At 48.3% G+C, this 64,801-nt stretch overlaps 3 protein-coding genes across 9 annotated transcripts in view; 2 read left to right on the forward strand and 1 right to left on the reverse strand.

Annotated features, from left to right (window-relative positions):
• The window catches only part of inpp4aa (inositol polyphosphate-4-phosphatase type I Aa), a 48,773-nt gene extending 37,692 nt beyond the window's left edge, over window positions 1–11,081 (reverse strand). For all 6 annotated transcript variants that reach the window (XM_061226113.1, XM_061226110.1, XM_061226109.1 and 3 more), the window contains exon 1: window positions 10,933–11,081. The gene's annotated coding sequence lies outside the window, so the exon portion shown is untranslated. The remainder of the gene's footprint in view (window positions 1–10,932) is intronic.
• Window positions 11,082–14,881: 3,800 nt separating this feature from the next.
• Window positions 14,882–35,616, forward strand: slc9a2 (solute carrier family 9 member 2). Its single transcript, XM_061226114.1, has 12 exons — window positions 14,882–15,440; window positions 16,827–17,290; window positions 21,837–22,087; window positions 22,539–22,756; window positions 23,467–23,666; window positions 23,787–23,876; window positions 24,553–24,623; window positions 28,457–28,624; window positions 29,355–29,460; window positions 33,576–33,692; window positions 34,559–34,646; window positions 35,232–35,616. The coding sequence occupies exons 1-12, from the start codon at window positions 15,179–15,181 to the stop codon at window positions 35,594–35,596; spliced, it is 2,400 nt and encodes a 799-aa protein (XP_061082098.1). The 5' UTR covers window positions 14,882–15,178; the 3' UTR covers window positions 35,597–35,616.
• A 4,139-nt stretch (window positions 35,617–39,755) lies between these two features.
• Window positions 39,756–51,117, forward strand: tmem182a (transmembrane protein 182a). 2 transcript variants are annotated; one of them, XM_061226694.1, is made up of 5 exons: window positions 39,756–39,996; window positions 43,368–43,494; window positions 44,514–44,612; window positions 44,952–45,089; window positions 49,608–51,117. In XM_061226694.1, the coding sequence occupies exons 1-5, from the start codon at window positions 39,838–39,840 to the stop codon at window positions 49,829–49,831; spliced, it is 747 nt and encodes a 248-aa protein (XP_061082678.1). In that variant the 5' UTR covers window positions 39,756–39,837; the 3' UTR covers window positions 49,832–51,117. The 2 variants fall into 2 exon arrangements, with proteins under 2 accessions (XP_061082678.1, XP_061082679.1); XM_061226695.1 differs by lacking the exon at window positions 49,608–51,117 and adding an exon at window positions 48,804–48,901.
• Window positions 51,118–64,801: the final 13,684 nt, after the last annotated feature.

The raw sequence follows: 64,801 nt of genomic DNA on the forward strand, positions 1-64,801 counted from the left end.
CGCACACACACACCTCTACCCCTGCACACACACACACACACACACACACACACAGACATCTCTACCCCTGCACACACACACACACACATCCGCCACTTCACCCAGAGCAGAGGAGAGGTGTAACAGAGCTTTGATCTCATTTCCCTGATTAAATAAACTCCAGGCTGAAAGCACTCCACACTTTTTCCGCCCGTGTCCCACATAAACTCGGCCTTCGTAAACCCAGCTCTATAAACACTCTTCCACTCCACTGCCAAAACCTGCCGTCACCTCCACGTGCAGAACCAGCGGAGCCCCAAACCAGCGCTGCCAACCCCACTCATCCAGCTTTAAATAAACCTGTGAATCCAGATTCCAGCATCTCTCAGAGCCTACAGCTGCATCACCTCTCCCAACATCGCCATCCACCTTCCAGATTGTTATAGTATGAAAAAACAATATGTTCCTTAGGCTTCATTAAAGCACCGCGAGAACAGAAAGAAGGCACACATCAATCTCACGATTGACTAAACGAGCTGTGCGTGGTTTTATGAGCGCAAGAGATAATTACTTGCGGACACACGCGGCCTCCGAGTGACTGAGTGAGAAAGAGAGATGGAGGAGGAAAGAAAGAGAGAGAGGGAGGAAGCTATCACACTGAATTTCTCACTTTTGGAGTCTGGTGCGGCAGCCATATTGTGGAGGTGTCTGAGCAGAACAAGTCACAGCTGCCTCGCTGTGTGTACACCAGCGCCTGGCTTCCTGCAGAACCAGGGTGTGCTGGTGAGACACAGGCTGTGCTGTGAACGGCCCTGTCTCATACACCTCCACACTCTTCTTTTCTTCCCTCTCCTTCACCTCGGTGGCTCGGTCTGCATATAACCGGCAAAGCCGTTCCAAGTGTTTTTTTCGTCGATTGGGGCTTTTGCGTGACAGTAAACACGGCGTGGTCTACTCTACATAAAGATGTTACATTCCATTACATTACAGTCATTTGGCAGACGCTCTTATCCAGAGCGACTTACAATAAAGTGTAAATCATAACCAGGGACAAGTGCACTGAAAGACCCTACGGGGAAGTTTGGTTCCAAGTGCTAGAGTGATCACACAGATAAAAACTTGAACCCTTCTAGAATAATCTGATAAACTGACCAAGTAGCAATAATACAGTTTTGGCAACTAGAACACTCAGATGTGTGTAATAATTCAACGTGATGTGCGGCACATCTTCTGAACATCTTGAAATGAAAACAAGCCCTGATGAGGTGGGAAAAAAAGTGTGTGGGGTCCCTTCCTGTCTCTTTAAGATCTGCGCACTGTTCCCCTTCCTGTCTCGATGATCCGGGCACCGTTCCCCTTCCTGTCTCTATGATCCGGGCACTGTTCTCCTTCCTGTCTCTAAGATCCTACTGGGCCACCGAGGGACAGGGCCATAAGGTGGTGTATCCTCAGCTAGCAGGCTATAATTGGCTACCAAATTGGAATCGGAGAACAATTGGAAAAAAAAAATTTAAAAAAAGAAAGAAAAAAAGATTTGTGCAGTGTTGCAGACGGCTGGTAACATGGAGAAACCCATCAGTGAAGCAGCAGACTTCATCCTCTATCTCTCTTTATACACAGAGAGAGGTGTGTGTGTGTGTGTGGAGGGGGGTCAATTGCTTTATTTCACAAAACTATATCCCCTTTGGCAAGGGGAGTGTATTCATCCAGGCCAGCGCGAATAATTTACGAGACCAGATGTACCCTTTCACATTTAAATGAGTGTAACCCCCAACATCTCCCTTGCCCCCTCTCGCTCTCTCACACACATACACACAGACACATGCGCACACACACACACACACACACACACACACACACACACACACACACACACACACAGTTTAGTCTCTGCAACATTGTCTGAGGAGAAAAACAACCATGTGATCATATGGTTGAAGTGGTTCAATTTGTGAGGCTTAGAGCTTTTGTCTCAGGATGCAGAAGACAATTATTAATAATGCACAACATGAAATGGCACCACAATGTATGCATGTACACACCTATGCCTGTGTGCACGCTTGCATGTGTGAATGTGTTGTATTGTCAAACAGAAAAAAAGTATGAGATGATTCACAACCATGTAGCAGTGGTTAACCAACGCCAGTTGGTATTATAAAATTGAGGCCTTTCTCAAACTGACAAGCTCTTCCAAAATCTCAACAGACGCAGATGCTGCCCTTTAATAAAACGCACCGCTGAACGCGGGCCGTCTGTCCTGTGCATCGACTAAAATTAGGAGCGTAGAGGCGGGTTTCTATAGCAACATTGTCTTTCTCTGATCTGCCTAAGTGTGACGCCCCCTTGAAATGTCCAAGAAGGGGCGACCGACAGGAAGTGCTTTTTACAGAGCAGCCGATTGGGCGAAGCGCAACACAGCCGTCCAGTAGAAAACTCCGGAACACCAGCCGATGGACCTGTTGTGGCACGGACACAGCAACACAGCGCGCCGAGAGGCAGCTCCTTCTCAAAATCAACACAAACATCGTCACGTCATATGAACCAATTCTACTACTCCAGTAAAGCATTGCATTGTTTTTTATTATGCAACAACACAAACTGTTTACCAAGTTTACCCTTTTTTTCAAACGAGTTAAAACGAATTAAAACATTACATTTTGCTCTAATACAATGGTCTATAGTTTGTAGATCTATTGCATAGTCGACCAGGTGATTAGGACAATGTCACCATGATAAAAATAATAATAATATTAAGAAGAATATTATCATTAATAATAATAATAATAATAATAATAATGATAATAATAATAATAATAATAATATAGGTGGCACTACTGATTATCCAACTGCAATAGAGTCAAAATGTCCGGCACCCTCTAACCCAAGGTCAGAGATCTGAAAGTGTGACTGGCAGAGAGGCGGGGATCAGATGGGAGGGTGCCGCAGTCCAAGGTCTCCGGGCTCCCTGGCGAACAGGAAGTGAAAGTGGCCAATGGCTGACGGGCAACGGTAAACGGTGGCTAGGTGGTGTGGAGCACAGAGCCCTGTGCGGCGGGGGGGGGGGGACTCTGTGGCGTCTTCACTGGGGCATTGTGCCGTAAAACGGAAGCGGTCTCGCTGGGTTAGCGTAAGCGCACACTCCCAGCTCTGAGCAAACAGGAAGCTGACTTTAGCAGCAGAAAGGTCTCACACTACGCTACTGTTCAGAACATCTGGACGTCGTCAAATAGAGCAAATAACACAACTTGGGTACGGGACTACCCTGTTCCATTTTGATGCTTGTTGAGGAAATCTAAGAATTAAGTATTTGGACAGTGACTAAATCTTTGTTGTTTTGACTGTACATCCATATCCAGTGATCCATGTAGCCCTTTTTATATAGCCCCTCCCATTTTAGGGGATCAAAAGTAACTAAAATAAGCGAATTAACATAAGCTTAAAGGCATCCTATGCAGGATTTGTACCCTTGTATGATTGTATTGTATCATATAACCATACCCAGCCATATCTATAATGTACTGGCAAACTCTTCTGTTACGGTGAGCTCAGGACATTTCTGGATGGGTGTGATGCTCTTGGGTTTGCAGCTAGCTGGTGGAGGTGCAAGCAAGTCAAAAGGGCTCATTCAAAAACCTGAGTCAACCTTGGAATAGCTTTTCGGTGATGGCGATTGAAAAACTGGTCTGCAGTGTAAATGTTGAGAAATCAAGTATGTTGCAAAATCTAAGTAAATGTTTACGACACTAAAGAGTGTCGGACTAATTCGTACTCGTGGTATGCAGGTCTAATGAAAGCTTTGAGTGCTGAGGAAGTGAGCAGCGATGTTGTCAAAAAGAAAAGCGAAAAAAGAAGAAGAAAAGGCAACAATTTCAGAGCCACTTTCAGGTGTGGCGAAAGGGCATTCGCTGCCTCCAGACTGAACAAGCGGAGCCACAGCCTTTCTCAGGGGCCGGTGACTCAGACCATCACATCCACAGTGCGCTCGCTTGCCCTGGAAATGCTACGCTAGTCCGTTCAGAGCTCTTCTGAGATCCCACTAGGCTAGGCCCACGGGACCCCGGCCCTCTGTTCGCAGGACTCCGCCCCTCTGTTCGCAGGACTCCGCCCCTCTGTTCACAGGACCCCGCCCCTATGTTCGCAGGACTCCGCCCCTCTGTTCGCAGGACTCCGCCCCTCTGTTCGCAGGACCCCGCCCCTCTGTTCGCATGACTCCGCCCCTCTGTCCGCAGGACTCCGCCCCTCTGTTCACAGGACTCCGCCCCTCTGTTCACAGGACCCCGCCCCTCTGTTCACAGGACCCCGCCCCTCTGTTCGCAGGACTCCGCCCCTCTGTTTGCAGGACTCCGCCCCTCTGTTCGCAGGACTCCGCCCCTCTGTCTGCAGGAATGCAGGAAGGACACAGCTCCAGAGTGAGGTCACAGCTCCAGAGTGAGGTCACAGCCCCAGAGTGAGGTCACAGCCCCAGAGTGAGGTCACAGCCCCAGAGTGAGGTCACAGCTCCAGAGTGAGGTCACAGCTCCAGAGTGAGGTCACAGCTCCAGAGTGAGGTCACAGCCCCAGAGTGAGGTCACAGCTCCAGAGTGAGGTCACAGCTCCAGAGTGAGGTCACAGCTCCAGAGTGAGGTCACAGCTCCAGAGTGAGGACACAGGGACATACTGCTGTTGTCTCCATTAACACCATTAACACTGCGCTGTAAGTCATAGCAAATAAACTGCTCTGAACTGGAGAGAGAGAGAGAGAGAGAGAGAGGGAGAGAGATAGTACAGAGAGAGAGAGGGAGGGAGAGAGCGTACAGAGAGTGAGAGAGGGAGTGAGAGAGAGAGAGTACAGAGAGTGAGAGAACAGAGAGTGAGAGAGTGAGAGATGGGGAGAGAGAGCGAGAGAAGGAAAGCTGTATGGATGAAGAGAGAGAAGAGGCTGAATGAAGAGAGAGAGAAGAGGCTGAATGATGAAGAAAGAAGAGGCTGAATGGTGTATATCTGGAGCTGGGTAAAGGGCAGGATGATGAAGAGAGAAGAGGCTGAATGGTGTATATCTGGAGCTGGGTAAAGGGCAGGATGCTGGGAGAGCAGCATGACTTTACCTTCACACCAGCCACGCCGCAGTCCCAGCATGCACCCTGTTTCACAGCGTGGAAGGCCCCTTATTAACAGCTGTGCAGACAGAACAGGCTACAGATGATGATGTTTGATCTTCCGAGACACAAACCCCCCCCTGTAGACCCAGTGCAGTTCACACTGCCTGAGACCCCACCCCCCGTCTGCCACAGCGACCAATCAACACAATGCTCTACATGGTAAAGCACTACAATTGGTTAAAATCCTATGTGGATTTTAGTCACTAGGCAACTTGATGGCTCCACCCTGTTTGGACTGACTTGAAACCAGAGGCTTTTGTTCCAACCAAGTACTCTGGCTTTCATAAACAGCTGTATATGCCAGTGCTGATTCTTTCCTATAGGAGACTACAGTGAAATGTTACTGGCCTGTTTTACATGGCTATTAGAAACCATGCTAAGAGCCTGAGCCGGCTAACAGGTTAGCGTATCCATGTGTGGGTGAGAGGGAATCTTAGCACACATCATTGCCTGGCTCTTTTTCAGCATGAGTGGTTCTCTGTTTGAATCAGTGAAGGAACACATGCATTCAATGTTAAAGGCACAAACTTCCCCATTTTAACGCTACAAGACACTCTCGTTACGGACCTAGCAGGGTTAAGAGACCTTCACAGCTCCAGGGGGATCTCTCACTCCAGTCCTGGGAGGAGCCTGTATCTCTGGGTTTCTGTGGATTCAGTCGGCCTCAGAAAGGGTTTCTGGATTATTTAGCCGATTTAAGTGTATTTTCAGAGCCCTGGTTCAAACCAATGTTTTTTTCGTTTTTTTTTTTTCCATTTGGATTTTACCCACGCCCACGAAAGCGTGGGTAAAATTTTGTGCCACCAAAGCATAAAAGTCAAGGGTTCCGCTGAAACTAAAATCCCAGAAATCCACCGAGACTAAACGCAAACCAGTCAGCGTGCTCTGAATGTAAAAACATAATTAGTCACACAGTTGCTCTTGTTTCCAGTTTTCTTGGAGGCCTGTCGATAAACAGGAAACGGGCAATGGCATTTACCAGTCATTCAGCACTTTATCTGATACGCATATCAGACTACAGCCTTAAGGAAAATCTGGAGGAGTTACGGGACATTAATCCAGTGGTGCTTTGCTTAATTAGGTGGCTTAATGGTACTGCAAGCTCGCATCATTGGCCCTAGGTGGTCGAGTGCAAGCCTGGCATAAACCAAGAGGCAGAACTGGCGCCACAGGTGAAAATGCATTGAGCTCCAGAATTGCACGACTCCTCATAAAAGCAACCACAGAGACCGGTACATGATACGGATGGAAAGGTTCATGTTCAGGGTGATAAATATTTGACACGCAACCTTGCACAATGAATTGCACAATGACTAAGTGAAAGTCACCCAAAAAGGATCTGATGCAGTTGACCTTCTGCATGCGGTGCAGCCAGTGAGGTTACCAGGATGTCATCCTGGGGTGGCATTTGGGTATACGGGGTGGGTGGCATTTGGGTATACGGGGTGGGTAGCTCATTTCTGTTGGGGGGTGGGGGGGGGGGGTGGGGGTTCACATTTGGTCACTTAATTCATGATTGTCTGTCTGTTTGTTGCATCAGGATAATGCACATTTCCACACTTCATTTCGGCCTTCACTCCTGCCTGTGGTGCAGACGGCCGGTTTGCGGGAGACTTACATTACGTTACATTATTGGCATTTTATCCAGAGCATTTTATCCAGAGCGACGTACAGTTGATTAGACTAAGCAGGAGACAATCCTCCCCTGGGTTAAGGGCCTTGCTCAAGGGCCCCAACGGCTGTGCGGATCTTATTGTGGCTACACCGGGATTTAGAACCACCGACCTTGCGTGTCCCAGTCATTTACCTGAACCACACTACAGCTCTATCACAGGTCTCTCCGGAGTGGGCAGACAAAACCTTTTGGGTGGTGACACCCCTGCTTGCGGCACCGAGCTGCCTGTAGGCCAACAGGAGGCGACCGGCCCTCCAGGCCGATCTGCGAGCAGCAGAGACTCGACGTGGGAGAAGGGACAGGAGCGGAAGTGGAAGCTCTTCGGCCGTGCGTAACTGGGCAGGAAACAACCGGGAGGAAACTCTCGAAATCTTCTTGCGATCTCCTCCTCCTCCTGTGCGTGACAAATTCCTGAAGGCACCCATTGCTTGTCGCTGTAGCAACCATGTCTGAACCCACACGGAACGCCTCCTCTGCTCTTTCTCCACTCCTCTGCCTTCTCCATCGCCGACACGGCTGGGCGTGACGAAGCCAGTGCTGGCTGCAGATCACGTTCGGAATCTGACTGGGACACCGGCGTTACCGTTCTCCGGCCTGTGTGTTCTCTTGGTGTACACACACCAGGCAAGTCAACTCTTCCCACGTCACCATGGTTATGTTCACTTCCTGTCCAGCACAGTTCCGGCCTAAAATGGCGGCTTGTGTTGTCTGAGGCCATCTCCTGGGCTGGAGGCCTACCGCGTTCCTCCAGCACAGAATGCAAACAAGGGAATGAGGAGGTGGGGGAGTCCATAGGCCTGCTCTCGGTGGCACCCTTCCGGAGTCTGAAGCTGAGTCTGCTGGAGCAGATCACTGAGCATTAGACCCTGCATGCTACAGTCGGACACCAAGGGGCAGCCTGTAGCCTAGGGCTAAGATCCATGACTGGGACCAGGAAGGTTAGTGGTTCAAGCCCCAATGTAGCCATGATAAAAATCCGCACAGCTGTTGGGCCCATTAGCAAGGCCCGAAACCTCACATTGCTCCAGAGGGGATTGTCCCCCGCTTAGTCTAATCAACTGCAAGTTGCTTTGGATGAAAGCGTCAGCTAAATAACAAAATTATTATTACTACTAAGAAGCCTGGTATGCCTACATTAGAATTACACCCCATGCTGCCCTAAATCTTCATGATTACTCCTGACCTAGGTTCTGGAACAAGAAGTCGTTGACCCTCTTGACCTCATCATCCAGTGTCCTCCTATGGTCTGAAATGCCCTCCTGGCAGCCTGGCGGGGAGGTAGAGGATTCAGCCACACAAGCAATAGACCAGGGACAGGCAGTTCCAGTCCTGGAGGGCCGGCGTGACTGCAAGTTTTTATTTCCACCAATTACCCCTGGTTGAATGAGCTGATTGGCTGTTTACACCAACACTCGTTCACTCAAGATTTGACCAGAACAAAATGTTTTATACTGGGAAACAAGAACAGATTTGGCATTCATTCATGCATCTTACGTAGCTGAAAATGTCGGGTGGCGTAAATGTTCGGGCTGATTAATAATTAAGTTCAGAAGTTGGCATGAAAACCAGAAACAGACATGGCCCTCGAGACGCGGCTCTGCACGAGACAACGCCGCTCACGCTCCGGGCCAGGATGAGGAACAAATCTGACGGACAGTGGGGGGGGGGGAGGAGAACAGAGGCTGGTTGTGTTCTCAACAGAAACAATAACAGTCCTTTCACAGGACTGGCCCAGACACCATGATGGGCTCTCAGCCTGAAGATGAAGCAGTCCAGTGTTCTGCTCTCCAAATAATAATATTAACGAGACGGTTTACACTGGAGTCCAGTCTAGCAGGTGATGTCATCTTGACAAAACGCAGGCATGAAGCGGGATTGCGGAGTAGGCCATCGCGTCTGTCTGGGTCTCTCAGCATCACTTAAGTCCGGAGTCATGCTTGGCAGCTGATGGAGTAGACGCAAATGGACCTGCTCGTGCCGTGGTCGTAGTAAACTACTAAAAACGTTCCGTCAACGATCATAAAGATTGTGGACTGGGTCACCGGTCAAGCAGTCACAGCGCCCATTCATAAATCGGTTGAGACCGTAGAGAATTTTACAAACAAGTTCACGCCACGGCTAATTACAGTTCCAGTTTCTTGTCATTGCTCGCCTCTACGATACAGCGCACCGACATTTCGCCACAAAAGTCGAGGAGGCACGCTGTGCCACGCTCATCTAGAACTGTCTTTCTGTCTGTATTTCCACAACAGTGCAATCATTTGCATCATTTGCCAAACATTGGAAACGTTGTTTGGCAGTTGGAGGGTTGCCAGTTCGATTCCCGACCTGGGTGTGTCGATGTGCCCCTGAGCCAGACACTTAAATGCTGGTTGGTGCTTGCATGGCAGGCCGTTGGTGTGTGAGTGTGTGTATCAATGGGTGAATGAGAAGCATCAATTCATCAATTGTACAGCGCTTTGGATAAAGGCGCAATATAAATTCCAACCATTTACCTTTTACCATTGAGGTCAATCACTGACACCAACAGAAGGCAAATAATTAAAGGAACAGAAAAAACAATGTAAAGGGGAGCCTGGGGATGCTTGTAACATGTTTTGCTCCAACATGTATAACTCAATGAGTGTTTAGGCTAGAGCAGGGGTGTCAAACTCCAGTCCTGGAGGGCCACAGTGCAGGTATTTGTGGTTTCCTTTCAATCAGCAGCCAATTACGGCATTGAGAACAAGGTGTGTAGGCTTAGAAATGCATCTCTCGTGCTGAAACACACCAAAAACCCACAGACACTGCGGCCCTCCGGGACTGGAGTTTGACACCCCTGGGCTATAAATGCTGATACAAGCTACCCATATTTATTTGCTACAAATACTAGTCATTTAGGCATCATCTACAGCATCATGGAATATGTAACGACATAAAGATGTCAAATACAAGGAGTTCCACAGGTACAACTACCCCACTACTGGAACGGAAAAGTTGCAGAAATCAGACCCACACTATTACATTTACACAATAACTTGTGTATAGGCCTAAAGTACATTATTTTCAATAAAACAAAGGGGGAAATAAAAAAAAATAATAATAAATATATATATATATACACACACACACACACTGCCTATTTCTAAGATCATTTGAAAACAAAATCCGTTTTACAAATACACATGGGTCTGGATAATTGTGATCACATGACCACAACTCATTCTTTATTGGTCAAATTGATGGTGTCACAACTAACCCATTGTTTAAACCATCCCCGGTCTCCTCCCAGTAACGTTTGCCTGATTTAATTCTAGTTTTGGTACATTACTGTAGTTCACGTCAGCAAAGAACGTGCATATTAAGCTCGGTGGGAAGTGAAACTTGCTTACTATATGTTGGCTGCACTGAGTTGCTGTCCATATAAATGTCACAAGTTAAAATGACAGCGGTGAAGATTTACAGCAGAAGTAACAACTCAAAATATGAATTCAGGACCGTTGTTAGACATGCATCGTGTTTGTTCCAGCCTTGCATGATTTAATATTTTTAATGTGGCTAAGACGTTAGCTTCCGAGCAAATGGTAGCAGTTGAAACCAAAGGGATATCAACGCTCATGTTAGAATGTCCCCCGGTGACATCCAGTTAGCCTTGGGAATATTTTCATTCACCATCTTATTTGTCTACGAGGTATACCTAAATATCTGATCACGTTCAGACTGTATTTACAAATCGCATCGCTAACAAAACGTAGATTCTGCTTCTATAAAATATCTACAGGCGTGAATTTCCTTGTCCATCTCCAAAGACGATGGGCAAAATACGTCCCGTTTTCTTTAATCGTTTCACCGATGGGACTCTCTGATATGCTAAGTAGCTCAATATCCAGTTATGACTGAGATTGGTACCCAACCCAACCGTGCCTATACTTATACAGTCTATGGTCTATAGCTACAGCAAGCAAAATGTGAGGAGCACTTAAATCGCTCACGCCACGAGCACGCAATTGTTCAATGCCATTCCAGATCTGTGTTTTTTTATGATTAGCAGGCTAGCTGCTAGCTACAGTAAACAAAGCTAGCTAGCTAATAATAAAAAGCCGTCCGTTACGGGTGCAATAACGACTACAGCAAGACGCAGATAGACTTAAACACACTTACATTTGTACCAATCGCCGTGACGATCCATCTCGGTAACACTGAAGTGCGGCGTCTTGGCTTCAATTTCGAGACATATCTCCTCGATTTCTTAAAGACTCATTTGTATCTGCAGTAACGGCAGCAGTCGACTCGCCCAGCCTATCCGTGACACATTTTGACGTAAGAATGCGGTGAGTCCTCCCCTTCCCTTCAGATCGGCGCTCCGGGCTGCGATCACACCTGCTTCCGCATACCCCTGCGCTATAACAACACGGCAAACAAATAGCACCAATTTGTGGCGGATTTGAAATAAGACGTTACAGTTGCATACTTTCAACATAAAGCAAATGGCTACGACCTGGAATTGATGGCGTGGCCCAAAAACAAAAGCGCGGACAAATAGATGTTAAAACTCAAATGAAATAGGCTTTTCTGATTATGGCACTCCCTGGTGCAAAATTCAGCTATGACCAGCTTGACATTACCAGCTACCAGCTGTTTCAAAACATAGCTTGAGCTGTTTTTGAGCTGTGCTTTTTTTCAGCAGGGCTTACTCGTTCTGAGATATGAATATGTACCATCATCGAATATATTTGCTGCTAGAAAATGGTGAGTTTCCATTACTGTTTAGCACCCAATAAAACAAACCAAAGGGACAAATAAACCATGTTCCTGGGGTGGTTCTATGGGGCACACACACACACACACACAGTCAGAATGTGTCAAGCCTTTACCAACCATTCATAGTCAACAATTACCATGTCAAGAGCCACTGACACAGTGAATAGCTTGGAGATCCATCATCTGTAGCTTCTTTTCAGGTACTTACTGGATTGCTCCCTGGATTTTATCTAAATATTATCAAAGGAATCCTGACAAAATCCTGACATTTTAAATTCAGACGCTCTTTGAACACTGCCTGGCACCCTTCAATTGTAATGTCTGCTTGTACATCACATTACATTACATTACATTACATTACATTACATGAATGGCATTTGGCAGACGCTCTTATCCAGAGCGACATCACTGCCCAGTCCAGAATGCAGCCTCTCTGGCCATTACACAAATACAAAACCAACGATGTGTTCGTGTACCATCTGGTTGGACAAATTACACTCCCCGCTGAGCACTGCTGAACATCTGTTACCCTGACTGGCTCAGATGGAGACCAGTGAAGTGTCCAATCTTTCCACGGAGCACCGTGTGATGTCATAAAAGGCGGGGCATGATGTCACTCGGGTCAGAGCTGTCCAGGGACCAGTCTGGGGGGGGGGGGGGGGGGGTCAGCTGTCAGCCCTGCCTGTGAGCACAGACTGCCCCACCACCTGCTCACAGCCCATGCTCCCTCCATCCTCTGCTGCTCAACAGACAGGAAGTCCGCTGACACAGTATTGCACCTGATCACACTCCTGAATGAATACTGGGCTGAAATGGTATTCGTTTTGGATTCAAATACTTTTCTGCATTTGACTAAACTTGCCTGGTGCATTGGAAGGAATTAAATGATCCCAAAATATGTAAAACCTGCCCATTTGCAGGCTCAAATGCACCAGGCAAGATCAATGGAGCGAAGAGGATTATTTGAATTCGAAACAAAAACTATTTGAACCCAATGGTTAACAAAGAACACTTATCAAATCAGAATGTTTCTGCTTCTCCAGTAGAGAGACAGGTTTCAATGTCAGGAAAATAGAGCAGATAATCTGGGTGTGTTTATAGGTCGTGTGCATCAGCTACTGAACAAAAGCTGGTATCCCCATTCTCCCACAATGCAATGCTGTGGCTGCTTTTGCCACAGCACATCTGGAGACAAAGAAGGTTGATTACCCACTCATATAGAAAAACTCAACGATAAAAAATCAAGCAGTGTTCACTCATATGTCACGGTGAATAGTACCCTGAATCCAGGCAGTGCATTTTTCTTTCTTGAAACGTTGAATTCACATTTATGTCATTTTACCCAAGTTGTAATTACTTGATATGGAAAAATACTGAGACACTAAATGACAAGTCACGCAAAACCTAATATATTATGTTTCAAATAAAGAATAGAACACATAAAGTAGCAAGTAAATGATTAAATTGTAATTCAATCCAAAAAGGGGATTTAACACTAAAACCTGAATTACATGAAGTGAAGCTATGCTGCCACCGTGTGGTTAAAAGAATACTACAGCGGCCGGACGCCATATCAATCAGTCTCGCCCCCCCCCCCCCCCCCAAAGTATTGGCCTACGTTAGGTCAATATTTGTCCGTAACTTTGATTTACAAGCAAACACAAGTCTTGCACACTTTCTTCGAAAACGAAGTTTGCACGTTTGTTTTAATGATTGGTAAACTCTTCTCAAAAAACAAAAACCAAAACATATTGCTGCTGTTTGTCAAATTAAGGTCAAATATTGATTGAATCCCAGCCTCGGTATCGTTCGGGGGGAGCTAGGCTCCACTCTTGCTGGTTCTTACTGGGTTTCAGCAATTCATTTCTTCCTTTGTGTCATCGACTGGCTCGCGTGTTCAAACACCTTGTTTCTAACGTCTAAATTGACTACTGATTTAAAGGAAAACCGTAAAAGTCCTCAGATTTAAGTCTGACACAATTACTGTGTCAGACAGAATTCGAAGGGAAAAGTTACAATTTGTGATATGTGCCTGTATTCTGATGGATTCCACCAGCAGTGTGTTATAGATTTCGGTATGAACCGTACAGGTTTTTAGCTTGCACTCAATTGCAGGTGCAAAAATACACCTGATACAATTTTTGAGATACTATGGTTTTGAGGGTCTATTGTCATTTAACAGTGCATACGCGCATACACGCATACAAAACAATTGGGCACATGCACTCACTCACACAAGGAAACATAATCACATTGGCTCTGAAATCTAACCTTTCACCTTTGTATCTTGTGTCTTTTCAATCAATATGTAAATATATAAATTCTGTGATAGGGTATAGTTTTTTCTGTATACGCGCATGTGTGTCCTGATAATTGATCCATCCATCCATCCATTATCTTAACCCGCTTATCCTGATCAGGGTCGCAGGGGGCTGGAGCCTATCCCAGCATACATTGGGCGAAAGGCAGGAATACACCCTGGACAGGTCGCCAGTCTATCTCAGGGCACACACACCATTCACTCACACACTCATACCTACGGGCAATTTAGACTCTCCAATCAGCCTAACGTGCATGTCTTTGGACTGTGGGAGGAAACCGGAGTACCCGGAGGAAACCCACGCAGACACGGGGAGAACATGCAAACTCCGCACAGAGAGGCCCCGGCCGACGGGGATTCGAACCCAGGACCTCCTTGCTGTGAGGCCTGATAATTGATGTTATTATTAATTTTTAAAAAAAAACTTTTGGTAAGATAGTGCACCTGTGGTAGAGGTTCAGAGATTACATAAGAAATCTACCCCTGAAAGTTATGATCAGCGGTCCAGTCTTTCTTTTAAATCTTCAACTAGGCTGTGCCAAATCCTAAACTTTTATGACTATATGCGCGCGCGCTCATGTCGCTGGCGTGGATGAATACTCGATAACAATTGCCTGATGCTGGCCAACGCAGTATTTTTCTACATGTTCTGCAAAAATAGCGATACTTGTCGGAGAACACAGGTATAGATAGTTACGTTTTGTGGATTGTATCGCGTCTACTCTTACGGCGGGAAATTCACTGAAGCCTTTTCCGTTTTGCCATTGAACATGAAAATACAACAGCAACGAAAATAACACCAATGTTTATTTTTATCGAGATCAACTGGCCGTGCAGGGTAATTAATGTGTTTAAACCTTAGTGATGTGCAATGGTATGAAGTTAACTAAACTACAACTGTTTAAAACGTGTCGGACAAATTGCCTCAATTGTAGCTCCAATCGTCCAATGACAAGCATCGCCAGGCCCCACCCAGTACGGGTATGTACACCTGTATAGGTAACGCAAGAGAAGCCAGTTTGAGGAACACGTCGATTAGGAGAGCAAGTGCGTGTCGTTGGAAGAAACAGTCGATCGATGTAGACAAAATGTTTTATTTTATGGATGTTAATGCGCCCTGATGCATTTCTACTCGCGACACAGGGATATGCTTTGTTTTACAATTTTTAAAGCTTTTAAAGAAAAGTTGTTCTCTTTCCCGTCTCTGCCACAACAAACAATATTGGATTATAGGTCTATTGATTTAAGAAAAATATCAATTGAAACCGCTTGTGACCACATCGCCATTTTTACCGCGATTGGACTTTGAAGTTCTGCAAAGGCAAGATGGGAATCTGTTGGAACTGGACCGTGGGGTTCCTAGCTTTCTGGACGGTGTTTCTGTTCCTTGGAATCAGATTGAACGCGGAGATCGCACCGAACCCTCCCGATGCCACTCTCAAACCCCAGCCGAACGGAGACGGCGATCCCCAGGCATTTCCAGAAGCTGAGAAAGCCAACCTGCCGGTCTTCGCTATGGACTATCCCCGCATCCAAGTTCCATTTGAAATCACGCTCTGGGTCCTGCTTGCGTCATTTGCAAAAATCGGTGGGTGAAAGTTTTGGATTCCTTGTGTTTAAAAAAAAAATAACATTTATGGGAAAATCTAATCTATTATAATAATATTAATATAAAACGTGTTTTACTAGTCCTTTTGGTCTAAAGGAACATTTTGTAGAAAATTGTGGAGTGAATTCTGTGAATTCCTCCAAATGACCTCTTAGCCTAAGTTTTCAATTAAATAATTTTGGACGAACCACGGAAATCTCTCTCCCTAGCTATTTTTTTGTCGCGGTCTTGTTCGTCTCTGGTTTTTGCCTCAGTGCTTTGACGCTTGTCCGCCGCCCAGGTGCTTACACCATAGGCGACCGCTGCGATCACGCGCCAAACGAACATCTCAACAATCATCAGCCGCGTAGTGGATGTCCACCTTTCTGTTGCCGTTTGTGCTTCACTGCTTCCTCCCTTGGTGTTGGTGGAATTTTTTGAGCTTTTAAACACCTGCTTCGTAATCTTTACATATTATTAAAATCCAAAGTTGGTTCCAGTAATGGCGATGTGTTTTTGTTGATTGCACTACAATATTTTGGTGGCATATCTTGTTGTACTGGGTGCTCCTTTTCTACCTCTTTTTTCTTTTATTTTTTTTGAACTTCAGCAAAAGACATTTTAGGGTGTATCTTGCACACTATCTTCCTTCATGCCCAACATCCTCCTGGATATAATATCTAACACCATCCACAACTGCGGCCTCACAGAATGAGTGCTTTCATGTGCCCCTGCAGTAAAATGTTTGAATATGCTCATTTTTTGGCATCTGGGTCTATATTCTCTTGCTGGGCACCTGCCTCACACTAGAACCAGATCCTCTGAGCTTAAAGCCCACGACCCACTTCACCAGTGAATGCATTTATCACCAGCGTGTCGTCTATTTTCCAACACTGGATTTTGTAAATGTGCATCAAATCACAACATAAGAAGTCTCAGCTCTGTCTTGATTTGATCTCTTTAGAAGAGATTTTGTGTGGATGAATCGTCATTGAACAGCGTCATTAAAATCCAACGATAATGGTTCTGTGTGTCTGTCTTTCTCTCTCATATTGCCATAATGACCACGCATGGGCAAGAGACACAATTGTATCTGTAAACTACCATCAACATGGTGGGTTGCTTTGCATGTGGTACAGAAAAGAACTGTAAAAGACTGTATTGTGTAGGAAGTGCTCACTTCTCATGTCTTTCTTCTTAAAAAAAGATTTCTGTAGTGCTCTCAGCTGTATTGGATAGTACTGTGTAGCGACAGGTGGAGTGGGGGTGAGAGAGGGATAGACATGCGACAGAATGTCGAGGCACCCCACACTTCTCACGTCTGACAGCGATGCTAACGCCGCGATGCTAACGCCGCCCTGCTCCTTCCCCCCCCCCCCCCCCCAGGCTTCCACGTGTACCACAAGATCACCATCTGGATCCCGGAGTCCTGCCTGCTGATCAGCATCGGGCTGATCGTGGGCGCCATCATGCACGCGGTGCACGAGGAGCCGCCCGCCGTGCTCAGCTCCAACGTCTTCTTCCTCTACATGCTGCCCCCCATTGTGCTGGACTCGGGCTACTTCATGCCCACGCGGCCCTTCTTCGAGAACGTGGGCACGGTGCTGTGGTTCGCCGTGGTGGGCACGCTGTGGAACTCCATCGGCATCGGCCTGTCGCTCTTCGCCATCTGCCAGATCGAGGCCTTCGGCGTGCAGGACATCAACCTGCAGGAGAACCTGCTGTTCGCCGCCATCATCAGCGCCGTGGACCCCGTGGCCGTGCTCAGCGTGTTCGAGGACATCAACGTCAACGAGCAGCTCTACATCGTGGTGTTCGGGGAGTGCCTGTTCAACGACGCCGTCACCGTGGTGAGCGGGGCGGGGGGTTCGTTTGGTTTGAGAGGAAGTGCGGGCGTTTGTTCGGTTTGAGAGGAAGGGCGGGCGTTAACGGTTTAGGCAGCGTTAGCTTGCACTTTTTGGTTTTGCGTGCGTGCGAGTGAGTGTAGTCCGTCCGGGGTTGGCTGCCACCGTGTTGAACTGTGCCCTGATGCAGTTTTTCGTTTGAGTGGGCGTGCGAGCGTGAATGTTTTAGGCAGTGTAGTCTGTCCGGGGTTGGCTGCCACTGGGTTGGATTGGCTTGGCGTTTGTTGTCGTTTACGGGTGGGTGGGGGTCGCTGTTGTCAGGGGAAACTGAGAGCAGCCAACCCATCCCCACCCCCCCCTTTGTTATGGGAAAACTGAGTGGCTGGTTAACGTTCAGACTCCTAGAGGGGATTATTCATGTTGATGAACCAAACCAAGATCTTCCAGAAAAGTCACCTGACTGCCTCCTTGACAAACTTTCACAGGCTGTGTTTGTCAAACTGAAGCTTTAGCAGAAGAGCCGCCGGCATGTTTAATGACTGTAAACAAAACCGAGCCACATCTGCAGTCTGCCTCCAGAGGGAGGCTCGGTGGTGAGGCTGACCTGCCGGGACTCGTTGAGCGCTCGAGGCTTCCGAACGTCTTCCCTCGTACGGCCTGTTTTCCTCACATTCCGCAAGTTCTTTAATCTCCCGTCTGGAATCTCGCACATGGCATCGCATCGGCATTCCGAGCGTATGGCGGTAACAGTTGCTGATCCTTCCCCCCTCCCCCCTCTCTCCTCGGTTAACCGCACGGCTCCAGTTGGCCAAGACGTGGCCGTGTGAATGAAGTTTTACAAATACTACATCTGGAGGCGGAGTCAGTCATTTGTGGTGGTCTTTTTTTCTTTCTTTTTTTTCTCTTTTCTAAATGTCAATGATTTGATAACTCAGTTTTGCCAAGTGCTTGGAGAGGTGGTTTTCAGGGAGGAGGGGTGTTGTGGTAGGGACCTGGGGATTAGAGGCTGTGTGAAGTCTACCTCTCGAGGGATGAGATTTTTGCCCATATCGTGTTTGTGGCTTAATTAGCACCTTTTAAGATGGGGGGCCCCCCTGTTGAGCGACTCAGCTGTTCGGGCGGAGTCTGGGCGCACAATGAAGTGCTGCTTTCTCCTCCCGCGGTTTCTCCTGGCCTTTGTTACACCTCAGTTTCAGAGCTGAGGTTACAGGAAGAGTCGCGTTCAGCCTGGGGGCAGTCCCGTGTGTGTGTGTGTGTGTGTGTGTGTGTGTGTGTGTGTGTGTGTGTGTGTGTGTGTGTGTGTGTGTGTGTGTGTGTGTGTGTGTGTGTGTGTGTGTGTGTGTGTGTGTGTGTGTGTGTGTGTGTGTGTGTGTAGATGCTGCCAGACTGGTTCTGGCAGATCCATGCTCTCGGGTAAGTGGGTGTCGACCGTGTTTGCGAGTGGGCGGAGACCGCCTTGCCGAAACTGGGTGCATTGTGCTCCAGCTGTGGCCTTCTCAATCCTTGTTTTTCCTGAGCTCTCATGTATTTTTTATATTGAATACATTCATTTTTTATGGGGCCGCAAAACTTACATTTTTACATTCACATTTTATGTGGCTGATGCTGTTATCCAATGGGACGGGGGTGCATACCAATGGTCATCGGAACAAATGCAAGCACAGATCAGAAAATACAATTCTGTCAGAAAGCAGCAGCTATCCGTAGCCATGAGCAAGTATAGTTCTCAGAGTAGAGCTATGGCCAAATCTTTTCTTCTACGGTTACCTTAATACTTAAGCAAGAAGTGAGGTGTGATTACAAGAGAAATATCTGCAATACAAGCACAACACTTTAAATTGAAATGCAAACAGTGCTTAGAACAGACATCCAAAGTAACCACAAGCACTGGTACAGTAAATTGAGATAAATTATACCGCTATCCTGGCTTGATGCAGAAACTCTCTGCCCAGTGAGAAACTATTTTTATTCACAGTGTCCTGCTGAAATGGCTCCTTTAAATGTACACAAACAAAACAAACAACAGTCTAGTCGCTGTGTATAATTCCCCCGTCAGAGTAAACTGTTAAACCCTCTTGTCAGGGTGTTCCTGCTCTCCCTGGCTTTGTAATACACATGATACAGGAAGCTGAGCATGAGAGGGAACTTTATTTTCTACACAAGGTGAGTGACAAGGACAAACATTTACCTGTGTGGGGGGCGGGGCGGCTACCAGGGATTAGGGCCTGCCCCAGAGTGCTTTGTGTGAGTGAGAATGGAAACCAGGAGGCGGGTACGATGGCCTGAATGTGGGCCGAGAACCAGTCCCTCTCTGTCGCTCGCCTCTGCTTTGGGCCGGCGTCCTGAGGGGCAGGGCGGAAGGGGAAGCCGGGCGTGAGGAGGAAGTTGAAAACGAGGTAGTTTAAGTGCTCAGAAGAGGAACGTTTGAAAAGGTGTCGGGTTTAGTTTGTGGTTGGGTCATTCCGAGTAATCAACCGCACGTGAATGGGGCGACTAGTCCGATTTTACTCAAAATTTGTGTAAATGTCGTTTCTATATCGAATAGCGGACACGTAAACCATTAACCTCATTGGATTTGTCCTTCTGGAGGTATTGAAATTGGGATTTGTGTTTTTGGAGCATCGTACCTTTGCAATTAAAATAATTCTGCTCCGAAAAAAAGTTGTGGTCATTCGAAGAAAAAAAAAATCATGCAGCTTGGCTATTTCTTTTGTCAATATTTGATGGTGTACTACATCAGCACCATTTGGTGGATGATCTGAATATTTTTGTTCGCAACAGCCACAAGGAAAATGGAGTCAAATACTGTTTATTCAAAAATATTACAATGCCAAAGTTGGCTCTGGCCAGAAAATGACCAAAAAGTCGTGCATATTCAGCTGAATGTTGGTAAGGTGGAAAGTTTCTGACCAAAACCAAACGGGGTATAATAGGCCTACTACTTATGTACAAAAATGTCTATTATACCTTTTGAGAGAGACCTTTTAATTTTGATTGGTAAGTTTCTACCTGGCGGCAAGGATGGTGCAGTGGGTAGCACTGCCGCCTCACAGCAAGGAGGTCCTGGGTTCGAATCCCCGTCGGCCAGGGCCTCTCTGTGTGGAGTTTGCATGTTCTCCCCGTGTTTGCGTGGGTTTCCTCCGGGTACTCCGGTTTCCTCCCACAGTCCAAAGACATGCAGGTTAGGCTGATTGGAGAGTCTAAATTGCCCGTAGGTATGAGTGTGTGAGTGAATGAATGGTGTGTGTGCCCTGCGATAGACTGGCGACCTGTCCAGGGTATATTCCTGCCTTTCGCCCAATATATGCTGGGATAGGCTCCAGCCCCCCTGCGACCCTGTTCAGGATAAGCGGGTTAGGGTAATGAATGAATGAATGAATGAAGTTTCTACCTTACCAACTACCTGGCTGAATATGCATGTGTGGCTCTAGTCCTTGCAGGATGTGCTAATGTGTACAGGTGATGAACTAATCCCGTCAGATAAAGCAGGATCGCTGTCCCAAAGTAGGTAGCACACTGGCTCTTCAGCTTGTTTCGCTGTGTTTACATGCCAAAATCAAAAGCCCAGAAAATAACCATGCTTTAAAAAAAAAAAAAAAAAAAATTTCAGTTAAAAATGCCCAAAAAATATCAATTTGTCCAGTGTCCTGCTTGTGCAACTTGTTTTTGAGCTTCTGTCAGGCCATTCCTGAAGACGGTGGTCCCTGCTTAGTTATTGCTATATGATTGGGATCTCAATGCTGTTTGGACTCAAAGCTGTGTCAGAATGGTTAAGCCATTAAACGCCTATGGAGGGAGTGTTGAAGCCCCACTTGGCAGCAACGCTAAGCCTGTTGTAGTGCACAGCTCAAAATAAAGCCAAGTTGAGTGCCATCAGGGTTCAAATTATTTAAACTTTGATTTTGTTGGAAGCTGTCCTTTCCTAGTGTGTCCAGTCACATCACAGCTGTTTATAAAGCAGGCATACGCTACCTAGCAACACAGTCAGAGCCGTTTCACGTAGGCTACATGGCTAACTGTTAGTTAGCCCAGTTCGTTTCTTTACGGTTTGGGAAACTCGATATTATTGTTTTCACAAAGCGAGTACACAATTCTATACTTTGTTAACCGCAGACAAGCTAGTACTATCACATTGTTGCGGCTTGTCACAGTTTAACGAACTAACGGCTTCTTGGATGGATGACAACAAATTCAACAATTGACGGCGCTCGATTCTTGTGTAGTCAACGCCTTCCTTGCCACTGAACATGGAGTTAGACGCTGATCATGTGAAAGCCGCTATAGGTGTACCGTTTGAAGGGAGTTCGCATTTTTTGAGCCTTGACAGATTTGCAATGCTTTTTTTTTTTTTCTGCCCCGTAAAGATTTCAATTTCTGCAGAAAATGTGGTTAATGACATGATTTACACCCGTTAATGTCTTGGCTTCAGTTATGGAAGTTGCCCACAAAAAGACGTCCTCACCCTAACCCCCTATTAAGGGCTGAAATGAACCGTGAGCCCTGATTGGCTGAGGCTCGACACCCGTGTTCTGATTGGCTGTGTCCCGGTCAGGTGCTGTACAACATGTTCACGTTCGTGGCGGACATGCCGGAGGTGGCCTCGGAGGACGTGTTCCTGGGCGTGGCGCGGTTCTTCGTGGTGAGCTTCGGCGGGCTGCTGTTCGGCTTCGTGTTCGGCTTCGTGGCGGCCTTCACCACGCGCTTCACCGCCAACGTGCGCGAGATCGAGCCGCTCTTCGTCTTCATGTTCAGCTACCTGGCCTACCTGGTGGCCGAGCTCTTCTCCATCTCCAGCATCATGGCGTGAGTGTAACTGCACACACACCCACGGCACACATGCTCACACGCTCACACACTCACACACACACACACACACACACCCACACACACCCACACGCTCACTCTCACGCACGCTCACACACTCTCACTCTCACACTCACACTCACACTCACACTCACACTCACACTCACACTCACACTCACACTCACACTCACACTCACACTCACACTCACACAATCTCATGCACTTGCACACATGCAGTTAAATACAGAAATGCTCACATTCTCTCTCACACAAACACACACACACAGGCGCTCACTCATGCTCACACACTGATTCTCACGCACGCACGCACGCGCACAAACACAGAAATGCACACACAGATTTTTATTCCTCTGCTCTTAACTGTAACTGGTGAGCGCTGTGGCTGAGGTGTTGTGGCTGAGGTGTTGTGGCTGTGGCTGTGGTGGGGCAGGATCGTCACCTGCGCTCTGACCATGAAGTACTACGTGGAGGAGAACGTGTCCCAGCGCTCCTGCACCACCATCCGTCACGTCATCAAGATGGTGGGCACCGTGTCGGAGACCCTCATCTTCTTCTTCCTGGGCGTGGTCACAGTCACCAGCGAGCACGAGTGGAACACGGGCTACATCCTCTTCACCCTGCTCTTCGTCTTCGTCTGGAGAGGACTGGGTGAGTGTCTGTGTCTGTGTCTGTGTCTGTGTCTGTGTCTGTGTCTGTGTCTCTGTCTGTGTCTCTGTCTGTGTCTCTGTCTCTCTGTGTCTGTCTGTCTGTGTCTGTCTGTCTGTCTGTCTGTCTGTCTGTCTGTCTGTCTGTCTGTGTCTGTGTCTGTGTCTGTGTCTGTGTCTGTGTCTGTGTCTGTGTCTGTGTCTGTCTCTGTCTCTGTCTCTGTGTCTGTCTCTGTCTCTGTCTCTGTCTCTGTCTCTGTCTCTGTCTCTGTCTCTGTCTCTGTCTCTGTCTCTGTCTCTGTCTCTGTCTCTGTCTCTGTCTCTGTCTCTGTCTCTGTCTCGCTACTATGATTAGTTGTGTATGCCATAGCTTATAGTAGCACTTATGTATAGTTATTGTAGCACTCAACCGTGGTATGCTACTTGGTAAGTTGATGCATTCTTCAAGTATCTACTTGATCATGCTCGGACTCGGAACTGTACTTTCCTCTCGGGTCCTTAATGCACTTGTCCCTGGGTTTGATTTGCACTTTATTCTGCTTAAGTGCCTGTGATGTGCTGTGGTTGATACTGTGGCTCAGTCCTGGGTGTGGAGTGTCCAGTGTAAATACGACGATTTTCATCATGATGAAAACACTTCTCAGGTTGTGTATGTGGAGAGCTTCTTTGCTGAGTCACTCATCCCCCCCCCCCCCCCCCCCTTCACTCTTTCAGGTGTCCTGGTCCTGACCCAAATCATTAACCCCTTCCGCACCATCCCCTTCAACTTCAAAGACCAGTTTGGCCTGGCGTACGGTGGCCTGCGGGGGGCCATCTGCTTCGCCCTGGTCTTCCTCCTCCCCGAGAACATCGGACGCCGAAACCTCTTCGTGACCGCCACCATCGCGGTCATCCTGTTCACCGTCTTCATCCAGGTGAGGGGGCGGTGCGGCGCAGGTGTGGGGGTCCCCGGGGGGCCGCGTGCGCTGGGGGGGGGGTCTGTGTGGCCGACGCACGCTTCCTTTCCTCACCTCTGGACTTCCTCCTCTCCTCAGGGAATCAGCATCCGGCCCCTGATCGAGTTCATGAACGTCAGGAGGACCAACCGCAAGCTCACCAGCATCAATGTGGAGGTTCACACCCGGGTAGGCTGCTCCTCCCTCGCAGCACGCAGCTCTTGGGCCTGTTGCTTCACACAAACTCTGACGTATTCACTGAAGGTGTTCTGCTGCTCGTTTTCAGTCATCAATTGGATAAAGTGGCAGTTGCATATTGAAATCACAGCACTTAATAAAATTGAGTGTGCAAGTAGATACTTTTATACAACTTTCTGATGTCTTTTTGAGAACATTGAGCTCAGTATATCGGCTGACTTTACACCGGGGGTGCACAACTCCCATCCTCAAGGCCTGGTGTGTGTACTGGTTTTGGTTCAAATCAAATGTTTATTTGCTGACAGCTCTATAAATGACCCTGGTTCAAGCCTGTACTTGAGCACAGTAAACTCATTAGGATACACTTGCAGTCTGCAGCTGTAGCTGTTACTCATACACATGTCAGATAATTATTTTATTGACTCAATCATATCTTAAGACCAGAAGTTGGAACAAAATCCTGAAACGGGTCGGCCCTTGTTGTGCACCCCTGCTTTACAGTTATATCTCAAAGGGCTTGTAGAGTCCTCAAAAGTATTTTAACATGTGCATTATGCCATCTGTGAGCTCAATATACTGTGTGTGGCATTTGGATATAGAGCACATGTATTTGCATGTTGCTGGTATGTATGCACTACATTGGAATAAAGTGTGACTTTGTTTTCAGGTCATGGAGCATGTCATTGTTGGAATCGAGGACCTCTGTGGGCAGTGGAGTCACTACTACTGGAAAGACAAGTAAGAGCCTGATTGGTGCATATGTGGGACCTTGTGACAGCATGGGGTGGCCACTGCACTGCCTGTGTAAAAATACCCTTGGGGGTGGAGAGAGGCACCGAGCTCTGGCATTGATGGTCTACTACAGTGTTTCTCAATCTCGGCCCTGGGGACCCCCTGTGTATGCTGGTTGTCATTCCAACGACAACGGCAAGCTGATCATTTTTCGAAATGAGGTACTTTACCCTCTTAAGCCACATTGTCTGACATTTCTATGCTTGCCATGAAGAATAAAAGACCCATATCTGAACAAATGAAAGACTGAGGTGAATCAACAGGGTCCTAATTGGTGAAATTGTGGACACCTGGCCATGAAAACTAACCATTTGGAAGATAATGTAGGAAATACTAAAAGTACAAATTTTTTTAATTAAAAGTACGTGAGCCAAACCTGCTTTGTGCCAGTAAGTTTATGAAAGATTATGAAAGAACCTACGCCTTGTTCAGCAACCTAATTAGGAGCCTAATGACTAACCTCAGGCTTTAATGTGATCAGTTTAAAAAAATCAAAGGTTACCTATGTTTATGTAATTGTTTGCAATATAGCATAATGTGCTTTTATGATTCGTGGCATGCATAACAATTTCAGACATAATGTGGCTTAAGATGGTAAATCCCTCAAAACATTACCTACCTAAGTAACTTATTTAGAAAAATGAGCTTGCTAGTCTTTGTCCCCACGTCCTGCCTGTGGCTGGCTGAGTGTCTCGTGGACTCTGATCCAGAGGGGCTGAGTGTGACGGAGTGGACTCTGATCCAGAGGGGCTGGGTGTCTCGTGGACTCTGATCCAGAGGGGCTGGGTGTCTCGTGGACTCTGATCCAGAGGGGCTGGGTGTGACGGAGTGGACTCTGATCCAGAGGGTCTGGGTGTGAAGGAGTGGGCTCTGATCCAGAGGGTCTGGGTGTGAAGGAGTGGGTTCTGATCCAGAGGAGCTGTGTGTGAAGGAGTGGGCTCTGATCCAGAGGGTCTGGGTGTGAAGGAGTGGACTCTGATCCAGAGGGTCTGGGTGTGAAGGAGTGGGTTCTGATCCAGAGGAGCTGTGTGTGAAGGAGTGGACTCTGATCCAGAGGGGCTGTGTGTGAAGGAGTGGACTCTGGTCCAGAGGGGCTGGGTGTCGTGTGGACTCTGATCCAGAGGGTCTGGGTGTGAAGGAGTGGACTCTGATCCAGAGGGGCTGGGTGTGACGGAGTGGGCTCTGATCCAGAGGGTCTGGGTGTGACGGAGTGGGCTCTGATCCAGAGGGTCTGGGTGTGACGGAGTGGGCTCTGATCCAGAGGGTCTGGGTGTGACGGAGTGGGCTCTGATCCAGAGGGTCTGGGTGTGACGGAGTGGGCTCTGATCCAGAGGGTCTGGGTGTGACGGAGTGGGCTCTGATCCAGAGGGTCTGGGTGTGACGGAGTGGGCTCTGATCCAGAGGGGCTGGGTGTGACAGAGTGGGCTCTGATCCAGAGGGTCTGGGTGTGACAGAGTGGGCTCTGATCCAGAGGGTCTGGGTGTGACAGAGTGGGCTCTGATCCAGAGGGGCTGGGTGTGACAGAGTGGGCTCTGATCCAGAGGGTCTGGGTGTGACAGAGTGGGCTCTGATCCAGAGGGGCTGGGTGTGACAGAGTGGGCTCTGATCCAGAGGGTCTGGGTGTGACAGAGTGGGCTCTGATCCAGAGGGGCTGTGTGTGACGGAGTGGTCTCTGATCCAGAGGGGCTGGGTGTGACGGAGTGGGCTCTGATCCAGAGGGTCTGGGTGTGACGGAGTGGTCTCTGATCCAGAGGGGCTGGGTGTGACGGAGTGGGCTCTGATCCAGAGGGTCTGGGTGTGACAGAGTGGGCTCTGATCCAGAGGGGCTGGGTGTGACAGAGTGGGCTCTGATCCAGAGGGTCTGGGTGTGACAGAGTGGGCTCTGATCCAGAGGGGCTGTGTGTGACGGAGTGGTCTCTGATCCAGAGGGGCTGGGTGTGACGGAGTGGGCTCTGATCCAGAGGGTCTGGGTGTGACGGAGTGGTCTCTGATCCAGAGGGTCTGGGTGTGACGGAGTGGGCTCTGATCCAGAGGGGCTGGGTGTGACAGAGTGGGCTCTGATCCAGAGGGTCTGGGTGTGACAGAGTGGGCTCTGATCCAGAGGGTCTGGGTGTGACAGAGTGGGCTCTGATCCAGAGGGGCTGGGTGTGACAGAGTGGGCTCTGATCCAGAGGGTCTGGGTGTGACAGAGTGGGCTCTGATCCAGAGGGGCTGGGTGTGACAGAGTGGGCTCTGATCCAGAGGGTCTGGGTGTGACAGAGTGGGCTCTGATCCAGAGGGGCTGGGTGTGACAGAGTGGGCTCTGATCCAGAGGGTCTGGGTGTGACAGAGTGGGCTCTGATCCAGAGGGGCTGTGTGTGACGGAGTGGTCTCTGATCCAGAGGGGCTGGGTGTGACGGAGTGGGCTCTGATCCAGAGGGTCTGGGTGTGACGGAGTGGTCTCTGATCCAGAGGGGCTGGGTGTGACGGAGTGGGCTCTGATCCAGAGGGTCTGGGTGTGACAGAGTGGGCTCTGATCCAGAGGGGCTGGGTGTGACAGAGTGGGCTCTGATCCAGAGGGTCTGGGTGTGACAGAGTGGGCTCTGATCCAGAGGGTCTGGGTGTGACAGAGTGGGCTCTGATCCAGAGGGTCTGGGTGTGACAGAGTGGGCTCTGATCCAGAGGGGCTGTGTGTGACGGAGTGGTCTCTGATCCAGAGGGGCTGGGTGTGACGGAGTGGGCTCTGATCCAGAGGGTCTGGGTGTGACGGAGTGGTCTCTGATCCAGAGGGGCTGGGTGTGACGGAGTGGGCTCTGATCCAGAGGGTCTGGGTGTGACAGAGTGGGCTCTGATCCAGAGGGGCTGGGTGTGACAGAGTGGGCTCTGATCCAGAGGGTCTGGGTGTGACAGAGTGGGCTCTGATCCAGAGGGGCTGGGTGTGACGGAGTGGTCAGTCCCTGGAGGCCCAGAGCTCTTCCACAGGAGCCCTGAGCAACGCGAGGTTTTGGGGCGTTCCCCGTCCCGCCGACCTCGCTCTCCTCTGTGCGGTTTTGCCCCCGCCCTGCCCCGGCCCCGGCCCCGGCTGGCGGGACCGGTTTGGCCGCTCTAAATTAGGATCAGCCGCTGCCAGAACTCGCACGCCCTCCAGACGCGCTGCAGGGCGGGCCAGGGAAGGAGACGCCGGAGTGAACTTTCTGCGGAAGAGGATCCGTTCTGGGCGGGGTTTTCTGCAGAAATAAATCTGTGATCTGACCCATTTCTTCCCCCCCGGGTGGTGGTTGGTGTTGATGTCAAGACTATTTAGTCAGACTTGACAAACTGCAGTCCGCAGGAGACCGCATTCTGCAGCCATCCTTTTTTAATTGGAGTGTTATAGGATTCATTGCTTGTGCAAATGTGATGTTTAATTACTCCAAGTGTTGCCCAGGGAGACCGGATAGTTTCTTAGGAGCAAAGTTTTTGTCTATTTGTGAGTGTGTCCATTTGTCAAATGCCCCTGTTGGCCAGTTCACCCCCCCCATCCCCTTTACCACCTATCCCTGTCCCATCGCCCACAAATCCGGGGTGGCCTGTTGTGTAGTGGTGAAGGGTCATGACTGGGACCCACCAGGTCGGTGGTTCGATCCCGGCAGTAGCCACAATCCGCACAGCCGTTGGGCCCTTGGGCAAGGCCCTTAACCCTGCATCGCTCCAGGGGAGGACTGTCTCCTGCTTAGTCTAATCAACTGTACGTCGCTCTGGATAACATGACGCAATGTAAAAATCCCCGTCCCAGCGCTCACGGATCCCCGCCCCCACAGGTTCAAGAAGTTCAACGACAAGATCATCCGGAGGATCCTGATCAAGGACAACAGGGCCGAGTCCAGCATCGTGGCTCTGTACAAGAAGCTGGAGCTCCAGAACGCCATGGAGATCCTGGACACCACCACCGGGGACCTGAGTGCTGCTCCGTCCATCACCTCCCTCCAGTGAGCGTCTCCTTTTCATCCCTCTCTCCTCTCCTCTCCTCTGCTCCGTTTCCACGGTTCCTCCACCTCCTGTTTTCCCCGCTCTCTCTCGCCTATCGCCCGCCCGAGTCGCTGCTTGCTGATTAGCGTATCCGTTTGACGCGAGCGCTTTAGATCGGCCGGGGCTCTGTTTGCCGAGGACGGCGATCGCCGACACACTGCGGTGCCTGAGAACAAAGCGCATTCATACAGCGGAAGTCACCAATGTGCAGAACTGCTTCCTGTTTAAGTAGCGTCGGTGAATTCACAACCTCAAGCAGTCAAATTAGTTTCAAATTAAGCGCTGGCTGCTGGAGATGGGGCGTGTGCCAAGGTTGTGGGGCCTGTTGTTCACATGGTGGCTTGTAAGGCCTTGTGTGCATGACGCACGTGTGAGTTTCTCTGTAGGGGGGGGATAGGGCGGCCTGTAGCGTAGTGGTTAAGGTACGTGACCGGGGCCCCGCAAGGTCGGTGGTTCGATCCCCAGTGTAGCCACAATAAGATCCGCACAGCCTTTGCGCCCTTCACCCTGCATTGCTCCAGGGGAGGATTGTCTCCTGCTTAGTATAATCAACTGTACAGCGCCCTGGATAAGATGCCAAATGCCCTTAATGAAACGTAAATGTAATGTTGTTCAGATGGCAGCTTGTAACGCCTTGTGTGCAAGACGCACAACTCCGGCATTAACTCCCTCCCCCCTCTGAACTTGCAGAGACGAGAAGAAGCCTTCCGCCAAGCCGAAGAGGAAGTTCATGGCCAATGACCTGAAGAACATGCACGACCTCCTTTCCAAGAACATGTACAAGATCCGCCAGAGGGTGAGTCAGCGTTCTGCTTCCTTTGTCTTCCTCACAGCTGCCTGACCACTCAAACCACAACAATGTTTATCCCCCCCCCCACGCCATTGGCTGTGGCAATTGGAACCAATTTTCAAATGATGAGCTTGAATTATTGTTCAGCTGTACAATGTTTTGGTACAGAGTGTCGGCCCATCAACTGTATGTTTTGAACTCCGAGTTTAAGGACTATAAACACAGGCAGAGGGTGAGTCAACATGTCAGTGAGCCTTTTTTTTAATGATAAGCGATTTTACAATGGTCTTGTAACAATGTTTTAACACAAAAATCTTACCTATTGTACCTTTAATGGTTGAGCAGATGTATAGTATGAGTATGGGACTGGTTGTAGGATGGCTCCAGTTTGTTCTGTTGCCGTTGCACACGTGTCCTTGTCAGCGGGACCGGTTTTCAGAGAGCACCCCGCCGATCTTCGCCCTTCAGCGGTGACTTTAGCAGGGCGCTCCGGGCTAGCAGGGTTATCCATTCTACGGGCGCTCTCTCTCCCTGCTGGTACGTTCAGCCTTTGGTGGGGAGACTCAATATGGGGATCCACACTGGCTTTTTTTGAATTGCTGTTGGGTCAGAAGTTGGCCTGTTGGGCGAGATATTCCAGCTGCATGAGAACAGTGTGCCGGGTTCAGACCTCGGCTGAAGTTTGGCAACGCCTGCTCATGACCGCTGATTTTATTCGCTGGGTATCATTGATTTAGTTCCTCCCTGTGGTCCTGGTGCCAACATACTGCTCTTGAGTGCTTTTGTGATTGGTGCTGGTCCTTTAGCGGTGAGGTTTAGTTTGGTGCATAAGTGTGCTGAAATAATTTTCCAATGAGAAAAGCCCTCTGTATTCTGAGGGGGGGAGATGTACAGTGCAGTCCGTAAGTATTTGGACAGCGACACGACTTTTGTTCTTTTGGCTCTCTACTCCAGCACATTGGTTTTGGAATGAAAGGACGAATGTGAGGTAAACTTTAATTACACATAATGTAATGTAATGTAATTACACGGTGTTTTACATCCATGTTAGGTGATGCTTGTAGGAATTGCAGCGTTATGATGGGTCATCTCATGTACACATTTTGACCTCAAACTCAATTGTCTTCAGTGTATCGCAAAAACAAAGAAATTGACCTTGCTGTTCCAATGGCTTTGGAGGCAACTCTACATAGTTTGCCCAATTTATGGTCCCAAATGAAATTGGCCTCCTGTGTGCCGTTGCATCATTAGTTTATGCACAAGAAAGGTAAAAGGTCCAGAGTTGTTGTGGAACTTTTAGAATCTCTTCAGTAGTGGTGTGAAATAGCCCCTGGCCTTTAACTTAAGTGTGTCGGAGTAATTTAGTAGCACACAAGCCATTTGGGGGATAATTGGTAGTCCGCTACATGGACGTCTCGAGTGGAAGCTTTGTGTTGTATAGGACAGGACGTTCATCGTATGTAGTGCAGAAAAAAGCCTTCAAAAGCAAATGAGCTTTGTCCGTTTTGGTGGATTGTAGAAATTGACCCTACGTGAAGAGACTCCAGTCCCAACAGAAGCATGTCTGTTGCCGTGGACACTCAGTCGATACTCCATTTATTGGTCGGAGAGGAGCCAAAGTTATGTGTTGGAGCTGGAGCCCCGCCCTCTGTACATCTCATAACCCCCACCTGAAGGACTCCTCCCCTAGCCTGCCCGTCTGTGGCTGACCGCGCTCTCTTCACTGGTCTCTGCCCCGGCCTTCTGCTGCTTTGCATCACCCTGAGGGTTTGGCCGCCAGTAAGTTTCCACTCATGACCTCACTCCTCTGTTGTGAGTAAATATATTCGGTGTTTACCGAGCTCTCGTGTGCAGGCCTGTGTCCCCTCCGTGGGTGACGATGAGCAATCGAGCAATGGCATTGTGTACAGTCCTCAAATATGAAACCACTGTGAATCCACGTCTCCAATGGGCTCCACTTCCTTTTGAAACCGCGGGCCTCGCCCTCCTGCTACGAGCCCATTGGCTGTTTCTGAGGGGCCAGGGAAGTGGGCTGCAAGAGAAGAAAGGAACAAAGCGTCCAGCCTTTATCTCATAACCAAGAGAGACTACACCTGCCACACAATCTAATCTCGGTTTTTAATAATGGTGACAAAAACGAGAGGCGAGTCATGCTTCGTCATCCACTGACAGAGTTATGTTACTGTCTATTATATAATTTGTTTAGATTTGTTTAGCGGGCTCAATAGGAAAGCTGCTTTGTCCAAGCAGCCTTGTTTCCTTAAAGTATGCTTTAGTGTGGCTGGATATTCACTGAAACACAAACACAAACCCAAGGGGACAGATGCAGTGGCAGTGCTGGTTCCCGTGGGGTCAGTGGGCTTTTGACAGAAATGTTAGATCGTTGTCTGAGCCCAGGTGAGAAATTTCGGGTTAGCAGGTTAACCTGAACACCGAAAGGCCGCGGGAGGCTTGTGGCGCTGCGTGTGAAACGGTAAAACCCGCTCGACTGCATTCAGACGGAGCTTGTCGTAAATCACCTGCAGATCTGTAGGCGTTTGAAGCATTTGGGTCGTGTTACCGATCTGGGGAACAGCCTGAAAGGCCTCACACCACAAGATGTGTGAAAAGGGGTGCGTCATGGGGCGGGGGGGGATAGGGGTATTAATGTCCCCCCTCACCGAGGGGAACGACATGAGAGTGCTGGGCTCGGAGTCTTGGATTTAGAAACGAGGGCAAGACGTGCAGCTGTCCAATCAGGGAACAATAACGGTCTTATGCAATTTATATTTAATTATTGATTAGCCTGTCTTGTGTATTGCATTATTTTTGAAAAATCGTGCTGTCGATTTAATATTCCGCTATGCGTCATCCATGTATACAGGTACAGGCACAGTTTTTTTGCGTGTGTACAGGATTAAATAGTTCCACATGCACTGTACACATTACTCATTGCAGTAATATGTGCAGTGTAAACAACCAACAGATTTTACTGAAAATGATTCAAAGGTTATTGAAGGTGTATGATCGGTGTTGTTGGAGACATTTGCATTCCAAAAGAGGAAGTGAAATCGGATCCAGATGCTGAATAGATTAGTCCATTCAATATGCTTTTGGACTGCATCTTCAGATTTTAATACAATTTGGCATGCTGATTTGGCCTTCTAAGAAACCCTTGGAACCGAAATGTAAATCTTGGTGATATAGGTGAACAGTTGGTACTGATTATCATGACTCTATGACTTTGACTTGAGTCTCCATTTCTGTAGGTTGTAGAGAAATGTCAGTATATCACTTTATAGGTCATAACTAGCTCTATTCTATTTTACATATGTATTATGTTCACCTCAAAATTAAAGAGTTGTGAGTGATTGTATATATTCCTGAGTTGCAAAACAAAAAATAAAAAAATGGATAAAATTAGCACCAAATTTGTCCGCACCAACTCCAGAAAATTTGGTCTTGGACATTTGAGTCGTTGCAGTGATATCTTTACTTATCTGAAGTATCATCATATGGTTTTGTATCTCCAATGTTGCTCTGCTGTGTTTCTTATAAGGCCAAATCGGCATGCCAAATCTCATTAAGATCTGTGATGTGGCCCAAAAATGTTGTTGACATGGACTTGCCCCTAATGAGTGAATGCTATCCTGTGAAATCCTGCCCTCCTGTTCACTCGCTAATCTATCTGAATCGGGCTAATCTATCTGAATTGGGTGTTCTCGTTATTCTGCATGTGTATATGCGTGTCCAAGAGAGATGGGTGAATTGAAAAAGCGGGACAGACCAAGAGATCACCTGTGGGGTAGATGCCCTTGGCTTTGAAACCCAGCGACGGTGATTTCTTTGGGTGGGAGGCCGTGGCTTTTTCAGAGACCCTTGTAAATCCTGTGTGGAGATTAGTCGCCTTCCTTGTTCTCAGAGCAGTTGCCGAATGCTGAATCAACACCATAAATGTAAAGAGGTTCTCTGAGATGAAAGCTTGTGATTGTGAAAGGAAGATGTTTAATATGTTTTTATTACGGTTTCTGTGGGTTAAGAAGGCAAATAGAGCTGTTTTTGTGGTTTCATGCAAAGGAATGTACACAAGGCAATGTTGATCTTTTTTTTTTATTAATTTTTTTTTTTTTACTGTGTGTCAGACCCTGGAGTACACCAACAAGCGCGCCCTTCCCAACCAATCCAAGGCCCGTGAAATCCTGATCCGAAGACACGCCAGCATCCGCCGTAGCCTGCGTTCCGGAAGCTTCCAGGCACCGGTATGGGAGAGGCAGCCCTGCGCTGGTCACTGTGGGAGGGGGGGGTCGGGAATGGGTCTTTTCTCTATCCTCTATCACTGGGTTTGTGTGTGGTGCGCTTATGAGCGTGTGCAGTCTGTAGGGCGGCCTGTAGCGCAGTGGTTAAGGTACATGACCCTGTAGCGTAGTGGTTAAGGTACATGACCCTGTAGTGTAGTGGTTAAGGTACATGACCCTGTAGCGTAGTGGTTAAGGTACATGACCCTGTAGTGTAGTGGTTAAGGTACATGACCCTGTAGCGTAGTGGTTAAGGTACATGACTGTAGCGTAGTGGTTAAGGTACATGACCCTGTAGTGTAGTGGTTAAGGTACATGACTGTAGTGTAGTGGTTAAGGTACATGACTGTAGTGTAGTGGTTAAGGTACATGACCCTGTAGTGTAGTGGTTAAGGTACATGACCCTGTAGCGTAGTGGTTAAGGTACATGACTGTAGTGTAGTGGTTAAGGTACATGACCCTGTAGTGTAGTGGTTAAGGTACATGACCCTGTAGTGTAGTGGTTAAGGTACATGACCCTGTAGTGTAGTGGTTAAGGTACATGACCCTGTAGTGTAGTGGTTAAGGTACATGACCCTGTAGCGTAGTGGTTAAGGTACATGGCTGCGGCCCGCAAGGACGGTGGTTCCATCCCCGGTGTAGCCACAATAACAATAACAACGCCGTTGGGCCCTTGAGCAAGGCCCTTAAGCCTGCATTGCTCCAGGGGAGGATTGTCTCCTGCTTAGTCTAATCCACTGTACGTTGCTCTGGATAAGAGTGTCTGCCAAATTCCATTAATGTAATAATGTAATGTCTCAAAGTGTAACGTGTGCTTTTCTGTCTCTCAGGATCTTTCCAAGTCCCATAAGTATTTCTCCCTCCCCGCTGGTAAGAATCTGGACTCAAAGTTCCCACCGAAGAGACTCCATCCTGTTGGTGAGTTTTGCACGGCAGCGTATTCACCTGCACTGCTGTTCACTGCTAGCGTCAGGTCCGGTGCCAACTCTGCTAAGCCAATCTGCTAGCGTCAGGCCCAGTGCTAACTCTGCTAAGCCAATCTGCTAGCGTCAGGCCCAGTGCTAACTCTGCTAAGCCAATCTGCTAGCGTCAGGCCCAGTGCTAACTCTGCTAAGCCACTCTGCTAGCGTCAGGCCCAGTGCTAACTCTGCTAAGCCACCCTGGGAGCATAAGTCCTGGAGCTAGCTTGGTTAAGCCACTCTGCTAGTGTCGTGCCTTATGCTAATGCTGCTGAACCACTGCTCGTGACAGGACTGAAGCTAACTGCTAGTAACAGACCTGGCGCTGAGGTTTTTGCCTCGGCGTACAGTGGCACCTGCCCATAATGTCATAACCGTCTCTGAAACACGGGTATCCGTGTCTTTCATCTCTGGTGTGACGAGATGTTGGGAGTGGTCTCCATTTTGTTTTGAGGAGACTGAGTGGGGGGGAAGCCAGTTTGAAAATAAAAATGGCTGACTGCTGGATAACGACGCCGGTGTGTTTGTGTTCGCGTCCCCTCAGGCGGCGACGAGGACGAGGTGATGTCGGAGGCGGGCTACCCCGCGGCCCGGCCGTGGGCGCGGCAGCCGGAGAGGGCCTCGTCCCGCGCCATGCTGCCCCTGCGGAGGCTGGACACGCTGCGGGAGGCGCCCGTGGACGGCGACGGCGACGCAGAGCAGCCCCCGCAGGTGGACTTTGTGGACGAGCGGTGGTCGCGGGCGCGCCCGGGCTCCAGCTACAGCGACTCCCGCGTGCCGCCCCGCCGCAGGGGCCTTCAGGACCCGGACGAGGGGCCCAGCCCGCAGCGGGACCCCCGGGGCCCCGCGGAGGACGGGTCGCGGAACCCCCTCCTGCGTCGGCCGCACTGGAACCCTCCCCACCAGTGAGGGGGCGCCATGTCAGACCCCTGGGTGCGGGGTGTGGAACGGGGGGGGGGGGGGGGGGGGTTAGGGTGCCATCTCGTCAGGGTGAACTGACAGTCGTACTGGCGGTGACGCCCCAGGGGTCTAGGACTCGCCTGAGCAGTGGCCACATGATGCCCCCCCCCCCCCCCCCCCTCAAGGGTCTTCCACCATTTTGGGGCTGTTTGGAATTATTTAATTACTTTTTTTTTTTTTTTTTAATCATTACTTACCATTTTAAATGTAACCTCCCATTACCTGGCCTGGATACTGCAGGGTTCAAAGCGGGTCTGTGACCTTGAAGAGGAACCCTGCGGTCCTGTGAGACGCCGGGAGATGACACTGGGACTGAGGCACAGGTCGTCACGATCGTCCGCACGATTGGGCCCCGTTGCTGTCGGGGCGTGGCCGTTCTGCGGTGAGCGTTGTGGCGTGTCCCATGATGCCCTGTCGGCTGGCGTGTTGGGGAGCGCGCTTTGGCGGTCGTGCGAGCGCGCCCGGGATCCTCCTCCGTCGACTGAAACTGCCAATTTGACATTGTTCCAGATGAAACCTAAACTGGTTTTTTTAGTCGGCCTATCAGTTTGTGCCGATACAGGAAGCCGTGTGCGCGTTTTCCTCACGCCCTTTTCAAACAGAGCCGTGATAACGGAGCTGTGCTTGCGGAGAGGAGGTCGTCCTGCTCTTGCGCAGGTGCCATGTCGTCGGCGGCCCTGCAGATTTATTCCCGTTTGCGTGATAAGAAAACCACAACGGAAAGCGTGCGGACTCCGCAGGGCCCCCACGCACCCCCGGAACACGACCGGTCCAGAAAGACGTGAAGCTTCCGTGGGAGACTTCCTCCGCTCCACCCTCATGGATGTCCCTGGGCTGGAGGATCAGGGGAAGATCTGTCCCACAGCACGGGAGGCTCCTGAGAAAGCTGTGCGTTCTGATGTCACTGAGGCACCATAGAGTCCCTGCAGTCTGCGACAGCGCCCCCTCTGTTTGACTGGTCTATGTCTGTTCCGTGTGCTGAAGTCCACTGTGTGTCATCCTTTTATATGTCCGTTGTAATGGATGATTCTGACTGTGAAATTGTGATCTTGTCAGGGGTATTTCTCTCCTCTGTCAAGACCATCCGCCATTGTTTTTGCTTTTATCAGATTGTGTAATAAAAGTGTATTTTATAGAATATCTGTTTAAAAAAATAAATGGTTCTTAAGCAATCTTAAGTTATTTTATTAAGAGGCAGGCTTTTGTCCTCGACATGTACTCCTGAAGGTCACATTCAACATGGCTCCATTATCCCAGTCTTGAAGCTCGACAGGTTTTGGGTCTATCCCAAGTTCCCATTTTCCACTGACTTACCTATGTCTATATTTATGACTGGACAGACGTTTTACTTCCTGGTTCAGTCTTTGTTTTGTAAGCGCACTGACCTAGTGTAACTGGTTTGCCTGGGCTCCAAGAGCATTGTGCGGTTCGCTACCTAGCGGGCATAGCTGTTACTGCTATGAATGGTTTCAGGATAATTTCCACAGCATCTTGTACAGCTCATTCTTATCTAGTGCGCCATTTGAGGCTCTGAATTTAACAAAAGAAAATGATCCTTAACGCAAACGTGAACTGATCTATCTGGAATTTGAATATAATGATGATAAAAGCCCTGTTCTGTATCTGCTGTACTGCAGTGCCACCTAGTGGTCTGCTTTTAGCCATTCACCCGTTCCAACTGTGTGTTCTTCCCACTAATACATCGCTAATGTTGTTTACCAACTGCGTATGGCTCATTCTGTGAAATCAACCAGGGGTGTGCTTCAGCTTCCAAAACATTAGCCTCTGTGTCATTCTGGAGATTGGCTCATAAATACAGGGAGGGTGTTACCAAAATCACTCCAGAGTGGAAATGATAAAGGCCAGTTATTTAAGAGTCAAATCTCTAGAACAACAAATCCAATGAGGCTAATGTTTCGCGTGTCATTTGGAGTGGTGAACTCTCACAACTGGTTGATTTTTTTCACAGAATTGTCGATATGGGATTTACTGTGATTTTCTGAAATGGTTTCCTTTTTCCCCTTTTTGCCACTGAGCCAGAACGGAACTGGCTCATGAGCATAGTTCCCCACCTCTGACACTGAACGCTTTTTTCCGGAAAACATCATTGATGGACCCCCCCGCCCCCACCCCCACCAAATATTTTTTATCCCTGCTCATCTGCTTTCCTTGAGGGTGAAAGTGAGTGACCGCTAGATCTAAGCTCTGTGTTGGTGGCCCAGTTAAACCTCAATTCATTTGGCAGAACATCTTCGTTAAAGTGCTTTTCTGATGGTGAAATAGCGCACACCCTCTGATTGACTTGTCTGTTCTGAAAGGCACATTCACTGATTGGGTGAGCCTCATCTGTGCCGTTCTGCATCTTGATTGGCCGGAAATCGATTGAGGTCCGCCACCTTTTAAGGACATTCCAACCCCTTAAATGTTCCTTCTAGGAGCTAGAAGTAGAAGTTGGTAACTCAAAATCTTTTTGAAAACATCTGCGTATCCTTTGCAGAAAGCCTGATGTATAAATGAACGACCTGTGGATCCACCTCTCCCCATCTGCCATGTCTGAGAGCAAGAAAAAAAAAAAGGGATTAGTGGTTTGGAATGAGCTAAACATTCGCACAGCCATGGAGATGACCTCGTAAAGGAACAGGACAAGCAGCAGTAGGCAGGACCAGGTCTGATGAGGGCATGGCAGGTTCACAGCTGTGTGTTTATTGTGCCCGCCCTCTCTGCGTCTGTGTAGAATATCCCACTCCTACGATAATGAGCCTTCATCTCAAGCACAGGCCCTCCTGGCAAATGCTTTTAAAATGCACTTTGACTCTTTGAGGCTTTCTAAACGTTCAGACATTTTAAGTGTGTTTTGTGTGTCCTGGTGAAGTGGCACCTGATCAGCTGCCGTTGAGACTGTGTTTATTAGAGTCTCTGTATCGGTGTAAAACCCTGGTACTGTTTTGCATGCTGTAGCCACAGATACTTTATTTTCATAATTGGTCAGCAGCACATTTCCATGTTGGTGAGTGTGTCTGTCTGTGCTGAGGTATTATATCCTAATATACTGTTACAGCAGGCCAGTTTCTTTATGCCCCCACTACCGCACACACACGTACTGTATATACACACCACACACGTTCTATACGCACACCGCACACACACGTACTGTATATACACACCACACACACGTTCTATACGCACACCGCACACACGTACTGTATATACACACCACACACACGTTCTATACGCACACCGCACACACACGTACTGTATATACACACCACACACACGTTCTATACGCACACCGCACACACGTACTGTATATACACACCACACACACGTTCTATACGCACACCGCACACACACGTACTGTATATACACACCACACACACGTTCTATACACACACCGCACACACACGTACTGTATATACACACACTGTATACACACCACACACACGTTCTATACGCACACCGCACACACACGTACTGTATATACACACACTGTATACACACCACACACACGTACTGTATACACACACTGTATACACACCACACACGTTCTATACACACACCGCACACACACGTACTGTATATACACACACTGTATACACACCACACACATACTGTATACCCAAAAACCACTCTCGCATATGCTGTATACACACACACACCACCTACATATGTACTGTATACACAGGTATCTACTGCATACACACCACACATGCATATGTACTGTATTCTACACACACACACGCACACACACACACAAACCCACCACATGCACATATACTGTATGCACTCACACACACACACACACACACACACACACACACACACACACACACACACACACACAGTCAGGGCCTTGGCAAGGGGGCAGGAGGAATATGTTTGTGTGTCTGTGTCTATGCATGTCTGTGTGTGTGTGTGTGGGGTGGGTGTCCCGTTTCTGCCTGTTATTTTGGTGCCGGTCCCAGGCCCCTCCCTCTCAGACAGGGTAGGGTAGGGTAGGGGGGGGAGGGAGGCAGCAGGGATTTTCAAGTCAGCACCCAAAAATAGGGGGTGGGGGTGGGGGGCTCCATTGGACAGGCCCTCCGTGGGTGGTGTGTCTCCCCTCCCCTTCCCTCCCCTCCCCTCCCAGACCGAGCGGACGCGCGGTGGAGCCGGACATCGCAGTGGGACTTCTCAGCGACCGGGACGCAGACATGAAGCTCAGCGTGGCGCTCTTCTTCGCTGGGTTCTTCGCCGCCCTCGGCGCCGTCTTCTTCCTCCTCTCCTTCGGGACGGACTACTGGCTGCTGGCCTCCGAGACCTGCCACCCCGACGCCGGCGGGGGCACCGGGCCCGGTGGAGTTCCCCTGGAGGTGGGAGGAGGAGGAGGGAGGGAGGAGGGAGGAGGGGGGAGGCTGTGGGTTTGATTCCCTGCTGTGGCAAAGCCCCGGCGGTGTTCTTGAATCGGTCGGTACATTCGCAGATGTGTAAAACGCTGACGTGTAAATCCTGTCGGCCTTAACCCGCTCTGTTTCTCTGCTGAATGCCTATAAGTGACTGCGATGGTGAGTGTTGTTGTTTTAGGATTGTTCTTGGACTAGAGGTAGCTCTGGATTCCATCAAAATGCTTCTCGGTAGAAGTGGTTTTGAAATGACCGTAAGACTTCGTTGGTCATATTAAATTACTAATCTCTTTGACTGGACTAGTTCAGCAGAACGTTTTTGTTTTGCATTGGAGCTCTCGGTAAGATTTAATTTTGATGGTCACTGAATTCACAAACAAGAAAAAAGAAAGGTGCGTTTAATTTTAAGTGAATTGGATCCAAGTTATGCGTCTACCCACCAGTGTCTCTCTGAGGTTTGTCTTTGATAATTTACGGTCTCCGGTGATTTAAGACACTGGATTAAGTTCTGGAGAAACATATCTGTGTAAACAATCTGAATTGCCGCGAGGTTGAATACCACACACTACTGAAAGCCTTCCTTTTAATAGTGGCCAATAGTGGAAGCGGGGTTTGGTTGTAAAGCGTTGGGAGTTGGGGGTGCCGGGGTTGGATGTGGGAGGTCATGTGATTGGAGTGTAGAAAGCATGCGTTTCGCTCCTGGGCGACCATGACGAGGACTGATGCAGCTGCTGTGGCAAGCTGACTCACACCCAGTGAATGCTGATCGCCTGACACAAAATGTCCGTCTCCAGAGCGCAGTGGCAGAATTCACCTTCGCACTATATCTAATACTGTCGCTGCATTATTCACAGTTAGTGTGTGCTCCGTGACGTTTGGGACAGACTTCTTTTTCTCCTTGATTGGGCTCTGTACTCCATATTTGTAGATTTGTAAAAAGAAAACAATGTTTAAAGGTCAAATGGTCCACATTCTCAGATTTTATTTTCTCAGATATTTTTTTTAATACATTTTGGTTTCACTGTGTAGAATTTAAAAAATGTATATATAGCCCCCCCCCCTCCCCCCTTCATTTCAGGGCAACATAAGGTTTGGGACAAATGGTTTCTCGGCTCTTTCTGATTAGTCCGGTGTGTCCATTCTCTTCCTTAGTGCAGGTATAATGGAGCTTTCAGTATCTTGTCTTGATTCTATGCTTTTGATATGCTTTGGATTTGGAGTCAACATAAGGGCCTGAGTGAAAATCTTTCTCCAAGCCATATAGTGGCTTCCTTGAAGACCTAGGCCAAACGTTACCAGAATCAACTGTTTGGAATATTATTGTGAAGAAAGACCTAAACGAAACATTTCCAGAGTCTGGTACGCCAAGGAAGACCTCTTCGGCTGATGAACAAAGAACTCGCACTATAATGAAGAAAAAACCCCAAATGCCACTAGTTGGTGGCAAAACCAGGATGGCCAGGTTATAGTTTGCTGAGCATTACCTAAATAAGCCTGCAGAGTTCTGGAAAAGGTGTTTTTGGCAGAGGAGACGAAGGGCTCATTCTAAAAATTCTTTTTTCATTTACCTTGCTCCTGACACGGAAATCCCATCTTGTAGGACATTCCTATATGTTCCTTCTAGGAGCTTGAAGTAGCACTTATGAACTCCCAATCTTGCCTTTGAGCAAGGAAATCCCATATTTCTGAAAATATTTTTTCTGAAAGTCTGACGTATAAATGATTCATCCGCCTCGCCCCAACTGCCACTTCAGTAACTGACGTGGCTTTGAACTCGTGTTTGAAGGAGAAAGGACATTCGATACGTTTTCTATCCGTTTTCTTTATTTCCCCGTCTCCCCTGTCTTTTTCGAGCCTCTCCCGATGTGTGGAGCGAGGAGTAGAAAAAGAGAAAGAATGTGTCAGTGATGGCAGTGTAGAGGTAGGAACTGCCCATGATCCCACCATCCCCCTCCTCTGTCAAACACAGCGGTGGAGGTGTTGTGGGTGTAGTGGTCTGGGCATCTGTGGTTGCCACAGGTACTGGCTCGCTTGTCTTCATTGAAAATATAACTGATGCTTCTGTACCCTTCAGAATGAATTATATGCCTCCAAATTCATTGGACAAAGTAACAAAAGAGTGTTTTTCGAAGGAGGTAAAAATGGGTACATACTGGCCATGTCATTCACCCAGTCTGAACCCAATTGAATGTGATGAAGAGGGAACTGAAGGCAACTGGCCCCTGGAATGAGCCAGAGCTTAGAGCCGCAGTACAGGGCTGGCACAGTGTCGCCAAACCACAGACATAAAAATATTCAAACAAACGCATAACTGGGAGCCCTAGAGAAGAGATGTATAGAGAGGTAGATAGATCGAGAGAGATGGAGAGGTAGATAGATAGATAGAGAGAAAGATAGAAATAGAGAGAGAGATTGAGAGAGAGATCACTGAGGCCCAGGCAGCTCTTAATGCCTGCCTGCCACCCAGCCAACAACCACCTGCGAGAGAGATAGAGACCGAGAGACCGAGAGAGCGAGACCAGACTGGCCCCCATTCAGGCTGGGCTGTGACAATATATATAAAAACTGTTGTAATTTCTACGCGGTGAGACAAATTGTGGAGTACAGAGCCAAAAAATGACTGTCCCAAACATTGAGGAGGATTTATTCAACTTATTAAAGATTAATTCCACACTGTGGCCTGGATTTGGTTAACATTTGACCTTAAGTATTATAATTCTTTAGCTTCATTTCTGCTGAATGCTGAATTGTGTGTCTGTGAAGACAAACTCTAAGGATAATGAATTAAAATTATAGACTTATCTCATTTCAATTAAAATATAATTACCTTTTTGGAGCCAGGTTTTGTTAAGCAGGGGTTTCAGATGGTGGTATGTTGGGGTTTCTGTTCTTTAAAATGGGGCTATATTTAAGTGAAGTCACAGGTTGGATTTGAACTGGAATAACTAGCTGTCCCTAGATGTCAATCTGCTGTTGTATCAGGCATAAATTTACCCCCCTGGTACATGCGTTCATTAGCTAAAGTATGAATAAGATGATGGGTTGTTTATTATTTGTTATTATTTATGAAGAGAAGTTCTAAATCATATGTATGTTACACATTGATTTTGTACAATCTCTTCAACTGACTTGAGGTACAGTATTTATGTTGCGTTATGGAAACCGGTGTGGTGATTTTTCCTTTGAATGCTGCTCTGACCACTGCTCCACACTGCTGCTCTGACCACTGCTCCACACTGCTGCTCTGACCACTGCTCCACACTGCTGCTCTGACCACTGCTCCACACTGCTGCTCCACACTGCTTCTCTGACCACTGCTCCACACTGTTGCCTCCTTACAGCGGGGGGACTTTGTGGTGACGCAGCATGAGCTCATGGACTCCACCACCTTCTACCACGAGGGCTTCTTCTGGCGCTGCTCCTTCGGAGGGAAGCTGGAGGACGACACCATGTGGAAGTTCTGGTTCAGTAAGTCCAGTGTTGCACATACACACACAGACGCATACAGGAGCGCACACGCATCCTAAATATATATGCACACACACACACACACTCCCTGTCAGTCAGTACCAGAACAGGTTTGCTGCCAGCTCTGGTCCTCCTGAAGACTGTGGGGGCGCTGTGCTCGTGTCTCTCATCCCCCCCCCCGCTCTCTCTTTCTGGAAAGAGCATTATTAATGGGGACCTGACTCCAGAATGTTCCTGACTCCTCCTGGAGATTCCACAAGTGTCCTTCCCACGGGAGGAATTCTCCCTCTCTGGCAGAATGTTCTGCGTCAGGTCGGAAGCCAGATGGCTTTTCCAGGCGTGAGCGTGCTGCATGTCCGCAGTGAACTGCAGGAGGGGGGGGGGGGGGTTCTGTGTGTGTGACAGCTATGTGAATGTCAGGAATTTTGTCAAAGCACTGGGAAGGTACCAGAGATTTTGGGCAAGCGCAGGGAATGTGGCAGGAATTTTGGGAAAGCGCAGGGAATTTTAAACCTCCGTGTGAAACTCCAGTGTTGGGCTGGATGAGAAATCGTTCCCTGTTCCTTAAGGTTAATGTGACCGTTTCAAAGTCAGGTTCCAGCTCCGGTGAACACAGTGCTGTTTAATTGTAATTTAATGTAGTAATTGATTAACAAATTAACGCAACCTGCTTGCATAGGCTGGCCTCTGACACAAGGTAATGAAACAACAGCTACAGATTCATTAATAGCTGATCAGTGGTCAAATAAATGAACAATTACAGTATTTGTAAAAATGCCAGATTGAAAATTGGCTGCTGTGTCATGAAGTGACCAGCAGTTGGTGTAACCAGTAGAACTGTAATCTGCCTTTCTTCATTGGGTGTTGCCCCTGTGTTAGCCTGAACAATGACAGGAAAGCGTTTGGTTGTTTTGAACAACCCCATTACTGCAGAATACATTTGGTTGTCATTACTATCTTTTCCAATGAAACTCAAAATCTCAACCTAACTTGCTTTTTCCCCCCCATTAACTCCTCAGCCAATCAGCCGCCCTCCAAGGTGTGCATGCACGCCTACCTGTTTCCGTTTCCTGTGTCCGAGCAGACGCACAACGCCACCTCCTACGACTCTGCTATAAGTGAGTAAAGCCGCCAGTCTCCCCAACGGGAATCGGGGATGGGCAAGGCGGGCCTTATGCGTTTCTGGATTTCAGACCGAACTTCTGCTCTTGACTAATTCATTAGCCCAATCATTTACATGATCTGTCATTCATAGCCACGTTCCGTGACATAAACGGCAGCTGATGAATGTTCTTCTTTTGTAGCGTTTTTACTGTGGCTAATTAGCTGATTGAACTAGGGTAACCGGTGGCAGCAAAATCCTGCATACACACCGGCCCTCCAGGACTGGAGTTGCCCATCCCTGAATTACGGGAATTCCGTATCATTCCTGACGAGTATTCCGTGTCATTCCGCAGTCTACAGAGGGTTCTGGAGCATCTTCATGCTGGTGGGATTGGTTGCCGTGGTGCTGGGTGGCTTCATCATCATCTGCGCCGCCCCCTTCGCCAGTCACCGCCTCTATAAGGCTGGAGGGAGCCTCTTCATCGCTGCTGGTGAGTCATACCATCATCATCATCATCATCATCATCATCAGATGTGCGTTTACATTTAGCTGAGGCTGTTGTACAATGGGCAGCCTGTAGCCTCACTGCTGAGGTACATGACTGGGACCCGGAGAGTTGCTGGTTCAAGCCCCGGTGTAGCCATGATAAGAGCCCTTGAGCAAGGAGCTTAACCCCACATTGCTCCAGCTGTAAGTTGCTTTGGATAATAGCATAGGCTAAACAACAAATTATTATTAGTAGTAAATTGTATGCTTATGATTATGGTTGTTTATTATTATTATCCAGGAGTGACCTACACATCTTACATGATCCATTTATGCAGCTGGTTATTTGACTGAAAAATTCAAGTGAATGGGTTATTTCAAGTGAATGACTGTACTGCAGGGTTGGAGTGAAATGCACCGGCTGAGGAACGGACAAGCAGCCTTACTGACCTGCATGCTGCCCTACGGCCCTTCAGCATCGTCCTCGTGACAGCACGTCCTGGGGTAGCGCGTGTACGTCCTGGGGTAGCGTGTGTGCGTCCTGGGGTAGCGTGTACGTCCTGGGGTAGCGCGTGTACGTCCTGGGGTAGCCCGTGTACGTCCTGGGGTAGCGCGTGTACGTCCTGGGGTACCGCGTGTACGTCCTGGGGTAGCGCGTGTGCGTCCTGGGGTAGCGCGTGTGCGTCCTGGGGTAGCGTGTACGTCCTGGGGTAGCGTGTACGTCCTGGGGTAGCGTGTACGTCCTGGGGTAGCGTGTGTACGTCCTGGGGTAGCGTGTGTACGTCCTGGGGTAGCGTGTACGTCCTGGGGTAGCGTGTACGTCCTGGGGTAGCGTGTACGTCCTGGGGTAGCGCGTGTACGTCCTGGGGTAGCGCGTGTGCGTCCTGGGGTAGCGCGTGTACGTCCTGGGGTAGCGTGTGTACGTCCTGGGGTAGCGTGTACGTCCTGGGGTAGCGTGTACGTCCTGGGGTAGCCCAGGTACGTCCTGGGGTAGCGCGTGTACGTCCTGGGGTAGCGTGTACGTCCTGGGGTAGCGCGCGTACGTCCTGGGGTACCGCGTGTACGTCCTGGGGTAGCGTGTGTACGTCCTGGGGTAGCGCGTGTACGTCCTGGGGTAGCGCGCGTACGTCCTGGGGTAGCGTGTACGTCCTGGGGTAGCCCAGGTACGTCCTGGGGTAGCGTGTGTACGTCCTGGGGTAGCGAGTGTACGTCCTGGGGTAGCCCAGGTACGTCCTGGGGTAGCGCGTGTACGTCCTGGGGTAGCGCGTGTACGTCCTGGGGTAGCGTGTACGTCCTGGGGTAGCGCGTGTACGTCCTGGGGTAGCGCGCGTACGTCCTGGGGTAGCGCGCGTACGTCCTGGGGTAGCGCGCGTACGTCCTGGGGTAGCGCGTGTACGTCCTGGGGTAGCGTGTGTACGTCCTGGGGTAGCGCGCGTACGTCCTGGGGTACCGCGTGTACGTCCTGGGGTAGCGCGTACGTCCTGGGGTAGGGCGTGTACGTCCTGGGGTAGCGCGTGTACGTCCTGGGGTAGCGCGTGTACGTCCTGGGGTAGCGCGTGTACGTCCTGGGGTAGCCCGTGTACGTCCTGGGGTAGCCCGTGTACGTCCTGGGGTAGCGCGTGTATGTCCTGGGGTAGCGCGTGTACGTCCTGGGGTAGCCCGTGTACGTCCTGGGGTAGGGCGTGTACGTCCTGGGGTAGCGCGTGTGCGTCCTGGGGTAGCGCGTGTGCGTCCTGGGGTAGCCCGTGTACGTCCTGGGGTAGCGCGTGTACGTCCTGGGGTAGCCCGTGTACGTCCTGGGGTAGGGCGTGTACGTCCTGGGGTAGGGCGTGTACGTCCTGGGGTAGCGCGTACGTCCTGGGGTAGGGCGTGTACGTCCTGGGGTAGCGCGTGTGCGTCCTGGGGTAGCGCGTGTGCGTCCTGGGGTAGCCCGTGTACGTCCTGGGGTAGCGCGTGTACGTCCTGGGGTAGCGCGTGTACGTCCTGGGGTAGCGCGTGTATGTCCTGGGGTAGCCCGTGTACGTCCTGGGGTAGGGCGTGTACGTCCTGGGGTAGCGCGTACGTCCTGGGGTAGGGCGTGTACGTCCTGGGGTAGCGCGTGTGCGTCCTGGGGTAGCGCGTGTGCGTCCTGGGGTAGCCCGTGTACGTCCTGGGGTAGCGCGTGTACGTCCTGGGGTAGCGTGTGTACGTCCTGGGGTAGCGCGTGTACGTCCTGGGGTAGCCCGTGTACGTCCTGGGGTAGCGCGTGTATGTCCTGGGGTAGCCCGTGTACGTCCTGGGGTAGGGCGTGTACGTCCTGGGGTAGCGCGTGTGCGTCCTGGCGTAGCGCGTGTACGTCCTGGGGTAGCGCGTGTACGTCCTGGGGTAGCGAGTGTACGTCCTGGGGTAGCGAGTGTACGTCCTGGGGTAGCGCGTGTGCGTCCTGGGGTAGCGCGTGTACGTCCTGGGGTAGCGCGTGTGTGTCCTGGGGTAGCGTGTGTGTGTCCTGGGGTAGCGCGTGTACGTCCTGGGGTAGCGCGTGTACGTCCTGGGGTAGGGCGTGTACGTCCTGGGGTAGCCCGTGTACGTCCTGGGGTAGCGCGTGTACGTCCTGGGGTAGCCCAGGTACGTCCTGGGGTAGCGCGTGTACGTCCTGGGGTAGCGCGTGTACGTCCTGGGGTAGCGCGTGTACGTCCTGGGGTAGGGCGTGTACGTCCTGGGGTAGCGCGTGTACGTCCTGGGGTAGCGCGTGTACGTCCTGGGGTAGGGCGTGTACGTCCTGGGGTAGCGCGTGTACGTCCTGGGGTAGCGCGTGTACGTCCTGGGGTAGCCCGTGTACGTCCTGGGGTAGCGCGTGTACGTCCTGGGGTAGCGTGTACGTCCTGGGGTAGCGCGTGTACGTCCTGGGGTAGCGCGTGTACGTCCTGGGGTAGCGTGTACGTCCTGGGGTAGGGCGTGTACGTCCTGGGGTAGCGCGTGTACGTCCTGGGGTAGGGCGTGTACGTCCTGGGGTAGCGCGTGTACGTCCTGGGGTAGCGTGTGTACGTCCTGGGGTAGCGTGTGTGTGTCCTGGGGTAGTGCGTGTACGTCCTGGGGTAGCGCGTGTACGTCCTGGGGTAGCGTGTGTACGTCCTGGGGTAGCGTGTGTGTGTCCTGGGGTAGTGCGTGTACGTCCTGGGGTAGCGCGTGTACGTCCTGGGGTAGTGCGTGTACATCCGAGCTGACCAGTTGTGGGTGTTTGTTGAAACACGCCTGCGTTCAGGGCGAGTGTTGGGCAGTGTGACAGCACAGATATAACCCTCCTCACAGGCTCGGCCCGATTGGACTTAATCCAGCAGATTCCACTGGCCCTTCCCCTCCTCGCCATCGGGAATCTGTGCCTGATGGTGATCCTCCTCTCCCCTGTGTGTGTGTGTGTGTGTGTGTGTGTGTGTGTGTGTGTGTGTGTGTGTGTGTGTGTGTGTGTGTGTGTGTGTGGAGTGATCACACTGTGTTGTGTATTCAGGATTTAAGGTTAAGGTAATAGTTTCTCTCCCTCCCTCGCTCTCTCTCTCTCTCTCTCTCTCTCTTTCTTTTACTCTCGTTCTCTGACTCTCACAGATCTCTCTCTGTCTCAGGGCTGTTCTTGCTGGCGGTGGTGGTGATGTTTGTGATCTCTCTCTCTCTGTCTCAGGGCTGTTCTTGCTGGCGGTGGTGGTGATGTTTGTGATCGCTCTCTCTCTCTCTCTCTCTGTCTCAGGGCTGTTCTTGCTGGCAGTGGTGGTGATGTTTGTGATCTCTCTCTCTCTGTCTCAGGGCTGTTCTTGCTGGCGGTGGTGGTGATGTTTGTGATCTCTCTCTCTCTGTCTCAGGGCTGTTCTTGCTGGCGGTGGTGGTGATGTTTGTGATCTCTCTCTCTCTGTCTCAGGGCTGTTCTTGCTGGCGGTGGTGGTGATGTTTGTGATCTCTCTCTCTGTCTCAGGGCTGTTCTTGCTGGCGGTGGTGGTGATGTTTGTGATCTCTCTCTCTCTGTCTCAGGGCTGTTCTTGCTGGCGGTGGTAGTGATGTTTGTGATCTCTCTCTCTCTGTCTCAGGGCTGTTCTTGCTGGCGGTGGTGGTGATGTTTGTGATCTCTCTCTCTCTCTCTCTCTCTCTGTCTCAGGGCTGTTCTTGCTGGCAGTGGTGGTGATGTTTGTGATCTCTCTCTCTCTGTCTCAGGGCTGTTCTTGCTGGCGGTGGTGGTGATGTTTGTGATCTCTCTCTCTCTGTCTCTGGGCTGTTCTTGCTGGCGGTGGTGGTGATGTTTGTGATCTCTCTCTCTCTGTCTCAGGGCTGTTCTTGCTGGCGGTGGTGGTGATGTTTGTGATCTCTCTCTCTGTCTCAGGGCTGTTCTTGCTGGCGGTGGTGGTGATGTTTGTGATCTCTCTCTCTCTGTCTCAGGGCTGTTCTTGCTGGCGGTGGTAGTGATGTTTGTGATCTCTCTCTCTCTGTCTCAGGGCTGTTCTTGCTGGCGGTGGTGGTGATGTTTGTGATCTCTCTCTCTCTCTCTCTCTCTCTGTCTCAGGGCTGTTCTTGCTGGCAGTGGTGGTGATGTTTGTGATCTGGGTCCAGGTGCTGGACGTGGTGAATGAGTACGTGACCCACCGCGTCTCCGTCTGCCCAGACTTCCACCTCAACATCCGCTACGGCCTGTCCTTCATGTTCGCGCCCGTGGGCGTGTTCTTCAGCCTGCTGGCAGGCCTGCTCTTCCTCCTGATTGGCCGATCGTTGCAGCTGCAGTTCAGCTAAGCCCCGGGGTGAATGCGATTGGTGGAAGACTGGCTGTGGGCCTTGAAAGTCACTTGCGCAGATGTGGAGGAGCTGGGGCAGGTTTGGGATCATTGGACACCTGTTTAGAGGGCACCTTTTCAAGCTACGACCGCGACAAGGCCGCAGGTGTGTTAGTCCAGGTGTGCTGGGGCCCCGGGCAATGAAACACAGGTTTCCATGCTGTAAACAATATTTTAATATGCATCCTTTCATGTTCATTATCTTTTTGAGAATTACGAGAGTGTAACATTAACCACAGAAACACAGGTTACGCTTCTCAACGTTCAAACACGCGTGTCTGTATTTTAATATTCACAAAACCATGTTTAATGTTGATTTTTGTTCCTCTTCAGCGGGATGCGTTTGTCTCAGTAGTGCTGTTTCTCTTGTCACACTGAAAGAGCCGATTTTGTGCGGGTGCTTGTGAATTTGTGCCTTGGATGAATGACTGCCTGTGTCTGTAATTCACATCGGGACTGTATCTTTGAATTTCTGTCTGAGGAAAGTCACGGCCTTGAACTCTGTTAATGTGTAGGAAAGCACAATCCCAAAGGCATTCATGTTTAATATACTGCATATATTAATGTCCCCGTCACTTTCATTTAAGCATTTAAAGAGTGCGGTTGTGCTAAAGATATACTGCTAAATGGAATGCATTTGCAACATATTCTATGGTCGTTGCGTAACATATTTAATTTTTGACTTGACAGCACACTGAAATATACAAAAACCAATTTGTAAGACTTGCGCATTTTAATTAATTTTTACAAACAACTGACATATAACTAAACTACTGTCAACTGTTTCAGGAAGATTGTGTGCTTTGTAAATACTGGTGTATATTGCCGTTTAATAACATTCTTATTTGGTGTTAGAGTTGTCCATGGAGTGGCCACATTTTGGAACTTTTTAAATGCCTTGAACAGACTACCACACCATTTTATGTGTTTGTAATGCTTTATAGTGGTGTAATATGGCAGTAATAAGCAGTATATTACAGAATAAAAGTAAGGTATGTGCAGAATAAAAACAGAAGTATTATCAGAATAAATATGCCCACAGAAAAACATTTAAACTTTTGTTAATGCTCAGGCACCAACACCTTTTCCTGTGCTATACGTTATCCCGGTATTCTCATACAATTTTAAACATTTTGTAAAATGTAGACTGGGATTTCAGGGTTTCTTGTGTAGTTTACACCACTTCATCACCTTGTACATTACAGTGTGGCTTTTCTTTCCTGATAAAAATTTGATTGGCTGTGCTATGTGCTCTTTGAGTCCTTCCTGTTTAGCTTGCTCTTGCATCAGGACATCACCTTGACCACTTTCACTTGAGCACTTTCACACTGCCATCACCGTGACGACAGCTTATTCCATAGTAGGAGTTCAAATTAGGTTTCCACGCGAATGTGGAGGATGACTTAAAGGCTTTTATTTTATTTATTTCCCCCCCCCCCCCATTTGCATTCTATGATAGGGAAGCTCACAGACAGGCAGCCATCTTGTCTAAAATGGAAGAAAATGCACTTTAAAAGTCGAGATCCAATATCATAAGCTTCCTACAGTGGAACCTGGTTGTTGCAACCTGCTTTTACCTGTATGCACAAGCCAGTAAGCTTCTGATCTACTCTGCTAAGAAAATGTCCCCTGTGCAGGTGTGTAGTCACCTGTGATGAGTCGTACTGTAGCCTCTGAAGAGGGATGAGTGTTAGTCACACCCATGGTGCTACAAATAATAAAGTTCCACTGCTTAAAGATATTTTAAGTCTCAAAAGCTTTAATATTTTTTTTTAAACTGACTTAGCTTCCACGTCTAAACATCCCATGGGTGTGCGCAACAAGTTCCACAGAACAAACTACCGCAGAGCACCTGGAACAAGAGTTAGGACATTCATATCATGGCTGCAAGTGTTTTGGCATTTTCAAAGCTGGGTCCAATGAGGGCAATGTTGTGAATAACCGCATATGAATGAACTGCATTTCTGTCTCGCCGACGCTAAATAAAATCAACCTGAAAATATCACCGCTAATGTCGCCTTCCACCCCTCACGGTCACAGAGCATGGCTTCTGCCAGTTGGGTCCGCCTTGTAGGCAATAGGCAACATGCGACTGGTTTCCAAGGCACAAGGTTGGTATTAATTGGTCAAATGTGGTTGGTATTGTCCGGCCTTATCCCTGTTTCAACTGAAGTGGAGCTGTCCGAGCGATCTCTGGCTCGGAGTGACGCGTTTGACAGCTGAATGCGTATAAATCCTATGTGTCGGCTGTGTGCGTGCAGCTGTTTGAGTCTGCAGCGATCACGTTACAGCCCACTTGCCAGGAAGCTTGTGAACGGATGGCGGCTATTTTAAGTCCCACCACGGATCGTATTTCCCAACAAACGCCAAAAAACTGACAGAGCCTCGCCCACAGAGTGGACATTTCTACATATATTTATTACACAGAAATAATTGAATAACCTTCATTCTTTGCGACCTGTATTTTGTATGCAGATATTTTCAGGTTGTGTTCAAGGTGGGAGTTATTCAATGAGAACGTGAACAAACCCAGGTTGTGGCGTCACTAGTAACAAGCCTGAGAATGGGTCAAAATACACAAGTATTTCAAAGTAATAATAAATGACCGTAATTATGATAGCTGGTTATTATAGTGTTCTACATAAGATGTCACCAACGTTCCTGTAGCATTAACTCTAACTTTTTTACAATCACAAGTTTGTGTTCAGTTGTCAAAAGCTTAGATACAAGACTCAAAATGGTCGGCACGTGTAACACAGCTTACTCTATTGAATTATTTCTTGAAAATAATAACGTTCTAAGGGACAGCCAAAATGTTTTTTGTAATTGAAGGTCATGCCTGTCAAACCTTTTAGCATTGTTTGAGGAAGCTGCTGCTTGAGGAAGCATTGCATTGATGTTAGCAGGGCTTATGATATTGTATATTTAGATTACCAAAAAAGCATTTGATAGGTACCGCATGACAACAGGGTATTGTTAGAAACGGAGTCCCACACGGTTCGGCGCTGGGACCATTGCTCTTCCTCATTTACATAAATTACCTTTACAGAGACATTGAAGGTACATTTGTTAAATTTGCAGATGAGACAAAACTCGGAGGTTTAGCGAACCATTTGGAACCATTCTTGTTCTAGTCAATGTGTGGTAGTAGTAAAAAAGGCCAACAGGATGCTAGGATACATAGCCAAGAGTATTGAGTATTGAGTATAAGTCTATGGAAGTTATACTCGCCTTATACAATACTCTTGTTAGACCACACTTCGAGTACTGTGTGCAGTTTTGGGACCACACTATAAGAAAGCTAGAGTTCAGGTCCAGGATAAAGGTTCAGAGAAGGGCAACCGGATTGATTCCATTATAAAAGATAAGTTATGAGGAAAGACTTAAAATGGTTAATCTCTTGAAGCTTAGCAAAAGGAGACTTCGGGAGGATTCCATTGAGGCTTTTAAATTCATTAAAGGGATTAACAAAGTTAACTAGAGGCAATTCTTCAGAGTGAGTTCGGTCAGAAGAATTACAGACCATAAATGGAACACATCGATAATTCCCTCTTTGAATAGGAGATGAAAGTGTTCATGGATGAAGGTAGGGACGGCTGCGTGGAGCACAGGTAAGGCTGTAAAACATTCAATTTTGGTCTCATTTGACCACAGCACCTTTGTTCAGTCTTAATATAAATGAACAAATGAGATCAAAATTGAATGTTTTGGTCAGATACAGCATCCGCGCATGTCTGGCACTGAAACAGAGAAATCTGGAGCCCACTGTAGGTTTGTTTTTTACAATTGCATTTTTTTGATACTGAGTTTCCTTTTTGGAAGTTCACACAGTTCATACAACAGCCTTGTATGTGCACCAAAATGAATGATTTTTTCATTGCCTTTATAAAAAATGCCACGTACCCCTGCCCCCACCCCCACGAGGACCAAGACCACCTCTCTGAAGGGGTGCTTCTCGTCTGCCATTCCACTGAGCACCTTCACCTCTTCTTCCTCCTCCCCCTGCTTGATCTCTGATAGGGATCATTAGGTCATCATCGTGTCAAAAACGGTTCAATACCCCTGTGATAAAGGAAGGTGACGCAATACTACATCCAATGATAATTTGGTAAAATTGGTCATGTTCCAACATAAGTGGTGTCAATTTCTTTATCCTAAAACATTCAGCATCTAAACGTGGAATGTTGTAACAGCAATCAGTTTCCATAAAACTATGCATTAGGAGTAATGTTAGTTACTTATAATTCTGAGTAGTAATATTCATAGTTAGAGGCATTGTAGTGAATGAAAAGACAGTCATATCATATGTAATGTGTGCATTTCATTTTGAAATGCTAAGTTTGATTGTTGAACCAGTGATTTGGTTAAGTGAACAAATCATTTTTGGTTCATGTTTATTAAAAAAAAAAAAAAAAGTGCTTTGTAAAATGTGCATTTTGATTATCCGTTTTGAGTTTTGTGTCTACAGTTTTGAAAGATGACCTCAAGATTCTGAAATTTGTGTCAACGTGATATAGAAACTATGATGCGATATGACGCCTAGCAACCACTAGAGGGCAGTCTTGCTTCAGTCTGCCTGTTCCAGAAATATCCCAGAAGCACTCGTGCTTCAGTTTATAATCCGCAACAGTGAGATTGAATACAGACGACAAAAAAGAAACATATTTCAACATAATTTATTTCATTTTTGAAAGACAAATTAACCAATTTAAATGAAATGATAATCTAGAGCGTCCCGTTTCAATTAAATCAAGCAAACCCATTACACGTTGACAGATTCTTGGAAGGCTACATGCAGTCCTTTCATTTGAAAACTAAAAATATAATTTTTAGAGGAATTCCGTTTGTAAACCCAAAATGTCCATCATTTTCAGGTCAGAACGTCAGGAGACATAATATATTGGTTCCTGACTGCAGAATCAGTCACACAGATTATCAAAGGCCTATATTTTTTTGTTTGTTTTAATGTTTGAAGCAGCGCTGCATTGCATCGGTGAACTAGGTGAGGATAATTGCGTGTGAGCTTGCTCCAACGTTTCTGTCACTGCGACCCTCTTCAAGCCAGCAGAACTAACTGATGTCTTTACGGTACCTGTGGACGTAATGAATCCCGTGCTCGATTCAATCATACCTCGGTTTTTTTTATTATGTATTTTCTTAATCCGATGGCAGATTCATTATCTGTATGTCACACCGTGAATTCCACCCCATCGTCGGTCTGGTGCTGTTCGCACCTCGCCTGTTTGTCTACTCCGTCACCCGAATCATCGTCCAGAGAGATGGATCTGTCCAGGCCGATTACGAGGGGGGACATTAAAGCCGTGTGCTCTCGGGCGTTTTAATCTTTTCTCCTTTCCGCTGAAAATTCTATTAAAAAGACTTTGGGTTGTTCTTACGTGCATTTTCCTCTGCATAAGGGGACGGCTAAGAAGCCGTCCAAAACGTAGTTCGAAGGCAAAAACGCCTGGGCTGGGATATAAAATGCATCGTGAATTACTGGCTTTGCCAGCTCTGGTCCAAACAACTGACCATCACAGCAAGTTTAGCATTTTGCTTGGAATGAAACTGAAAGGCCTTTCCTGCACGTGTGTGATGTTTGACGCTGCTGTTTAATTTAAAACGCTTTCCTTGCCAGTGTCTCGTGGCTCACTGACACATTTTCAAGCTTTGATTCATTAATTTATCCCGTACTCACCTGTTGTTCTTTTCCGTTTCCTGTTTTTCCTGCACTGTCCATCATTAGAACCATAATCAGTTCCCTCCTTTTCTCATTGTGTAATTAGGGAAGTGATTGCTCCCGCAAAGGTTAATGACGACCTCACGATCAACAAGTGACCGTTGGACAGGTCATTAACTGCCATTAGACCCCCCTTTCTGATGGTTTCTCCGATGGTTGCTGATTTCTGGGAGAATTCTGCCAAAATATCTGGGAGCGGGTGCTGATATCCGGGAGAAGTGGGAGACTCCGGGAGACTCCGGGACAGGTGGGAGACTCCGGGAGAGGAGGGAGACTCCGGGAGACTCCGGGAGAGGAGGGAGACTCCGGGAGAGGTGGGAGACTCCGGGAGAGGAGGGAGACTCTGGGAAAGGTGGGAGACTCCGGGAGAGGTGGGAGACTCCGGGAGAGGTGGGAGACTCCGGGAGACTCCGGGAGAGGGGGGACGTCTGGCACTGACCCTGTGCAGACGGCATGAAAGGCATCATCTCAACGAGTAAGACTGCTCTGTGATGATCTCTCTCTCTCTCTCTCTGAAGTGTATGAGGATGTTAAGTTTATTATTTTGACCACTATTAAGGCACAAGCTAGTCACTCTCCTCTCTCTTCCTCTGCATATCTCCCATAGCCGCGCATTGCTTCATAAGTGTTAATATTCCTGGCATTTGGCAGACGCCCTTATCCAGAGTGACATACAGTTGATTAGACTGAGCAGGAGACAATCCTCCCCTGGAGCAATGCAGGGTTAAGGGCCTTGCTCAAGGGCCCAACGGCTGTGCAGATATTATTGTGGCTACACCGGGATTAGAACCACCGACCTTGCGTGTCCAAGTCATTTACCTTAACCACTACGCTACAGGCCGCCCTTACACCCTTACACCCTTACCTGTTACACACAGCCTTACCTGTTACACACAGCCTTCCCTACCGTCATATCCATGAACACTTTCATCTCCTATTCAAACAGAGGGAATTATCGGAACCGCTACTCAGACTATCCCAACGAGGGTGGTAATGAGGCGGGGGGTAAGGGGAGGTTTGAAGGCTGCTGTTGGGAGATGTTGAGGTGAGGGGGGGGTAACTCCTGCTGATGGGAGACGTTGTTCACCCTGGTCCCTCCCTAGTGACTCATGAAATCACAGCGATACCTCAGTGCTGCTAATAGCCCCTCCATCTCTGTGCTTCACAATAAGAACAATAATGTGATTGTTCTGACTTAGCAGAATTCGCTTTGTTACAAGCAACACGGAGTGCTACAGCAATATTTACATTTTACATTTACATTTTAGTCATTTGGCAGACGCTTTTAATCCAAAGCGACTTACAAGTGCATAGGTTCTTCCACAAGTCAAAGCATCACATCCATAACTAGTAAAATACACAGTCATCATAAGTGCATAATATGAAGGGCTTATTTGAATACATGATCATTGTTTACAAAGCAAACCAATGCAGTGGAATGGAACAGCCCATAAACAGTACTGTTAGTCAGATTTGCACCCCCCCCCACCCCCCCCACCCCCCAAAAAAAAGAAGAAGAAAAAAAAAAAAATTAATACTGAAAGTAAAAAAGTAAAACCATTTCTGCGATACTTCGTCCATCCTCGGATCTCCAGTGTTCTCCATGTGTTTTTTTCCCATTAATTTTGTGTCAAGACTGATTTCGAGAGGAATGAATACAGATGTCAGCGTGCCATCGAACACCATCGCTGGCGCTCTAATGAGATAACTGGCTTTAGTCAAAGAATTAACGCTGTTGGATGAAAAAAAAAAAAAAACAGATTAGCTGAATGGCTGCGGATAAGGATAGAACGAGGGCTCTGCGCCGAGTGTCTAAGTATTAGACTGCGACCTGCGCTGCCAAATCGCAAATCTATTTCCAACGTCGGTATTAATTATCAAACTAAAGCCGCTGTTGCATATTGATTCACCGGGCGTGCACTCCTTATTATCTCATATTAAGTCAGAAAGACGAGAGGATTATGGGAGCCTTGCGGCACGGTTATAGAATTTTGCGAGGCTGTTAAACCGTGTCGTGGTCGTTGGAGGAACACGGAGCTCTGGCTGGCGCGCGCCTTTCCTCTTGTGCACTAACATGCGTTTCAAATCCTTAAATTCGATTTATTTTTCGGTGCCATTTTCAATTAACGATGAGAAGAAGCAAGAAGGGGGTTCGGTTCAGAGACAGATTCTCAGATTGTGACGTTTGCCTTTTGATGAACTTTGGAGAAAGGTCTCCACAGTCCCGTTTTGCAGAACTGCATTTACGTAACGGGACCCCCTAAATCTGTTGGAACAGATCTTAGAGTAGTACCAGAGCGCTAAAATGATTTTCAGCACTACAGTTATTGAAATGTATTTCATCTTTGATCCTGGCTTGGAGGATTTCTTCCTGTTAATCCCAGGGCATGACAGAGACATCCAGTCCTCCAATTACAATCCACAATCTACGATCCTGAAATTATATTTATGAAAAATTAATAGATTTAAAGTTTGTTTGTGATTGGTTGCTTGCTCCTCACTGTCTCTCTTTCCTACCTGGATCTCCCTTGGATCAGAGATCCTGGTTCATTCCTGGGCCTATTAAAGTAACGCCGACAGACCTTGAACTCCGAGCTGTGAAAGAAAACCAGAGAACAAGAACGAGAATGAGAGAGTGAGAGACAGACAGACAGAGAGGGAGAAGTAATAAAAAATGGGAACCAGATTTCTCTTTAGCATTCCCCCTGCTCGCCCCTGCAGGTGCCAGGCCGTTGCATGCAGGCAGAGCGCGGGAGAATGTCATTACCTGCTAAGCCCCCGGTGACTCGGCTCCTGTTCCACATGATTAAGTCAGATAATTGTGTGTTGATACTGAGCGTGGTGGATGGAATAGCATTTTCAGTCTGACATTCCTAAACAAACAGCTCAGCAGTTTGGGGGGCGGTTGGGGATGGCAGCGGTGGCTGAAATAGGCGGGTATACCGTGCGATCCAGGCTTTTCAGCAGCAGGGGGTGACCAATGGCCCCAGATCTTCTGTAGCAGGCGGTCACCAGACAGTAGACTAGCCCACTGAGAACTTCTCTAGCCCACTGAGAATTCACCTGACCAAGGAGTTACCATAAATGTGAGGTTCCCTGCTACCATGTCCAATTTCCCATTGGTAATAGCATCATTTGTTAGGGAAACCTTCCCATACAATATACAGTCAAATGTTTTTGAAGGCAGGTCATGAACGTGTTAGCTGGATGCTAAGCACGGTCTAGGATGTCACGCAGGGATACCAGGGTGTGAATGGTGCTGTCCCTTCCTGTCTACTCTCAGCGATGGCACCAGACCTCTCCGTTCAGCCTACAGGATGACCCACACCCCTTTAAGCTGGCAGCAGCCTCTCCTTATAACCCCATGTCTTCTCTGCCCTCATCCACCAGGGGAGAAACAACCTTCCCCAATCGGTCAGGAAGGCAGAGCCAGTGGCAAAGGTCTAAAAGCTCACCTTTTCCAAATTGTACCTCAAAGTTTCTATTTAACTCAGTGTTTCTTTGCTAAGAAATGTTGCAGGTCTCGAGACAAACATCACTTACGGTGCAGTCCGTATGTATTTGGACAGTAACTTTGAGTTTACACACATTCAGTTTTCATTTCAAATCCAATGTGCTGGACTACAGAGCCAAAAGAACAGAAATTGTACCAACTGTCCAAATACATGCATACTGCACCGTACATGATAACATGGTCACTGTCCCTCTCCAGCTCCTATGCTGCACTCATGCTTACTTCCCCAAATTAACTTTTTGTAAGTCATGTTGGCTAAAAGGTTCTGCTAAATGGCCGAATTGTACATTGTAAAATAAGACACAAAGAAATGGACGAGTTCATCCTCCATCTTGGACAGGATCTCCTTGTGCCACTTCCTGTCATGCGATTGGTCGACGCCCTCGCCTCCCTGTTGAAATGTGTTGAGAGTTAATGCCTTGCGTTGAGCTCCCCGTTCACACAGAGGAAAGTGAAGCTGTCAGCATTGTGGCTCACTGCCCTCTCCCCATTGAAACTTGAGTCGTGGCTAGAAGTGAGTGAGACTATCACGGTTGGTGTAAAGCCAGGCTTCTGCTGATATTCTGGAGGGCAGGAGTTGGTTTCTAATCGGGGCCCACGGCCTGAATACCCCCCCCCCACCCCCCCAGCCATTAAAGTGCCGTTAAGCATTGAAGGCCTCGTTCGCTGTGAGAATGGATTAGTTTTACCGTGTTAAAATGCTGCTTCTCCTCGTGCCCACATGAGAACGATATTCCCTGCCAAAACATCTTTTATCCCCATTATGTTGTACTATAAGCACCTGTTCCGGTAACCAGGCTTAACAATTGGAAACTGTTTTTTAAAAAGGTTTTTTTTTTAAGCTGTTTGTCAGATGGGGAGATGTCACCTTGTGCTAATTTGCAAACGTAAATAAATAAAAATAAAAAACGCAAGGGTGAACGGTTATTGTGTGTAATATTTCCCCACAGTCTAGTTCTCCAGTGCTATTAATTACAGAGTTGTCTGAGCACTGTAGCAAATAACTGTAAAAGCAATAAAGTTGCTTAATGAGCCTATTAAAACAATCTTTATGCACCCTGACATTTATTGGGTACTTGTTACAATATGCGGGATGCTTGTCAAATATCTTCAAGACCTGGAGCACTTCATAACTGTGCAGATACACAACCTGTCAAATTCAATACCTCTGCAATGCCTACATGAGAGAGAGAGGCAGAGGGAGAGAAAGTTAGAGGGAGTTTGAGTTTTAACACCCCTTCACTGTAACACTACAACAAAACAGCACAAGGCGCAGAAAACCATTAACTTTCACAAATCACAAGGAGTGAAGCAGAGAGAGGGGTAGAGAGGATTGATATGAAGGAGATCCAAGTTTCTCTTTATGATTCTCCCTACCTCACCCAAGATACACAGATGAGCCAAAACATTATGGCCACTCGCAGATGAAGCGAATAACGTTGAATGTCTCGTAACAACGGCACGTGAAGGGACATATTAGATAGTAAGCAAACAGTTGGTTCTTGTAATCGATGTGTTGTATGTGGGAGAAACAGGCAGGCGTAAAGACCTGAGCAACTTTGACAAGGCCAAATCGTTATGGCCAGATGACTGGGTCAGAGCATCTCCAAAAGGCTGATCGATGCATGAGGCTATCCCGTCTGTGACACAAGTCTTATTGAATGGTGGTTACGAGAGGAATGTGTCACAACACGCAGTGCATTGCATTCTGCTGCATATGGGGCTGCGTAGCCGCAGACAAGTCAGAGTGCCCATGCTTACCCATGTCCACCATCGAAAAACACTTACAATGCACACGTGAGCATCACAACTGGACCTTGGAGCAATGGAAGAAGGTTGCCTGGTCCAATGAGTCCCATTTCCTTTTACATCACGTGGATGGCTGTTTACCTGGGATGAGGTGGCACCAGGATGCACTGTGGGAAGAAGACAAGCCGGTGGAGGGAGTGTGAGGCTCTGGGCGATGTTCTGCTGAGAGAACCTGGGTCAGGGCATCCATGCGGATGTTACCACCTACCTAAACATTCGTGCAGACAAGAGGCCGGCCTTTAGCGTAGTGGTTAAGGTAAATGACTGGGACCCGCAAGGACGGTGGTTCTAATCCCAGTGTAAGGCCCTTGAGCAAGTCCCTTAACCCTGCATTGCTCCAGGGGAGGATTGTCACCTGCTTAGTCTAATCAACTGGATAAGAATGTCTGCCAAATGCCAATAATGTAATAATGTAAGATACCCCACTGCATGGCAACCATATTTCTCGATGGCAGGATAAAGCACCCTGCCACACTGCAAACATTGTTCAGGAATGGTTTGAGGAACATGACGGAGAGTTCAAGGTGTTCCCCTGGCCTCCAAGTTACCCCCAATCTCAAACCGATCCAGCATCTGTGGGACATGCTGGAACAACAAGTCCAATCCACAGTGGCTCTACCTCACAACATACAGGACTTAAAGGATCTGCTGCTAACGTCTTGGTCCCAGATTCCACAGGGCATCTTCAGAGGTCTTCTAGAGTCCATGCCTCGGTTGGGGAGAGCTGTTTTGGCAGCACGTGGAGGACCAACAGCTTATTGGGCAGGTGGTCATTATGTTTCGGCTCATTGGTGTATACAAAGGTGAATGCTGAGGGAGTCTTTGAGTCTTTGTGTCTCTGTCACTATATGATGCCCTGGATCTGAAAGCTTAATTAGCCAGTGTCACCTTCAATCAAGCACCCTTGGACAAATTGACATCTCTGAATTCATGTTTACGTGTCAGTGGGTCCAGGTATGTATGTGTACATGCGTTTCCTTAAGTGTGTATATGTGTGTTTACTGTGTTTGTGTTTGTGTGTGTGTGTGTGTGTGTGTGTGTGCGTGCCATAATTCTGCCATCAGAATCACCACTAACTTAATTCTCATCCAATTCGAGATGAAGGCCTTTGCTATTGTTTTGCCCTGGGGTTTTGCTAATTCCCTCCCACCAGCTCTTCCTCTCTATATGCGAGTCCAGACTGGGTCCCGTTCTTCCTGTTGAGCCAGTACCTCCTTCCTTCCCCTGCTCCTTGGAAATCTCCTGTCTCCATAAGGGCACGTCCACTCTTTCTCTTCTGTTATTCTGCATGTTTGAGCGGCCTGTAGCGTAGTGGCTAAGGTGCATGACTAGGAGCCGCAAGGTCGGTGGTTCAATCCCAGTCTGGCCACAATAAATGATCCCCACAGCCGTTGGGCCCTTGAGCAAGGCCCTTAACCCCACATGGCTCCCCGGGCGCTGCACTGTGGCTGCCCACTGCTCCTAGGTAACTAGGATGGGTCAAATGCAGAGGACAAATGACCCCACGGGGTTCAATAAAAGCATATTGTATGTTCCTAAGCTGCCGATGCCAATCCTTTCCCTCGTTCTACATCATTCTTCTCAAGGCCCGAAGCATGATACTTTTCGGGAATTTGTTTAATAATAACAATTTGCACTATTATTTCACGTCTTCTTCATTCTAATATTTTTTCTATTATTTGACGTGTTCCACACTCTGTTGCTCATATTCTGCCTTGGCCGAAACCCTTCTTCCCTGCTTCCTGTGATTTCACACCGCACTTAAAAGCTCATCATGATTTCCCGTTCCTCCATTTTGCTTGCTGTTGTTTCTGATTACCTCGTAGGCGGCTATGTGCATGTGCAGCTGGTGCCCTGCTGTGTAGACTATTGGAGTCCGCCCGATGAGGGGGGGGGGGGCTTTAGATGCCTAATCAACCAGTAATTCGACAGACTTCATAACTCTGTAGATGTCTGTAGATGCCGGAGTAGATGTTGGCTTGCACGTGCCCCTTCCTGTCGGTGTGGTCGAGGAGGCTGTGATCGAAAGGCTGACCCATTCACACTGGATGCTGCGGTGTTGCTTGCTGCCGAAGGGGAAAAAAAAAAAGGAGTTGGCCAATTCAACCCCAGTGCATTCTGGGAGCTGAACCTTGCAGGAGAAATTAATACAGCTACTGAGTGAAACCGATAATCCCCCTCCGCTAAGCTCCCTGCCAGCTGGATCTGAAACTCATCTCCGTCTTTTTCTTTTTTTTTCCTTTTTCTTTCTTGTTTTGGAATTTGTGCTTAAGGATTATTCATTATGTGGATAGCCCTTTTCCTCTCTCTCTGCACTGGGCCCACTGAACATTGGAAGCCCTCCCATAAACAGCAGTTGGTTTATAATTCCCTCCGGCTAATTTTGGCCCGTGGCCTGTACTGCCTCACCTCAGTTAACCTGGGATTGGCCAGAGGCGGCCTGTAGCGTAGTGGTTAAGGTACATGACTGGAACCCGCAAGGTCGGTGGTTCAATCCCCAGTCTAGCCACAATAAGATCCGCACAGCCGTTGGGCCCTTGAGCAAGGCCCTTAACCCTGCATTGCTCCAGGGGAGGATTGTCTCCTGCTTAGTCTAATCAACTGTACGTTATTCTGGATCAGAGTGTCTGCCAAATTCCATTAATGCATTAATGAGAACTGTGACCACCAATCAGAGCCGGCTCAGTCATTGGTCATTTGTGACACGTTTGAACGGGTAAGGACCGTGGCTTGGGGAGGTTGCTGAAGCAGTGGGTTATGGGTAATGAGACTGTTCTGTAAAGGTATTCACCATGTTTACAGTTTGGGAGGACACATGCAAACTCATGTATCCCAGAAGGCACTTCTCTGACCAGCGGACACACTGTTGAGCCATGAGAAAGGGGATACCACTCTGGCTGATCCCATTCTGGCTGAGAGGGAATATTGGGGTGCAGCTTTAGCAAGAAGACTAGTCACTAAGCCTGGCCATGTCACAGAAAACTTGCTGTGAAACACCCCAAGAATATTTCACAAGCAAACAGTGAAAATAATATTGTCACTTTGCTTCATATTCTATATATTCGTTCTCCCTCATTACTTCTTTAAATTATTCAGAGTAATTTGAAAATGCGGAACTTTGTGTTGTGACTTATCTGATTTAGTGGAAAATGGGCCCCATCATTCCACATCAGAACAATTGCCTTTCATATATTTTTTAGGTCGTATTCAAATCAATCATAATTGCACCAGCAAACAAACAATTATTAACGTCATGCGACAGACTACAATGACTCCGGGATCATTAGCGTCAGACACACTCAGGGGCGGAAAGAGGAAGACAAAAGCAGATAAATAAATTCTTGTGTGTGTCTGATGACTGATGATGGCTGCCTCTGGGCATGCTCGTTTGTAAGCCCATATTCTGCCATTACTTACGCGCTGTTCTGCCTGTGTCATCAGTGAGATTCCTCTGCCCTTCCTGTTCACGGGAGGCCAGGAGATGGAGGATTTAACACTGAGAGAAACCCTCTGCTCTGTGTGTGTAACACTGAGAGAAACCCTCTGCTCTGTGTGTGTAACAGTGAGAGAAACCCTCTGCTCTGTGTGTTTAACACTGAGAGAAACCCTCTGCTCTGTGTGTTTATCACTGAGAGAAACCCTCTGCTCTGTGGGTTTATCCCTGAGAGAAACCCTCTGCTTTGTGTCTAACAGTGAGAGAAACCCTCTATGTTTGTGTGTGTGTGTGTGTGTGTGTGTTGAACTGCCCTTGGTGCTCAGCAGTCCCCCCCCCTTCCCCACCCCTACACACACACACACACACACACACACACATAATTACTATCCTGGGACTAATAAGTGGCTCATCGATTTGTTCAGGACAAGGAGAG

The sequence above is a fragment of the Conger conger genome, chromosome 17 (genome assembly GCF_963514075.1).
Source record: "Conger conger chromosome 17, fConCon1.1, whole genome shotgun sequence".
NCBI classification, from domain to species: Eukaryota; Metazoa; Chordata; class Actinopteri; order Anguilliformes; family Congridae; genus Conger; species Conger conger.

Coding starts and splice junctions, on each gene's coding strand:
- slc9a2 (XM_061226114.1), top strand. CDS start 15,179: ATGGGAATCTGTTGGAACTGGACCGTGGGGTTCCTAGCTTTCTGGACG. Junction 23,877..24,552: donor ATGTGGAGGTTCACACCCGG/GTAGGCTGCTCC, acceptor CTTTGTTTTCAG/GTCATGGAGCATGTCATTGT. Junction 33,693..34,558: donor CCGGAAGCTTCCAGGCACCG/GTATGGGAGAGG, acceptor TCTGTCTCTCAG/GATCTTTCCAAGTCCCATAA.
- tmem182a (XM_061226694.1), top strand. CDS start 39,838: ATGAAGCTCAGCGTGGCGCTCTTCTTCGCTGGGTTCTTCGCCGCCCTC. Junction 43,495..44,513: donor CATGTGGAAGTTCTGGTTCA/GTAAGTCCAGTG, acceptor TTAACTCCTCAG/CCAATCAGCCGCCCTCCAAG. Junction 44,613..44,951: donor CTCCTACGACTCTGCTATAA/GTGAGTAAAGCC, acceptor GTCATTCCGCAG/TCTACAGAGGGTTCTGGAGC.